A 72,089-nucleotide genomic window follows, 5' to 3' on the forward strand; every position below is an offset into this window, starting at 1 on the left:
TATGACCCTATACATACAAACATAAGTATGGTGAATATGGGAACTATGTAGAAATATTTTATTTTTCTCAAAGAGAGTGATATGTCTAAGAGAATTGTTAAATAACCTCATTTCTCTGCTATGAGGACCTAGTACAATTCTTTGAGGTTCTTTAGAATCAAACTGTTTTTTGGCAACACTTTTTTTTTTCCAAGAAAGTCAGGGGGAAAAAGCAGATGTTTATCCACTGGGAAATGGCTAAGCAAATTGTGATACATGGATGCAGTTGTGTCATAAAAATTGACAAATATCGAGAATTCAGAGAAACATAAGATGATTTTTAAGAATTAACACAGTGAAGTATGCAAACCCAGGAGAACTGTACACAATGACTACAATAATGTAAATGAAAGCAATATTTAGAGGCAAAACTCACATTCTTTGGAATTAATCATCTCAGTGTCCAAGAACAGATAATGAAATCTTCCTGCCCTTTATTAGAAAGGTAGAGAAGTCTATGTCATTTTATAATGTTGAATGTGAGATGTGTCTGCTTTTTAGGTTGATTTTTGTTTAGCTTTTGTTTCATTCAAGGGAAGTTTCAGTGAGGTAATGTGTTAGGAAATGACTTTGGCTGAAAATGAAAAATACATCAATAAAGATTTTTTAAAAAAAAATTCAAATGGCAGTTTGCACCCAAAGTGGTTGCCTATAATCATTAGCACAAATAATATAAGAAGTGATATAATTGAACTTGAGGAAGTTAATTGTTGGCAGGTGTGTAACTTAGACTCACTTTTAGGATAGTGGCTTCATGTTCTTATGAAATTCAAATTTCCCAGAGTAGTTCAGTCATTTGTCACAATGGGTTCCACATGTCGGTAGTTATTGTCATTAGCCTATTAAAGAATGAAAAACCCCAAAGTAAAAGTTCAGGCAGGACCAATTTTATGTTTAAGGATCTTTCTTTTCATTTTCTATAATGATGCCACAGAAGACTTCTCCAAATGACTCATGTATTCTCTCTCTCTCTCTCTCTCTCTCTCTCTCTCTCTCTCTCTCTCTCATAAATCCATTTACTCAATCCATATCCCCAAGTAAGACCAAAAGCAGAAATTGGAAAGTTCATAGAGGAGAAGACTGACTCTGGGAAGAAGCCAACGTGAGAAGAGGTGGCAGTCTCCCAGCATGCTGCACTAGAGACTGGGAAATTGACTGGGACTTTTCCCCTTGGGTGAGATCTAGGACTCTCTTGGGTGAGATGAGTTTTCCTGCTCCCAATAGAATGGCTTCACTCCGTCCTGTCTGCTATATACTCTTCTATGTATACTTTTGCCGATTTCTGTTTTTCTACAACAAAAAAGGAACCTTTATTGGGAACCATCTACATGCAAGTTTCCATGCTAAATTCTGGGGATACAGTGCCAAAATCATATTGTTCCTGTCCTCCTAGAGCTTATATTCTAACAGGAGTACATAACACGCTTAAGTAAAATGCATGATAATTAGAGAGAGGAGAACAATAACTAACGAGACAAGAGCTTTATTCAAAGATTTTCCTGGAGTAAACTGTGGCTAGGGGCAATCAGCCAAGAGAGGAAAAAGACCTGCTTGGATCAACCGCCAATATGGGACTTGGCCCATTTGAATCCAGATCCTTGGAGGAGTGCAAGGAGGGGGCCTGGGCCACGGGTTGTATTTAGAACAATGATGAGCTCTTAGGAGTTCACTTAGGAGCCTCTGCAATGTTCTGATGTCTGATGAAATCAGTACAATGTTGTCCACAAACAGGAGCAGCTGGAAACCAGTGAGCTTTTGGGACTCATTTTTCCATTTGTGCTTGATGCTGAACTTCTTCCATGAGGGTAGGGAAGACCTTTGGGGAGCATTTTTCTCCCTGTTTTTTGCTTGGCCTGATATTCATGATCATCGCTCATGATCTGAACTTTCACTCCCCTAATCCACACCCAGAAATGGTCATCTCCTTGGCTCTTAAGTATTCTACTGCTATCATCCAGAACTCTGACCCCAGTCTCCTTACCCTTCTATCTCCTTATATACCTGTTGTTTCCTCTTCTCGGCCTCCTGTCCTCCAGCCCTCCATCTCTTCTCCCAAGGAAGTGGCTTCACTTGGTTCTTTCACAATGTCCTCTGCCCTTCATTTCTTTGTTTCTTGTCCTATTCTTGCTCAGGTCGAGCCAAATTCCAACCCTGTATTGCCTCCGTCCTCTGGAATCTTCTCTCTTCCTAGATACGTGCTGCTAACCAAGTCCAAAGGGACTCTTACAATCATGCTAATTAGATCCACTGCAAGTTTCCATTATCTTATCTAGGACCAGTTAGCTGGTATGGTGGGCAGAGTAATGGGTCTAAAGTCAGGAGGAACTGAGCTCAAATTCAGTTTCAGATAATCTATAAAACTCTGGGCAAGTCATTTAACCTCACTTTTCTCAACTGTAAAATGAGGATTATAGCAACCAACATAACACAGGGTTATTGTAATGAGGTAATATTTGTAAAGCAATTTACATAGGGTCCATCACATGATAGGTTTATTCTCTTCCCTCCTTATCTTAATTGGACCCTCACTATTACACAATAATACTTTTATTCTTCCCTAATGGACTTCCAATTGTATTCTACCCAATAGTTTTTTCAAATTTTCTATTTCCTCAAGCCTCCTCCCCTTTCCCTCTTAAGCAGTACTTTCTCTTCTATTTTATTGAAAAAATGGAGGCCATCCATTGTGAACTCTCTCTCTCTCTCTCTCTCTCTCTCTCTCTCTCTCTCTCTCTCTCTCTCTCTCTCTACTTTACTCTTGGATTCCTTTATATCCTCTTCCATTTGCATCCTGCCTTTGCTTCAGGTTTGGTCAAAATAAAGCCATTCTCCTTGCCAAGGTCAAATCCTCCAAACCTCTCTGCCTCTGTCTCTGTCTCAGTTTCCCTCTCCCTTATATTTTCACCATCCCCCTGCCTCCTTATCCATTTCTCCTCCATAGATGGGTGACCTAGCAGATGGACAGCTGATTTATTGAGATATACTATGTATATATTATTACATTTAACAATACAATAATATCATCTCTATTCTCACTTGCCAGGCAACTGGCCAAGATGAGCTGATTAAGTTGCAGCATCCCTTTGGGGTTATGTAGGGCTTCTTCTCTGATTATTTCCTATCAGCCTTTTCTGACCTTGGTGGTTAAACCAGAAATTCCCAAGTGAAGTGATGTCAGTTGGCCAAGATTAGGCAAGGGAGAAAAGAGTGGAGAGGAGATAATGACCATTTCCCAGAGTATAAGAAACAGGAGCAAGCAGGCAAACAGACAAAGGTTGGTCCATCTACTCAATTCTGAATAACAGTGACTTTACTTCTATTTAGCTCACCTTCTCTTTTCCAGCCAGAGCAAATATTCCTGGGTTTACTTTTGTTTTCTAGCTTTACTTTTCCCAAATGAATTTCACCTCCTCGGATCCATCATCATCTCTTATAGTTGGAGAAAAAAAACCACATTTTCTTTTTTAATTTATTTTTTAGTATTTTATTTTTCCCCAGTTACATGTAAAAACAATTTTTGATGTTTGTTTTTAAAACTTTGAGATCCGAATCCATTCTCTTCCTCCCTCTCCCATCCCCCCCCTTGAGAAAGCAAGTAATTTGATAGAGGTCATAAATGTGTAGTCATGCAAATCATTTTCATGAAAGTCATATTGTGAAAGAAAATATAGACAGCTGACCCCCCCCCAAAAAAGAAACCTCAAGAAAAGTAAAGAAAGTTTAAAAAAGTATACTTCAATATGTATTTTGAAAATGAGCAACTCTTTCTCTGGGGATAGATAGCATTTTTGGCATAATTCCTTCAGAGTTGTCTAAGGCCGAGAAAAGTTAAGTCATTCACAACTGATCATGCTACAATATTGTTGAACTGGGTATACCATACATTTCACTTTTCATCAGCTCATATAAGTCTTTCCAGGAAAAACACACTTTCCAATAAGCCCCCTTGTTGATTTGTTGTGACCCTATGGACCTTACTTTCCATAAAGTTTCTTAGCAAAGATGCTGGTTTTACCATTTTCTTCTTCTTCCTTGTTGATAAGGGGCTATAAAATTTCATTTGATAAATCCACGCTTTGAGGTAGGAATAGTTCAACTAGTACATTCAACCTGTAGACAGAAATCTAGATTCAACTTCCTCCTGATCTTTACTAGTTGTATGATCATAGGCAAGCTCTTAACATCTCTGAACCTCAGTTTCCTCATCTGTAAAATGAGAATAATCCTTCTAATAGAACCTACTACACAAGATTTTTTATGAAGTTCAAATAAAATAATGTAGATAAAAGCATAGACTTTGAAGAGTTATAGAAACATGGTTGTTATTATTTATTATTTTAACTGGACACAAAGTATCTATTCACCAATGCTCTTGATACGTTTCTCTTTACACCAGTGTTTCAAATTCATGTATGATTAAGAATTATATTTATTTGATTAGGAATAGTTCTCAAATTCCATGTGTATTTAGTGATATTTCCCATTGCCCATCTTTACATCATCCTGCACAGTTCATAAGCGTGTATAAAACAGCCTAATCTTGTTTGATATAAATCATGAAGATGGATAACTTGATCAAAGGGGAAGTATGGTTAGTATTATAGCCTCTTCCAAGACCTGCATTAAGAAGTGTTTATCCTTTAGGTTTGAAGAAGGTGCCAAAGTGCATTATTCCAGTGGAGAGGTGAAAATATCTTCATTATTTCTGTTTATCCTGTGTAACACTGCTGTAGAGTTTCAGGTCTTTGCAGCCAAATGTCAATGCTGTGCTATGTCATGAATTATGACTGTGATTCCTTGAAATAAACCAAAAGAAAAAATTACAACAGGTGGTGTGAGGGAAGGCCGTCTTCCCATCACCCGCTTCCTGTTATTTCCCAAGAGTCTATTTGAAGTTTGAGTTCAACATGCTCCACTTTGGCCCAGTCCCCACTCCCACTACCTTAACAGTACAACTGCTATCATATGGGAGTGAAGGGGATACATCCATGATAATTATTTGACATTAAAAAGAGGTCCTCATAGTCCATTTTTTTAGGGTGTCTCTGTGATTCTGCATCATGATCAATGAAAATGACCTAAAATATAGTAGATGGAAATTAGATGGAAAACATGGTAGAGCCAATGATTTGTAGAGAAACCAATTGTGAAGAGATTGAAAAATTCACCCTCCTGAAAGAGACTTTAGTACTAGTACTAGGAGGAAATAGAAAACATAAGGAGCTTTTTGTCCATTTTCTTAAATATCTTAAGTTTTATGTTCTTTAAGACCTGGGATATAATTGGTCAAATATTCAGTCATATTTTATTAAATAATTTTATTTTTAAAGAAAAAGGCCTCACCAATGCTTTGTGTTTTACATTCCTTCAAACACTCATTTATTTTCCCATTATATCCTTCTCATAGAAGTCCCTCTAACAAGGAAAAAAAAAAAGCAAAGCAAAATTAACAAATTCACAGCATTCCAATCACTTAATACATCAACAAACATTTATTAAGCCACCATGATACAACAAGCACTGGACTAGATGCTGGGAATACAAGGCAAATGAAAACAATCCCTACTCTCAAAGACTAGAGATTCCTAATTCCAAATCCAAGATCCCTACTCTGATATTTTTTACTCCCCAAATCCTTGGCTCTATTTCAATAATACACTCTCAAGCCCTTATTTCCCTTTTCTCTTATCAATTAAAAGACATTTCTTAATCTCCTATTATGTGCCATATTACAAAGGCAAAAAAAAAAAAAAAACCGAGCTCTACTCTCAAAGAATTTACATTTCTCAGCTGTATTTCCTCATCCCTCTTACAAGAAGAAGGAACAAGGTTTTCTTCATCAGTCTTCTGGAACAAAGATTGATCATTGCAAATGATCTATTCTATAGTATGACTTCTATTCTGGTTGTTTTCATTCACATTACTGCGGTCATTGTATATATATATACATATATATATATGTATATATATATATATATACAGTTCCTTTATTTTGATTTCTTGGCTCTGTATCAGTTCACACCAATCCTCCGATATTTCTCTAAATTCCTCCCTGTTATCATTTTTTATAGTTCAATAGCATTCCATTCTGTTCTTAAGCTGTAATTCATTTGACTATTCTTTAATCTATGCACAAACTTTTTTTTATTTTTAGCCCAAAGAGTATGATTATGGTGCATATGAAGCCTTATTGGGGGGGGGGGGGTCATTAGTCACTGACATCCTTGAATGTCAAGAAAGACAAACTCATCACTGAACAATACTTCAGTATTACATTTATAGCTTTGTTTGGTTTAGAACTCCTGGGCTTACTAAGCAAGTTCAAATCATCAGAATGGGTTCTTTTTCTTAGTTTTCCCAAGAATTTCGTTTGAAGAAAGACAAAGGTTGTGCCAATGATGTGATAGACAGGCCTATGGCTCCAAAGAGCCAAACTGATGTATCAGATAGTTCAAATGTTCCTGTCCTAAACAGTTCAAAACTATTTCTCCAAGTCTCACTTTTGAAAATGTAAACACTTGTGGTGTGGAGAGACATGGCCCTGGGACAACCCCAAAGAATAGATTGAGATGTCTCTGAAGTGGAGCAGCATCTTTGTAAACAAAGTCACATGTCAACCTCATGGGACCATATTTACCCAATCTAATTTCTCAGTAAAATTTGTTTAAGGGCTTCTTAGGAATTTGGGCGTCTATCAAGCTTCTGTTTTTCTTGTGTTTCAAGAGGCCTTTCCCCCTTTAGGATCTCAAAGCATTCTATAAACATGAAGTCTGCTCAACTGGTCTTCCGTATTGTGTGGTGCCTGTGGGAAAGGCCTGGCTCACAAGTGGTTTCAGAGAGGCCAATGATGAGTCAGCACACTGGTTAAATAAAGGCAAAACTGAGTAAATCCTCCCTGACCCACCACACTTAAGGAATGTTCCTTGTTTTCTAACCCAAGACAAAACTGCAGTCAATTAATCTGAATGTAGAGAGTGATATTTGATGTAGAATGCTGCTAGCTCTTGCAGCTCTCCCATCTTGATTTTTCAAGTTCAGACTCCTGTCCTGGGTCAGAAGGATGGAAGGAAGGGAAGGAAGGAAGGAAGGAAGGAAGGAAGGAAGGAAGGAAGGAAGGAAGGAAGGAAGGAAGGAAGGAAGGAAGGAAGGAAGGAAGGAAGGAAGGAAGGAAGGAACCTGCTTTATTTCCAACTCAAGAGAGAAGAATTGTTTCCATTCAATTAGGAGGTCCATGGCTAAACAAAGAAACAAGGTGCTTCCAGGTCATGAAACTTTAGCATCTCAGATTCATTGATAGTTAGTTTGGGGCACAACAGAGGCTGCTCTTTAGAAATATTTAACCCCTGGAGAAAAAAAGCCATCTGCAAAGTGAGGATGAAATGCAACGTTCTAAGCCATTATAACTGACACGAAAGACAGTGGGGTCTGATGGGAAGTCAGGAGATTTGAATTGGAGAAACTTGAATCTGGATTCAGATATTTATTAGAATCTGGTTTGTGACCATAAAAAAATTAGTTTTTCAGACCTTCAACTTCTTTTCTATAAAATAGAGTTGATGATAATCCTTCTGGAAGGTGAAGGGCATCTTTTCTCATTTTTTCCCCCTACCCCATCCCTACCAAATCTATGTGAGACTTGGAATTCACTCAACATTCATTTACCCAGAATTTATCAAATGCCCACTATTTGCTAGAGACTGAGAATATATACATCCAAAAGCCCAGGGGCTCAAGTAATTTTTATTCAGGAGGGATGGGGGGGGGTGTTCAATACAATCTCAGAAAAATCAATAAGCAAAAATCTGCTAAATAGATACAGAATAATTCCCAGCAACACAGGGTCTAGAACAGTTCTACTTCTCTGGCCTTAGTGATTTAGATTTCCAATTCCCCACTGGAGGAAATTCTTTTTTTTTTTATTTGTTTTCCAACTATATACAATAGTAGTTTCTACCTATAATTTTATGTAAGTTTTGAATTGTACAATGTTTTTCCTTCCCTCCCCCACCCCCACTCCCCACAGAAGGCGGTCTGATAATCTTTACAATGTTTCACTGGAGGGAATTCTTTCATTCCCCCCCACATCCCTCACCCCCACATCCCCCACCCCTCATCCCACTGTCCTCCCTACGAAGGCAGTGGTGATGTCTACCTTATCTTCAGTTTTCAGCCTAAACATACTACAATTGACAATGGTTCCTGATATAGATGATTCTGTAGCTGAAGCAGACATGCATGTGTATATATGTTTATATATGTCTACATTTAAACACATATGTGTGTATTGTATAAGAGATGTTTATAGAGGTGCTTACAAGTATATGTATATAGATAATATACACATATGTTTGTATATTGTTTGAATAACATGAATAAATATGTTCCATAGCCCCAACACCACACACATATAAAGATATAGGAATATATAGATATATATGCCTCCCTTTGAGGCTTTCATTTCCCCAGATTTAACCTCTCAGGCACAGAGATTCCATCAGAGTCTATGGTTCAGCCAAAATGAATTGAAAACAAATTCAGTCAAAACAGAAAACCTCCTCTCCACCTAAAAAAATTTTTGTGTGACCTTGGGCAAGTCACTTAATCCCATTGCCTTGCAAAAACAAACAAATGAGCAAAAAGATAAAACCTAGGTGATTCTTTTAGGAAACCAGAAATTCCAAGAGGCAGTAGTTAGGAGGGAAAATACATTGCATAGGCAGCAACTTTGGCAACAAGGGAGAGTTTTGTGTGGGACACCCAGAGTAGCTAAAACCAGTGTGACTAGGTCACAGATTGCATGGAGGTAATGGAATTAAATCTTTTTTTTTTGTCCCAGATATTTGTAATTTGTTACTCCTCAAATGACTCTGCCATCCACCTCTTCAAAAACATATTATTCTTGCTGAGAATAATATGGACTTTCATGGACTTCAACTATGCATAAACAACTTATTTGCCAGCATCTTGAGAACAGGAATTGCATTGTGTTCCCCACCTTGGGTAAGCACTATGCCTTTTTCAAAGGAGGCACATAGTAGGGAAATATTTCTTGGTTGGCTGGTCTCCAGCTAAAGGAGATCCACTAACAAGTCACAAAATTTTGAGTTCAATGAAATCTTTGAGGTCTTGAAGAAACTGAGACCCAGAGAAGAGTAGATACTTAGCCTAAGGGAATCATAGAAATTCTATATTTCAGTGTCACACAAATCTTCCATTAATGAAGTTACAATTATCCAAGGAAACCAAAATCATCCATTTGACAATTTGGTTAAGACTTTAATTCTTCTTTTTCCCTCTTTTTGCAAAGCAGTGGGATTAAGTGACTTGTCCAAGCCACTCAACTAGGTAATTATTAAGTGTCTGAGGATTTGAACTCAGATCCTCCTGATTCCAGGGCCAGTGCTCTATCCACTGTGCCACCTAACTAACTGCTCTGGACACAACTCTTGCACTTCAAGAATAAAGGTTTCTACTATCAAGAAGAGTGAAAATATGGTAGAAGATGGGTCATGCTAAATTTAGACAGAGAAAGTCATCTCTCTTGGGGGAGGGCTATGCAAGTACTGAGAAAGTGAGAGAGACCCTGCCAATGTTTTTTTTTAGTCCTGACTGTGAGCTCTTAGGAAACTTCTAGCACGATAATATGAAATTCCCTCCAAAGACAAAGGTTAACAAATTATAAACTCAGAGCAGGTTCTTTTGATGTTTTATGTACCTCTTTGACAGGCTAAGGATTGTCAGAACCTTCTGAGAATTATAGTTTTTTTAAATAAAATAAATTTATTATAATAATTATTTAAAATTTAAAATAAAATAAAATTATTGAATTACAAAGAAAATTAATTATATTGAAATATAGCTGTCTATATATGTATAAATGTAAATACATATATACACCACACATTTATACCTACACATATATGCATATGGATATATATTCATACATATATCCAAATATACCTACACAAATGCATGTAGATATCTACATGTGCATACATACACATATAGATGTATATGCACTATATATATTAAATATATATATATATATAATAATTCTCAAACCCCAGGTTAAAAATCACTAATTTAGAGAACCTAAGAATATAAGAATATGAAGGACTTGCCTGGGATCACAACTAGTATGTGTCATAATCAGGAGTGGAACTTGGGTCTTTCCTATCTCCAAAATGAGCCCCTCTGTATCTCATTTTACTGCTCCGTGTATAAAGTCAATAGGACCCCATGACTTAATCTGAAATCCCTGAGAACTGGAGAGCTTTAAACAAATTTAATTACATTCCCAAGCCACATACTTTAAATTCAAGGGCCATCCCCATCTACCCACAAAAGGCCTAAAGGAACCAGAGGCAACAAGGAATAGCAGTCCTGTTAATTAGCAAAGAAACAACCACTAAAAATACCCTTTGCCACTCCAACGACCACAGTGCAGCCAGCCAGTCATATTTCATCTTTTAAAGTCCTGCCTCCAAAGAGCATTTAATCTTGAGAGGAAGACAGGGTCATTTGCATGAATCGGTGTAAGCCCAAGACAGTAGTTTATTTGTTGGGTGAGTGACACATGAGAAATGGTGGGGAGATTTGTTTTCTGTAGCGGCAGGACCAGCCAACTGGCAACTTGCCCAAAGCAAATGACCAAGAAACAACCAGATCTGTGTGAAACTTTATGAGAAAGTGAAGGGTGGGAGGGAGATGGAGGAGAGGGAGTTAGCAAGGCAGGAGAATTGAGCATCCAGGAAATCAGGTTCTTGGGGGGGGGGGGAGCTTTGAGATATATAAAGATCCCCTTGGTAAGGTGAAAAGAATCCTAATACTAGAATTAAAAGTTTGAGGTTCAAATCCCGTCTTTGACACTGATGAAATGTGAGGTTGGGGGAAAGATATTTAGTCTCCATGAGTCTCAGTTTCCTCATTTTAAAAAGGGCAGAGTTAGACTAGACATGACCTCTGAGGTTATATCTAGTATTAGACCTACAATCCTATGATTTAAAAGAGGAGGGAGTTGAACTATGGTCTGTGGGTCCCTTCTAGTTCCAGTCTATATTCCTGTGATCTGTACAATGAAGGATATGGGACCCTGGGGTCCCTGATCCTTTGTCACCTTCCTGCTTCCCATCCCTTTCTCCTTACTAATAAGACCACCTTTTTTCAAGTCCTAGCTTTCTTGCATTTCCTATTCCTTATATCCAAGAAATGAATTTGTGAAAAGACATGGATGCTTTGGTTTCCAATTGCAACATGCTATGAGAAACTCTAGAAGTTCCAGTCTTTGCCATTTTCAAGGCCTAGGCAAAAGCCAAGGCAGAGTGGACTCACCAAATCCTTTTAAATGATGTAGTCTCAGGCTTGGAGGGAGGACCCACCCAAATTTGTCTGATAGAAACATCTTCTAGTCAGAAATGACTCTGGATTGCGTAGGGAACTCCACCCCCCAGTTGGCAAGTAAAACAATACTTACCACAAAACGGGCAAAGCCACAAAGTTATTTAATGGGATTTGGAGGGTGTGTGTGTGTGTGTGTGTGTGTGTGTGTGTGTGTGTGTGTGTGTGGAGTATGAGGGAAGGAGGGGGAATTGGTCATATGAAGAGATTTTTCTCTTCTCAGGACATGAAAGAAAGAACTATGAAATAAACTTTGACAACTCCAATGTCACAAGAACTAAATATCATCTGCTGTCCTGATGGCTTGAAAACCCATCTCTCCAGACACATTCTAAATCTGTCTCCTGCCAAAGCCTTTGGAATGTTTTCTCTAAGGTTTGAGTCAATCATCAGCCATCTTTACAAAAACTAACCCCCTAAGCCCCAATAAGAGAATAAACTCTTTTTGGTAAAGAGAAACCAATTGAGTTGTGGCTCCTCGAAAAAGCACAAATGTTGGTTTGGGGTTTCCCCTAGAAAAGTTCACACAAAGTAAATATTGATTTTTCTCATTGACTATGGTACCTAGCTATTCTGTATTTTCCTTTGTTTCCTGGGTTGCCATGGCCAAAATATTCATCACCAAATGACCAGCCTTGCTGTACTCAACTAGGTTGCTCTTTGGAAAGCAGACCTGTTGCTAAGACCTATAATAAGGGTGTTTACTTCAGGGTAGAAACTGCCAGAATTGGTCTATTAGCATTGTCTTCAAGAACAAATGTCGTTTTACATTCTCTGAAGAAAATTAAAAATGCACATCACCCAGAGAACAAGAGAGAGGTACATGGTGGATATAGGCAGATAGTTACATAAAACAAACCAGTAAACATGGAGATCTGGAACAAAGTGAGTCATCAAAGAAATAAAGATATAGGTATAGATATAGATGATGATAGAGATAGAGATAGAGATAGAGATAGAGATAGATAGACATAGACATAGACATAGACATAGACATAGACATAGACGTAGACATAGACGTAGACATAGACGTAGACGTAGACATAGACGTAGACATAGATAGAAAAGAATGGTAGTCTTGTCATATGACATGAGTAGGCTATAATTGATAAGCATATATCTTGTCATGACAACAAGAGAAAGTTACTAATATATTAGTTGGACTCATTAAGGCAAATTTATGGTACCATTTGGATGTGAGTAACACAGAATAGAAAACATGGATGGACTGTGATCCTCACCATCAGGGAGAACATCCACAGTGCAAATAATGAAAGATCCATTGGCATGTTGGAGTTTTTGGTGGTACTTTAAAGAGGATATCAATCGTGACTTGTTATGGTAGAATGAAGCCAGACTTCTCATAACCTTGGACAAACGGGAGCTGGATGAAGACATTGAGCCTTCAGTATCCAAGGGAGAGTAAGGAGAAGGGAATTGGGTATCAATTGGAATTGAACTGGAATGCTAGGGTAAACAACTGTGACCTGTGTCGATGAGTTGGAGTCAGGAACTGCTGAGTGATTGTGTCATCTTAGAGCACTTCATGATAACAGACTGCAGTTGCTGACATCAGAAAATGGCAGATTGCCTCAACACGCGTACATCTCCAAATATGCAACAATTTCTTTAAACACACACACATCTGGCTTTGCATGTTTTTCTTTTGCAATGGAGCTTCCTTCACCCCAAATTCCACAATGTCATGTAAAGATGGCCTCACATTGAAGCCATCCTGACTATTTGGTTGGCGCACTGAGTTGCCTTAAGTCTACAGCTGGGGAGGACAGAGTGAAGGTAGTTTAGAATCAACAGGAAAAATGAACCATTTTTAATCCATGTGTTCTGGATAGATATTGATCTATACTGGTTTTTCTTAGTAAGAACTGATAATGCATTTTTCAAACTGAAGGAAATTTTTGTGATATAGTGCAAGCTATATAAAACCAACCTCCCTATTAAAAATAAAAGAAAACAATCAACTTTTCAACTTTAGCTTGCTTTCTAAAAATCTTTCAGCTGACCTTCGTCTAATCTATGTCTATTTTGTTTTGATTACTTGCTTGATTACTTGAATTTTTGTCCCTCCTGTTAGAAGCAGGATCCTTGAGGGCACTGGCATACTGTGACCTTCCTGGGTATTCCCAGGCTTCTAATTTCCATAAGCTAGTCTTCATTTGTCAGCCTTGTTTCACTCAGGGCTACTCTTTCTGATACTTACTGAATTTTCTCACAACAAAAATTGTTCATCTTTCAGCTCTACTGAATTTCATATTGTCCATAAGGTCGCACATATTCAATGGACCAATGGTGAGTGATACCATAATTTTGTATTTTTTTTTGGTGTGTTTCAATCTCAGGGCAGGATCCTCATCAGCTGATGTAAGAAGGCCAGGATTAGGGCAGGTGAAGTAGGGGCAGCTAGGCTGCACAATGGCTAGAGCACTAGTCTTGGATTCAGGAGGACCTGAGTTCAAATCCAGCCTCAGACACTTAATAATTACCTAGCTGTGTGGCATTGTCATTGTCTTGCAAAAACAATCAATCAATCACTAAGTTGACCAGCACAAATCTAAAGTCAAGAGAAAGAGGAACCATTAGGGATCTGACCATCATGAAGAACCTTCCAGGTCTTTCAGCTCCAAACTCCAAGTCATCTTCCCTCCAATGTTCCACCCATCCATTTACCATCACTTCAGTCTCTTGAGTGTGTCAGAATTCAGGTGGGGCAAGTTGAAGCTGAAGTGAAAAATCAATGCACTAGCTTTGGCCAAAGAACTTATCTGTCCCAATAGAATTATAGATTTTGAGCTGGAACCCCTTTTTGTAGAACAAACTCTACATTTTACAGATGGGAAAGTTAGGCCTCAGAGAACTTAAATATCCTGTCCAAGGTGACCAGACTGTCAAATTGCAAGGCAGAGGCTCCATTTCCAAACATAGACTCTGATTCCATAGCCTGTAGTCTTTTCTATGGAAGATGATCAGAAAGAAAGGGACAAAGAGAAATGAGGAAAGGAATGACAAAGGGATGGAAGAAGGGGAAGAGGAAGGGGGAAAAAGAGAGGAAGGGGAAAAGGAGAGGAGGGAAGGGGAGGGGAGAGGAGAGGAAAAAAGGAAAATGTTTTTTTATTCATTGTTACAAGAAATGGCTTACTAAATAGGAAAGAAGATGTGTATAGATATGAAAGTAATGTGAAAAAAAAAGATATCCAAAAAAATTTTAGTATAAATCAATAACTTTATCCATCCAAGTACTAAAATGATACTTAATGGAATTGTCCCCAATGGTCACCTCTCAGGGGAGAGCTGAGAGGAGTCAAGGATAGGCTGGTCCTTGCCTTGAGAATAAATCTTTGTCAAGCCCTTCCTCTAAACTAAGAAATTAATTCATTTGTTGTGTTGTCTTTTCCCCATCATAACAGAGAAAGATTCAACAGAGCATTAGTTCTCTCTTTCTTCCTGGCTAGATTTCTCTTCCATCAGGCCATCTGAGTCTGGAAAATAAGATTTAGAATCAATCATTGTCTCAATGGATTCTTTTAAGTGCAACAATCAAAATTCTGGGCCAGTGTTTCACTTTACAATCCCCATATACCTGAGTTATAACTGAGTATACGTAATTATCAAGATTAAAGCTTCTAGAGATATTGTTTTAAGAATTTCATTAAATTCATGGATTGGTTCCCAAACTTCTTGTAACAGTGGACAGGGCCAAATTACAGAATGCACATTCCTTAAGAGCTGGCTGAGTGAATTTACCATTCATTAAAAGTTAGCTAAGAACACCAGGGGTTGGTTGGGGGAAGCCAGGATCAACTGGCACAGTCTCCAGAAGGTATTTGTTATCTTCCCCACCCCCCCAAAAACCTTCCTAATTCCTTTCAGTCACCTGGTTTGCCAGTATAGCATCATTCACAAGTCTTCATTTCTCCCTCTCTGCCATCTCCAATGAGTAGCAAATTCAACTTTCACAAAACTTGTTGCATTCAATTCCTTCTCTCCACTTACATAGCTACTGCAATTGGTCAGGTCCTTTTCATCTCTTATCCTTATTAGAGTAAGGCTGTGCCCTTACTATAGTAATAGTCCTCAATGGAATCATTGATTGCTGAATTCCCTACTCCTTCTGAAATTCTATTTATAGCAGATTTCTCTCTGATGTCACTCTCCCAGAGCAAGGCTGGTCACATCATCCCTTCAGAGTCCCAGGGGTACATCTGTTGGATTAGATTGTCCCTTCTCTTAAGTTATTGGTTCAAATCCCCACTCAGGATTTGTCACCCCTACTATTAACCACCAGCAGGCAGTGGCCAAGTTCATTTTAACCCATTAATATCAATTAGGCTTTTTTTTTAAGGTTTTGCAAGGCAAATGGGGTTAAGTGGCTTGCCCAAGGCCTCACAGCTAGGTAATTAGTAAGTGTCTGAGACTGTATTTGAACCCAGGTACTCCTGACTCCAGGGCCGGTCCTTTATCCACTGAGCCACCTAGCCACCCCTATCAATTAGTTTTTAAAAAGATATATTTCCTTCAAAGATGTATCAAGAACAGAAATAATTACCTTGGTGTCCACGGAATTCATTCAGATGACAGTTTCTACTAATAATGGGTCCTACTGTGGTCACATTAAAATGCATTCTGTGGATGAGTGTTTGTCTCAGCTAGTTCGGGACTGGTTCTTTGCTGTTCAGGGCATCAACATTGGACTGGTTGCAAAACCCAGTTTGGAATAGACTCCCAGGCTGATGGAACTTGGATTTACTTTTCTGATCTTTCAAAATTCACAAGGTCATTGCCTCCAGATTAATTTCCTTCACTTAAAATGAAAGAATATCACAGGAAAGAATCAAGGCCTATGTTTCATGTTAAACTTGGAGAGAGAAAATCCAAGATTTTTTTTTTTTTTGGCCTTACAACATGACCCACAACACATCCAGTGCAGTTAGAATCAAATTAAAACTAATTGGGAAATATTTAACAAAATAAATAAAATACAACAGAATATAGATAATGCTAACATGTAGTTTTCTAAGTCAATATGCAACTCACAGGAATCTTTACATACAATTTAGTGATCTTTCTATTGGAATTTATCACTTCTGTCTTAAAGTGTTCTCTCTTACCAGCTGCCATTATCCATGACAAGGTCAGATGAAGACAGGAGGCCTAACCAAGAGATGAAGTCAAGGGAAACAAGAAAGGATGAAGCTCACTGATCTTCCTTTGAAGGAATAGCCACTTCTAGCTACACAGAGCAGTCAACGAAAGAAGCAGTTGCTCACCACATGATCAACAAAACTACAACAGTTACAGTGTCAGCTCTCTGTGAATGCTCTGAAATTTCTCCAAAGCATTTTCCTTTCCACATCTTCATGATTCTCCTAGAAATTTCCATGGTGAGCATTGCCAGTCACCTGGGAGATCTGTCAATCCTGCTCATTGGATTCTCTTCTCCCCATCTCAAAACCCTTCTGTTTGCCAGAAACCTAAACAATCTTCCTAAAGCACACAGCTGACCATGTCATCTCTTAGCTGGAGAAATTTTGCCAACTCCTTATTGCCTCTAGGATAAAATGATTCCAAGGCTTTGGATTTAAAGTCTGGCTCCAGTCAACCTACCCAGAATGATTTTATATTATTCCCCTTCACACTCTATATGATTCTATTTGCCATCCCCTAAAAATCAGTGGTACTTTTCCCAGTTCCATGCTTTTCTTTCTCTGTCTCTCTTGTGTTTCTCTCTCTTTGTCTAGCTCTCTCTCTCTCTCTCTCTCTCTCTCTCTCTCTCTCTCTCCCCCTCTGCCTCTCCCTCTCTCTTTGTCTCTCTGTCTTTCTCCTCTCTGTCTCTGTCTCCCTAATCTTTGTCTCTGTCTCCCCACCTCTTCTTTCTCCCCTCTCTCTGTTTCTCTATTTCTCTCCTTTGACTCTGTCTTTCTGTCTCTATGACTCTCTACCCTGGCTCTGGCTCTCCTCTCTCTATCTTTGTTTCTTTCTCTATTTCTGGTTTCTGTCTCTTTATCCCTTCTTCTCCATTTCTATCTGTTTATCTCTGTCTTTGTCTGTCTGTCTGTCTGTCTCTCTCATACACATACACACACACACACACACACACACACACACACACACACACACACACACAACTGGAATGTACTACCTACCTCCTTACCTCTAGCTTTAGTCTTCAGTTTGCCTTGAATTCCAAGTCCAATACCCTCTCACAGTAAGTTGTTCCTGAAATGATGTTGTTCATCTCTGTACACTATTGTCTCCTCCAAGTAAACTCTATGTTCTTTGAGAATAGCTCAAAAAATTGTTAAAAAATTTCTTCCAGCATCAAGCCTCCATCTAAATCCTTACAACTTCCATCCATTACTCCTTCCTTCCTCCCACCAGTCTTTAAATCAATCAATCAGGCAAATAGACAAGAATTGCTCTGTGCCGGGTCCTGGGTGATGCAAATGTAAAGAATTCAGCAAGTTCTAGTCATGAAAAACACAGTTTAATGAGAGAAACAATAAGCACAAAGAGATTTATAGAGTATTGAGAAAGTGAATATTTAGACATTTATATCAAGCAGTTATGTAGTTCTGGAAGGAGGGCCTTCCCCATTTGAGGATCAGGAAAAACTTCATGCAAAACATGATGCCTGAGCCACATCTTAAAGAGAGGGAGAGTCCATGAGAATAAGATAAGGAAGGAAACAGAAGATGTGGAGATGAGAGATTCACTACTATGACTGGAACAGAGAGAAATGCATCATAATAGAAAACAGCAGGATGCGATTGAGAAGAAACTCTATGAACTAGGGAAATCAGGGAGTGTATATAGGCATGTCAGATTGAGAGTTATCATGCCCGAGGCTTCTCTTTTCCAAGCTAAATAGTACTCATTTCTTTCTTTTTTATTTATTTTGAATTTTACAATTTTTCCCATAATCTTGCTTTCCTCCCTCCATCCCCCACAGAAGGCAGTCTGTTAGTTTCTACATTGTTTCCATGGTATACACTGATCTAAGTTAAATGTGATGAGAGAAAAATCATATCCTTAAGGAAGAAACATAAAGTATAAGAGATAGTAAAATTACATAATAAGATAACTTTTTTTTTTAATTAGAGTAATAGTCTTTGGTCTTTGTTCAAACTCCACAATTCTTTCTCTGGATACAGATGGTATTCTCCATTGCAGATACCCCAAAATTGTCCCTGATTGTTGCACAGATGGAATGAGCGAGTCCATCAAGGTTGATCATCGTCCCCATGTTGCCGTTAGGGTGTACAGTGTTTTTCTGGTTCTGCTCATCTCACTCAGCATCAGTTCATGCAAATCCCTCCAGGCTTCCCTGAATTCCCATCCCTCCTGGTTTCTAATAGAACAATAGTGTTCCATGACATACATATAGCGCAGTTTGTTCAGCCACTTCCCAATTGATGGACATTCACTCAATTTCCAGTTCTTTGCCAACACAGTTTCTTCAACTGACCATCTCCTGTTACTCTCTTCAGTCTCCTCTTCATCCTTGGTCCTATGCCTGCCCACCCCCCAAGTTTATCAATATCCTTTTTTTAAAATGAGAACCCCAAGGATTTAACAGAAAAGCCTAGATGTTATTATGTCAGCACAGGAACTATGATCTCTATAATTCTAGTTTTGAACACTAAAAATAACTCATATTTATATGGTATTTTGGAGTTTTTTAATGTACCTTTCCCACAAAAACCATTTTAGCTTGGTATGACTGGAGTCTGGCACAATGCATAGTGGGTGGCATCTTTCTATGTGGAGGAGCTTAGGAGGCTGCTTCCAGTACATGGAGAAGAACCTTAGAGACAGTGTGGATATGGAGCATGTGTAGACATTATGCAATGGTTCTGGTCTGCTAACCTCATGGTTAAGACAAGTTGACTCTGTTAACTGGAACTAAAATAGAGACTGCTTTAAAAGGGTCCAAGTCAATCTTTTCCTAGTTTCTTGGCCATTTTCTCTTTGACAGCTTCTGATAGGTCTTTTGGAAGACTTTGCTGATGGAAACCAGTAAGTAGCAGTAATGTAAATGGAAAGAGAAGCCCCTATGAACACCAACCTTGCTTCTTTGATGTGTCAGATTTTCCCTCTCATTTTAGGTGAAGGGAGAAGAATAGCCTGTGGTTGGAAAGAGGGGGTCATTTTCATTTTCCACTAAGTCAGCTCATTATCAAAGGAGCAAGGAATGACCTTTGGGAATGACCTTTGGGTCCCCTGCCCATAGTAAAATGAGGATTCATCAAATGAGGAACTTGATGAACCCAATTTTATGTAAAAACTGTGCTAAGAATGAGTCTAATCTCCACAGATACAAGTTGAGATGAGGTAGTGTCCTTAAAGCATTATGGGAAATATTTATATTTTTGTCCATCTTTACCAAAATTAACCAATATTAAGTAGCTAAATGGAACCGGGGTACCAGTCATTGGTGACCAACAATGGGGTGACCAGTGGGAACTCAACCTGATGGAATTCAAGAAGATAAACCCTTATCAATTCAAGGTATCCTGATATGCTGATGGTCAGATATCAGCAATCTGACTCTGGGAAATTGAGTCAGAGTATATTGTCTATGGTCACCTAGAATTTTATTAGCTTTTTCCAATTCCATATTATACTATTGATGCATCTGGGTGGTACAGCAAATAGAGCACTGGCCCTAAAATCAGGAAAATCCAAGTTCAAATCTTGCCTCAAACATGGACTAAATAAATCACTTAATTTTTGTCTGCCTCAGTATCCTCATCTGTACAATGGGTAAATCAGTAACATCTGCCTCCCAAGGTCATAAGAATAAAGTCAGTCAACATTTGTAAAATGCTTTGCAAATCTTAAGAACACCAAATAAATTCTAGCTTTTATTAGTTATTATTACCGACCCAATGGAACCCATAGTTATTGTTCAGACAAACTGCTCTCTAGCTACACCTCGCAATCATCTACTTGTGAAGTTGAGGGATTTTTTTAACCAACCTTAGGATTTTACATTAATCTCCATTTAAATTTCCCCTGATATGTGTAAGAATAATAATTATTAAAGACTAAATAAGACCCTTCAAAAAGCAAAGGGACATGAGGTTGCTTTTTAATGAACTATAATGAAAGGGGACTCAACAAATTATGCAACTGTTAGTGAACACATGAGAGTATCACACACACACACACACACACACACACACACACACACACACATTCCTCACATTTGAAGCTCCACTGTAGCCATGGCAGAAAGAACAAGGACCAACTATTTTAAAAGCTTATTTGAGAACTTTGACTATTTTTAATGGACTCTGAGATGCCTGAAATATGGTCCTTCCCCTTGATACCATCTGTCCCATGCTCGAAAAACATCTGATTAATTTGGTAATTAAACCTGGACTATAATTCCTAGATAAAATATGTAAAACATCTGTCCCTGATCAACTTCAATATCATTGCTTTTATTATGTCTAATGCTGCCATTACTGTTAATATATGACTCATTTTATAAGGAATTTTTTCCCCAGTGGAGCATGGGAAATGAATCCTCATAATTTAATAGATCTCTTTGGGCTAAAAAATATAAATATTCATAATGTTACATTAATTGTTCAATTCATTCACAGTCAAATAGAGCAAACTCGAAGACCCTTGGGGAGGCTGGAGGAGACCCAGGTGGGCCTGTCAGTTTTAGCAATTGATGTCTCCTTATCTTCCAAGCTAAGACTGTCGTCTTGGATCCATGATGGAATTCTCTTCGGTGGTAGCATTTTCTTCCAAGCTCAATAATAACTTACTTAGAGTCCCTGCTTCACCAAGGACTGAGCTTGGCTCATTCCTCTTTCTCAGAATTCCTAAAAAGGAGCTGAGGTGACTTTGACCATGCAGGGATGGCCTACTCAATGGCCCAGCTCTCATTCAACCTTCCCATCACCATCACACTCCTCTCCTAGACCAAGAGACTTGCCTTCTGGTCAAGGTGGGACATATTTCCTTGTTTCCCTTTCCCACAAAAAGCACTGACTTAGAACTAGAAGAACCAAGTCCAAATCCCACCTTACTTATTTACTAGCTGTGTGACCTTAGGCAAGTTACTTCCCTGGGTCTCAGTTTCCTCAGCAGTAAAATGATAGGCTTTGGCTAGATGATCTCTGAAGAATGCTTTTGGTTTGGGGACCTATGCTATTCATGGTCCCTGGATGTGCAGAGTCACATGCACAGGGACCAGTCAGTCCCACCATTCTGATTACCTCTCTTGCCAATAGTAAATTCAACTCTTTTTTTTAGGCTTTTTGCAAAGCAGTGGGGTTAAGTGGCTTGCCCAAGGCCACACTAGGTAATTATTAAGTGTCTGAGGCTGGATTTGAACTCAGGTACTCCTGACTCCAGAACCAGTGTTCTATCCACTTCGCCACCTAGCCGCCCCATAAATTCAACTCTTGTCCTCTCCAATTCTTATCTTTCCCTGCTCCCTTTCCAGTGCGCCCATTGGAACTGTCCTCTCTTCTGATTTTTGAATTTGGGGTCAAAGGACACAAGTTCAAATAGTGTCCCTGCCACTTAAGTATCTGTCTGACTTTGAGAAGTTGACTTCATTTCTCTGACCCTCAATTAATCTGTAAAATGGGAAAGTATACTTGATGCCCCCTAAGGGACCTTCAAGTTCTGAACTGAAGATTCACTTACCTTAGTTCTCTTCATCTCAGTCCTTCCATCTTCTGGTATTCGCTGAAACTCAACTTCCTCCTGGAAGCACCTCACTTGTTTACTCCTCCAAGACAGACTGCTTACACCCCTCTTGTTGGTATTGATACCAAGCTCTTTGCTCCCCAGAACTACTCGATGTCTCCTTATCTTCCAGGAACAGACTTGGACCCATGATGGAATTCTCTTCAGGGGTACCATTTTCTTCTGAGCCCAATAATAATCCTGACAAGGGATTACTGCTGTCATTACTTATGAACTACTTCTTTTAAAATTGACTCCATGCCATCTAAATTCAATTGGCTAGCCATGTGTGGCACACATCTGTAAGATCTGATACTGCTGAGGTTGGTGAATTGCTTGAGTAAGAGATCTGAGATGCTGTAGGGCCAAAGACAACAGCTACATCTTTTACCAATATAGTGAACCAATATAGAGAGCCATCAGATAGTTTTTTTTAAAAGGAATGAATCCGCACAATTTGGAAAAACGAATCAGGATAAAGTTTCCATACTCCTTAGTCTTGAGGTTGGGAGATCTAGACGCAAATAGGTAGTTAGGTTGTTCTTGCTTGTTGATGATGTTATTTATTTATTCTCAAAGACGACCATGATAGCATGGGAAATAATGCCACGACATGGAAGTGAAATAGACAGTCAGAAGGACAAATGGATGGCTAGACAGGTAGCTGGAGGGACAGCTAGATGGCAGATGGGGAGACAGATACATATATAAACGACTGAATGGGTTCATGAAGATGAGTAAATTAAACTCAATAAAAATAAATTCTTGTTGCTGTCATCCATGGTCACTGTCCTTCCTTCTCACTCTGACTCACAATCTTCTCTACTCCCACCCATTCTCCTGTCCACCAATCCTGGCCAAGTAATTTCACAAACTCATATTCCACAAACTTTGTTTCCAATCTAACTCAGTCATAAAAGAGTCATCAACACATGCTTCCCAGCTCCAGTCCATATACCCCTGACTCAATAGAATTGCCCCAGACATCAGAATTCCTAACTATGAACCTGACAATGTCAACATTAACAACAAAATAACCTGTTAAAAAGCACCAGCTTCAATCAGTCAATAGGTTTGATTATCAAATAATGATAAATTTGAGTTTATTTCTGTTAATTGACCAATTGATTTTCCTACTCAACTAAATTAGAAGCATGTTATAATAGAATGAGCCTGGTAGTGGAAGCCAGAAAACCTAATCCCAGTTCTGTCAAATAGAACTGTATGACCTTGAGTTAATCGCCTCACTTCTCTTAGACTCTGTTCCCTTATCTATAAAGAGAAGAGAGTTATTCTAGGTTGCATCTAAATGGTATACCTGTTCTCAAATTATATGGAATTCATTCTTTGGTTCACTGATTAGTTTATGTTGTGTATATGCCTAATCATGTACCTGCTGTCCCTCTATAGAATAGAGTTCTTTTGGAAAGATCCTGTGTTTTGTCTTTTGTCTTTGTATCCGTACTGCCTAGCACACAGCCAACCAGTCAATAAACATTTTTAATGTAGGTTCTAGTACACTGAGGATGCAAATATGGGGAAAAGTAAGTCCCTGCCCTCAGGGAGCTTAGAATCTAATGATGGAAGACAACATATAAAAGGAAGCTAAAAATCAAAGGGTATAAAGAGAAGATGCCTAACATTAATACATGATTCATTTAATAATTTATTAATTTATTTCCTATGGAAAATGAGATGACCAAGATCTGAGTATTCTACTTATATGGAGGTTTAAGGAAGACTTCTTCACTCTTTCCTCCAATCAAAGGGGAAAAGTCTAAAGAGGTGCGAATACCAAAACTGATGTGATCTTGTAGGATGATGAGGATTCCTAGGGCTACAATGGAGAAATCTAAAGGAGTGAAGCCAGATGGGAAATGAAACATATAGGAGGTACCTATGCAATTATTATTGATTGATAATAAAAACATGAACTTTGTCATTTCAACTCATGTAAATATAAGGTTTATCTTTCCTTTCAACCTTTGTGCTTCCTCTAATTTGCCTTTTCAGAAGGAAGGTACATGAAAGGCAAATAACTGGAAACAAAGTAGATGCTCATCAATTGGAGGGTTGTTCGATATACTATGATAAAAAAACATACATGAGGAGCACTGTGCTGTAAAAAATGGCAAATGAGAATTCAAAGAAGCATGAGGAGAATTAGATGAATTGATACCGCATCTAGCAGGCAAAGCCGACAAAATAGTACCTACTTGTTGGTACTATATAGTACCTACTCTGCTAGATATGATGCTAAGTGAGTTTGTAAGTATTAACTCTTTTGATTCTCACAATTATCCTATGAGGCGAGGTGTTATTATTAACTCCAAATTACAGTTGAGGAAGCAGAAGCAAATAGTGATTTACTAAGGATTACCTAGCTAATAAGTTTCTGAGGTCATATTTTAAGTTGAATCTTCCTAAGTCAAAGTCCAGCACTATCCACTAGTTTTCACTACATAATGATTACAATAATGTAATCATAGAAAACAAAATTTAATTCCATATGATTATAATGACCAAACTTGGTTTCAGAAAAGAGTTGATTATATGCACCTCTCTTTCCACTCTGCAGAGATTGGGAGTTATTGCATATATGCCATTAATGTGTTATTTGATTTTTGCCAAGTTGCTTTTTCTCCTCTCTCTTTGAAAATCTAGTTAATTTGTTGGAGGGATGAAGAAGGCATGGAGATATTCATGGAGATATAAAAATAAAATGTATTAATAAAGTAAGATTTTAAAAGAGAAAGGGGCACCAAAGACGACAGCATCAGGCATAAAAACCAATACTGGGTTATTAGGACCTGTTTCAATAAACCATGTTGCCTCAGGATGGTGGCAACCTTCCTAATGTACCAAGGGGAAAGATGCCAACCAGAAATTTGAGAGCCAATCTTTTCTCATTGCCCCAACAAGGTATTAGGCAAAAGACTGCTCAAGATGCCTGAGCAATTCATCCTGTGCATTTGTCAGAGATTGCCAAGATGCCAACTTGTATTCCATGTCTCCTCAGCCCAGAATGGAATGTCTCTGCCAGTAGGTAAGAATATCCTAAAAATGTAGCCAACATTGATGCAAAAGAAAGATTCAAAAATGCTCTGAGTTCATTTCTTGTTTTGTCTTTTTTTCCAGTTTAAAAACAAGGACTATCTCTAAATGTTAGAAAGATTCTTTAAAAAAAACCAATGATTCTGTAGAGGGTCATAAAGTAGTCAGAGTCCCCTAGATTGAACAGCAGTTCTAATCTCAGATTTGCTACCAGATACATGTGTGGCTTTAAGTCAAGTTATTCCCCTTTCTGGGATTCAGGTTCCCCATCTATAAAATTAGAGGTTTAGAATAGATGACCTCTAAGGTCCCTTTTAAAACTATCTTTGTACCCTTCTGTGCTAACCTGAGTTCCCATGAGGCTGACTTTGAAGAGAAATACCATGTTGGACTCCATTGTTCATAACTACTAGAGGACCACTTGAACTCATGCTAACTCCCCTCCAACTAGTAAGTTCTCCTGGGATCATGTGTAGGTGCTGCTAAGACTGTTCCAAGCAGAACCAAACACTATGGCTTGGAGGCATGGTCATCTTTCCATCTTTAGATATTCACACTTTCCCCTTCCTATCAAATTCTACTTTTACCACAGTACTTTTATAATAATATATTTATATTATATATAAATAATATGTTTAATATTTATTATATATAATTATAAATAGTTAATATTTATACAACACATTAATTTTTGTCAAACCCTTATAAGCATTAATGCATTCAATTTGATCCCACAATAACCTTGATTGCTAAGTGCTAAGTGATTTGTCTGAGACCACATAGCTAGTAAAATACAAGAAGCAAGATTCAAACTCAGAGCTTCCCAACTTCAAAATGAAGTCACTGAGCCAACTTGCTAGCTACCTTCTAATGTATTGTTATTTAATTTCAGAATATAACAGTTCACTTTCCACCAAAAAAAAATGATAATGATACTTGTGGTTGTAATTATTTGCTCTCAAAATCCCACCTTTGGGTCAGTGGGGAGGGTCACCGTTTGCCACTTTGCACATGGAAACTCAAAGCTGTGCGTGTCAACATTGCAAAGAAGTGCCAGTGACTCAAAGAAGACAATCTAATCTAAAAGGCAGTGTGCTACAGAATAAAAGGTAATCAATGGCTCTGTAGGCAGAAGATCTGAATTCAAATGATACTTCTACAGTTTTCTACCTGTGTGACCATGTGTAACATTGCCAACTTTATGCCTCAGTTCCCTCATTTGTACAATGGAACAGGTGGACTCAAGGGTCTCTGAGACCCTTCCAGACTCAGTTTACTCATCTAGAAAAAAGAACTGTTGGTATCCAGGCTACATATATCCCAGCATCACCAGCCATCTTAAAATGCTACTGAATTGAAAGCTGTTATTAGAAACTTATAAGTGGTAGAAACCAGACTTCTGACTTGGGGAAAGTCTGAGTCTTACAAAAGAAAACAGTCTCTCTGTTTGCAAAACACAGAGCAGGAATTGTGCCTGGGGCCCAGCACCCATGTGAGAACCATAAGGGTTTGGATCATAAATTTTCAGAGCAGGACAGACAGACAGACAGACAGCAGGGACAGGAAACCTTCGAGCCACCAAGGAAAGGGAACAGAGCGGATACAATTAGCAAAAACCATCTGGTGGTCAGCTGTTCATCCCATATGACTTTGCTCCTGAAAGATACCCCACACCTGAAATCCCAGGAGCCCCATGGAGACGGGCCCTTCCCCTCAGCATCTGTTTTATTCCACAAGGGTAGGATGTGCTTCAGTCAAGACTAAATCGCCAGCTCCTTCTTTGTTCATTTAGATACCACATACAAAGAGCAGGTGAAGACTGAAGGGCCTGGAATACATGCTCGGAAACAGAACTCCATGGAACAGGATACAGAGCTACAGGCAATACCCAATCAGCAAATTAGGGCTGTATGCAGAGAGATGAGAGAGAGAGAGAGAGAGAGAGACAGACAGACAGACAGACAGACAGACAGACAGACAGACACATACATAGATACATAGATAGAAACCTAAATAGATAGATACATAGATACAAAGATATATAGGTAGATACATAGATATATAAATAGATAGAAAGATAGATACATAGGTGGATAGATACATACATACATATATACATAAAGAGATGGAGATGTAGGTACATGATAGATGATAGATACATAATTAGATATATAGATGATATATAGACAGAAAGAGATATGTAGGTTTAAGATAGATATGTAGATACATAGAGAGAGAGGTGTAGGTACATGATAGATAATTAGCTATATAGATACATAGATGATAGATATATAGAGAGATATATGAAGGCTTAAGATAGAGAGATAGATATAGGAGAGAGAGAGAGAGAGAAAGAGAGAGAGAGAGAGAGAGAGAGAGAGAGAGAGATAGGCACATGATAGATAGATAGAAATAAATGTCCCAGAAAGTCTTCATGCAATTTTCAGCTATTCAAGTTTTAAACAAAACAAAAACAGAAAAATACAAACAAAGCAAAAGTTTTTAAAAGTCCTTGTACAGTTCTAAGCTATAAAATTTAATATTTAAGAGTTTGAAGCTTAAAACTTAAAAGATTTTGGGAACATCCTGTGTGTAGGGATGGATGGATAGATGGCTGTACAGCCATGCATATATGGCATAACCAATAGCTAAATTATATATCATACACCTGTATATATGTCTATATTAAATATTACAAACAAGCTATAAATATACCATTGTAGGACACTTCAGAATCACAGCAGCTCAGAGATGGAAAGGACCTCATTGGTCATCCAGTCCCATCCATCTCAGGAAAAGATGACAAGTAACCATCCAGCCTTTACTTTGAAATCTCCAGTAAGGAGGAATCTCCATTGCTTCTTCTTAAAAACCAAACTTCTATTTTTAAAAATAAGTATTTGGTGAATTCTAAAACCAGATGATGCTGAGCATGATTAGTAGGTACAATGAAAGATAAAAATTAAAATATCAATAAATAGCATTTATGTAGAACTTTAAGGCTTGCAAAATGCTTTAGGAAGGAAATAAATAAGTCTTAAGTACCAATAGTGAATCAGACTCTGTGCTTGGCACTTTACAATTATTACTTCATTTGGGCATCACAGCCACCCTATGACATAGAAGCTATGTTCATCCCCATTTTAGAGATGAGGAAATGAAGGCCATAAAAGAGCATAGAAGTTAAGGAACTTGCCCAAGATCCCACTGTTAAGTATCTAAGATTGTATCTGTCTAAGGCAGGATTATAAATCAGATTTCTCTGACTACAAGTCCAACATTCCATTCCCCGAATGCCACCTGTCTAATGGAAGTTTCAGCCCTTTTCCAAATAAATTTATTTTGAATTTCATCATTGACTATATAAACATATCAATATTGAAAAGAAAATAGAAAGGAGTTAGAGTCTATCCTATGTTTTTCTGATACTATAATGAAAATATGATCCCACTGTGAATCATCACACACACACACACACACACACACACACACACACACACACACAATGTCCTTTTATCCTCTACAATTCTTGTCCAGGTTATTGGTCTGTAAATCTCTATCAATTATCCACTCAAAATTCTCAAAATTTCCTCTGATTCCTTTAATATTTCAAGATATCAGTGCCACATTTGAGCTGTCCATCTGTTAGCTCATTTTCACTACATAACTGCCTTCTGTCCTTTCTTAGTCATAAATGACTTTGATGATATCATTTACTACTTAAACACGTTATCATTGCTTATAAATTTTAGCCAATTTTCCTACTCTATGGTCTTTCCATTTTCCCTTTGCATCATCTAAAATTTTTATTATTCTTTGGAAAAGTCTATAGGGTAGATCTTGGAGCTGGCAAGAACTGAATTATAATCTTGCTGGGCAAATCACCTAACCTTTCTCAATCTCAGTTTCCTTATATGTAAAATGGGAATAATAACACATAAAATATTTAACGAATGCTAAAGATCACTGCAAATAGCAACTACAGTCATAAAACTAAAGATCAGTTGCTTCTTGAAAGGAAAGTAATGGTAAATCTGGACAGCCTAGTAAAGAGCAGAAACATCACCTTGCCAACAAAACTCCATATAGTCAAAACTGTGGTTTTTCCAGTACCAATGTATGACTGTAAGAATTTGACTATAAGAGCAGCCCTGTTTGTGGTGGCAAAGAATTGGAAATCAAATAAATGTCCTTCAATTGGGGAATGGCTTAACAAACTGTGGTATCTGTATGTCATAGAAGACTATTGTTCTATTAGAAACCAGGAGGGATAGGAATTCAGGAAGCCTGGAGGGATTTGCATGAACTGATGCTGAGTGAGATGAGCAGAACCAGAAGAACACTGTCTACCCTAACAGTAACATGGGGGCAATGATCAACTTTGATGGACTCGCTCATTCCATCAGTGCAACAATCGGGGACAATTTGGGGCTATCTGCAATGAGCATACCATCTGTATCCAGAGAAAGAACTGTGTAGTTTGAACAGAGAGCAAGGACTATTACTTTTAATTTGGGGGGGGGGACTGATATCTTATTGTCTGATCTTGCTATCTCTTATACTTTATGTTTCTTCCTTAAGGATATGATTTCTCTCTCATCACACTCAATTTGGATCAATGTATACTATGGAAACAATGTAAAGACTAACAGACTGCCTTCTGGGGGGAGGGAAGTAAGATAGGGGAAAATTGTAAAATTCAAAATAAATAAAATCTCTTTTTAAAAAAAGAATTTGACTATAAGGAAAGTTCAGTGCCACAGAAATGACACTTCTGAATTGTGGTAGTGGAGACTTGAGAATCCCATGGACAGCAAGGAGGTCAAATAAGTCAATTACTGAAGATGAAGCTTAAATACTTGGTCACATAATGAGAAGATGAGACTCATGGGGTAAGACCCTGATGCTGGAAAACCTTGAAGGCAAAAGGAAAAGGGGATGACAGAGGATGAGATGCATAGATAGTGGCATGGAAGCAAGGAACATGATATTGGCCAGATTTTGAGAGACAGTGGCCAATAGAATGGTTTGGTGTACTTTGATCCATGGGATCACTGAACAACTAAACAAGAAGAACCAGGCTATTGCTATCATTACTTCCCCTTACCTAGCATTATACTCATCAAAAAAGTAGGCCCATTTTTAAGGTTCTACAAGTATTTCTTTCTCTTTTTTTTTAGGTTTTTTTTTTGCAAGGCACATGGGGTTAAGTGGCTTGCCCAAGGCCATACAACTAGGCAATTATTAAGTGTCTGAGACCGGATTTGAATCCAGGTACCCCTGACTCCAGGGCCAGTGTTCTATCCACTACACCACCTAGCTGCTCAAGTATTTATTTCTTTAAAAATAGTATTTTGCAACTTACAAAATTACAATAATCAAACGAGATAATTTATGTAGAATGATTTGCAAACCTTCTATCCCTGTGTAAATGCCAGTCATAGCGGTAGTCCAGGATTCATGACCATATATTAGTAGAATATTGATGTTAAAAAGAACTTTTGTAGCAGGGGGAAGCTTGAGGTCATTGAAAGAACTGTCCAACACACTTCTGAGGGGGGACAGGGTGAAAGGAGAAAGAGAATAGAATAAATGGGAATGGGAAGAAATAGAAAAGAGGGAAATACAGTTAACAATAGCAACTGTGGGAAAACATATTGAAGGAACTTCTCTGATGGACTTACAATAAAGGATGCAATCCATCCCGGAGACTGATGGTATATGAAGACTGAAGTACACTTTTTTTCCTTCTCACTTCATTTCTCTTGCCATTTCTCTATCTTTTTTAGGGAGAGGGAGATTTATGGTTACTTTCACAATAAAAATATTGTAGAAAATAAATAAAGAAAAGAAAAGAAAAAAATAAATAAATTTAAAAGTTCAGCTTCCTAAATGAAATCAAAAGAAATCTCCTTTGTGTTCTCCTTCTGCTCAGTTCTTGGGCCTAGCCCATCCTTCATTGGAAGCAGCCATTACACAAGAGGGCTGGATTCACTCAATAGGCTGCCCATCCAACCAAAGACAGTCAAAGCTTTATTTCACCAGTTTGGATGGTAGCTTGGTAGATCTCTCTTGAGTGTCCATGGATTTTATTGAAGATCCTTTGTAGCTTTCTGGAGCTTAATGCAGTCAACACAAAGTTGGTCCTTGCAGATAGAAACATTCAATGACCTTTGAGATCAATAAAGTATCCCTCTTCTATTTGACCTTTGCAAAGTTCAAAAAACTCCATGACCCTGGGAATATGTCAGACCTTGCCTCATGCTGATGCTTGAGATCATTGGTCACATCTGTCATAAAATCTTACATGATTTTCATATTTGTGTGGGCAGATACTTTGAAGAGAGCTTTTGAGGGTGAATTCTATTTGCCTGAATTCAATGATCTTTTGTTGGTAACAAACAATAGGCACAGCAAAGTGCCTTGTGTACTCTCTATTTCCTTGTCAGCCATAGGAAAATGAAGATAAGCCAGCTGTAGAAAATCATCTGCAAAAAGTCCACTCCCTTTTCATGATTTAATAATGTTAGGTATGTTGATCATTCTCAGAAAAATTCGATAGAGTTGAAAAAATAGATTTTGGTTGGTAATTGCATTAATGACTTTAAGGAAAACAAGGCATCTTTCTTAAAGGGAAGTAGAGGAAAGAAAGAAATATTCCTTAAGAGCCAACTTATATTGAGCACTGTGCTAAGCACTTTACAGTCATTATCATATCTTATAACAAACATTATTTCTTTTGATAAAACTAACAAGGGCTTAACTTTGGTTTTATAAAGAAACACAGATTTCTTTTTGCAATTACTGGATCCATCACTTCTTCTTCATTACTGTGAAGGACATTAGTAAACACGTGATGTCTTAGAACCCATTTTTGAAACTGGTTAGTAGATTTGGGGCTGAATTGACTAATTGCTAATTTTCAATACAGAAAGGAAGTTCACCCAAGTATGTATGAACAAATAAGCCAAGTCTGATTGTTTAAACCATTTCCGATATCACTCTACCTATGAAAACATATTAATTATGTACTACCATTAGCCAGGATAATGCAAGTATTGTGTGACTGCCACTGGATAGAATATCAAAACACATGGTGTGGAATTCCACTAAGAAAGTGCCATCAGGAAACAGAATTCCAAGCACACACTCTATTATTAGTCACCATTTCAAGTAGTCTTTAAGTAAATATTGAGTGAAAAAAATGAGAATCCTAGTCCAGAGGGAAACATTTCAAGGGGTGGGGGAAGATTCTAAGATGCATTGAACAGTCACCAGGACCACACAAGCTTTCAGGTCTCTTAAAATACTGGGGAAATTGGCACATTAGATAGAAGACATTCAGAGATGATTGAATTACCAAGGCAGGGAGTCAATCAATAAGCATTTATTGAGGGCAAATGTGGCAACTATGTTAAGCACCAAGGAAACAGAGAAGGGTGCACACACACACACACACACACACACATACACACACACACACCCCACAGCCCTGCCTTCAAGAAGTGTGCATTGAGGGTGGCTAGGTGGCACAATGGATAGAGGACCCATCCTGGAGACAGGAGGACCTGAGTTCAAATCCAGCCTCAGACACTTAATGGTTACCTAGCTGTGTGGCCTTGGGCAAGCCACTTAAGCCCACTGCCTTGCAAAAACCTAAAAACAAGAAATGTGCATTCTAGTGAGAGTGACATTTTATGACAAAACTCCTAAAAACAAAGCTGCTCTTAAAACTGTCCACTTAAGCTATAACAACTTGAGAAAAAGGTTACTAAGTGTTGGATCAAGGGCAGTAGCCACTGAGGAAACACTGGGCTCAGTAATGGTCCAGGATTCTGCTTCAGCCACCATTGAAGATGGAGAGCCAGTTGACTAAACTTGGATGCTTGGTTACAAGAGAGCAGAGGACCATACCTGAGACTCAGAGTCTATGATTTTCTCCATTTTACAGAAGAAGAAACAGTTACTCAAAAGGATTAAGTGATTTGTCCATGTTCCCACCCATAATTTCTTCTCTTGGAATCCATCATTCTCCTGATTCCATACTGAGTGTTTTTTTCCACTACATTATGCTGCCTCAATATTTCCTAAACTTTCTGCATTTTTTTCTACCTCTGGAATTAAAATTTATGAGACTGCTACTCACTATGAATGAAAATATTTATTAAGCACTTGCTTCATCCAAATAGGAAAGTAAGACAGCCCCCACTATTAAACAGCAAAATTTTATTGGTGAGACAACACATATAGAATGTCTTAATTACAAATCAAATGGAAAGGTCCCATGATCCTTAGGCTCACATAATTCAATAGCAATTACCATGACTTAAGCACTATGCCAGGGTCAGGGTTATGATAACAAGATGAAAATAATAAAAATAATAAATAATAAAATAAATAATAATAAATAAATAAATAATGTTTTCAAGGAGCTCACACTATCAAGTGAACATTATTGGACCACATTCTCTCTTTTTTTCCCTTTTTTAAAAATTTTATTTCTATTTAAGACAATGGGGTTAAGTGGCTTGCCCAAAGTCCCACAGCTGGGCAATTATTAAGTGTCTGAGGTCAGATTTGAACTCATGTCCTCCTCATTCCAAGGCCAGTGCTCTATCCACTGTGCCACTTAGCTGCTCCTGGACCACATTGTCTTAATAAATGATACTAATAGAATAGTTCTACTTTCCTGATCTTGGCTTGAGAATACACGGGGATAGTCTTACAAGAAGGAAGCTAAAGAAGCCAACTAAAATTCTAATTTTATGGAAGTACAGAATCTGAGAGTTGGAGGAAACTTCCAAGGTCATTGAGTCCCTTACCTGAAGCAGAATCCCTTCCTCAAAATCCCCACCAAGTGCTCATCAAGTCTCTGCTTAAATTTCGAACTCTATTGAAGAGTCAACCTAAGGTGGTCCTTTGCACCTTTTGATAATGCTAATGAGTCAGACATTTTTCTTATTCTTGTTATTTTTTCAGTCATGTCCAATTCTTCATCACTCACTGGGGATTTTCTTAGCAAAGATACTGGAGTGGTTTTCCATATCCTTCTCCAGATCATTTTATAGATGAGGAAATTGAGGTAAACATGATTAAGTGACTTGTTCAAAGTCATGCAGCCTGTAAGTGTCTGAGGCCAGATTTGAACTCAGGAAGATGAGTCTTTTTAACTCCTGGACCAATTCTCTCTCCACAGGACCACCTAGCTGACCCTTTCTCTTCCTTACATTGAACCTAAATATGCCTTTCAGTAAATTCCCTTCATTACTCCTACTGTTTCTTCCTCTGAAACCAAGTGGAAAAAATCCAAATCTCTTTCCGTGGCAGTCCTTTGAATACTTGATTACAATAGCATGACTTTCCTAAGGTTTTTTCCCAGTCTCATCAATACCAATTTTTTTCAAGTGATCCTCCTGTGTCATGGTGTCCAGTCTCATTGCCACCAGTCTTCTCTTGCACTAATTTCAGTCTAGTTTGTCTATGTCCTTCCTAAAATGGGGTACATGGAACTCAGCATAATAGCACAGGTGTGGTCTGACCTAGGCAGGCTACAGCACACCTGTCTTACTGGAATTGACTCGTCATTCCAGCCTGTCAAGATGTTTTTGTATCTTAGCTTTGTTAATCCATGTTTTAGCTACCCAAACCCATCTTCTGTCATCTATCTGTGGGATGCCAGGAAGTTCTCTCCTTCCAACTTGTCATGGTACCTGAAAGTCCTCCATTAAAGATTCATTTCTTCTAGTCTCAAAGGCTTTTTGGCATTTAAAAGTCCCCTATTAAACATAAAACATTGCTTGAATAGCTACAAATATCAAATTCTTTCCCAAATATGGCAGTAAACACCTAGCAAGACCTTTCCGATAATCAAACAAAAGGAAGCACACCTGGTATAAGTTGAGAAGTTGAAGGGGAAAGAGGAAGGAAGCTACTAAAAAGTAAAAAAGGGGATAGATGTTACCACTTCTTCCCAGTGTTTTACAGTTAGAAGGAAAGGGGAAAACTCCTCAGTAGAGACTCAGAACTTCCTACTTCCTAGCATGGAGTTGATACTTCGTCTCAGAGTGTTCTCTAATAGTAAGTGAGCCGTCTATTCCTAGAACTCTGAGATATTCTCCCTGAAATATATTCAGAAACTCTAGCCAGGGGTGACTTGTACAGACAGGAGCTGGAATGCTGAATTAGAGGAATAGCTAGCCAACCAGATAACACCAACAGAAGGCATAATGAGAAAAATTCAAAAGAGAGGTTTTGACAAAGACAAAATAACAAAGAGTTATTAAAAATTTGAAGGACTTCTGATCAAGATGGCTTCCTGAATGGAGGCCAAACTGTCACAGCTATTCCAAGGAAAAACTCAAATTCACACTAGATTGAATAATGATCAAGAAATCCAATGAGTACTCTCAATCAGAATTACACTAAAAGTCATCCAGAAGCTCACGGGCAATGGAATAAGAGGCAGTGAGCAAAGCCAGTATTAGCCTTAGCAAATAAGACACTATACAAGCCAGAAGCACCAGTAACTCTTAGGGCTCTAGGAGCAGATGAAGTAAGAATGGGAAACTTAAACAAGAAAACCCCTGCAGAGAAGTTGGAAATATGGAAGATCTCAAACTGAGATAGTCCTAGAATCTGGGGAGTGAAAGGTCTCCAGCATTTATCCTGAGATGTCAAAGAGGTCCCTGATGATACACATTTCTGAGCCTCAAAAATCCAATGGTGTCTAACCCCAGAAGGGAGTGGTGAGTAGAAAAACCCAATGACCCAGAGCAGAACTTACAGAGTTCACCCTACTACCGAATGCCGAACTTGGCACAAAGCTCCAGTGCAGAAACTAAAGATACTGACTAGCAAAAACACTGACTAACATCAAAAATTATTAGCAGAGTTAGAGCTCTACAAGAATGCAAACTAAAAGGAGAGTAACTCTTCCACAAAGACCACCTGAATTCCTAGAAGATAGGAGGCAAAAATTTTTTTAAGTTAAATAACAACTCTGAAGAAAATAATTGGAAGAATGGGTGATTTAAAAGAGAAAGTAGAAAACTCATACAATAAATTAGAAAAGATGAAGCAAAGATCATTGATTCCATAAGAAAGCAAGAAATATTAGAATAAAACAAAATATAGTTAATAAATAAGAAAATAGAAGAAAACAAACTATTGATATCAAAAAACGAGTAGCCTAGAAACAAGTCAAAGGGACATCATTTATTTAAGAATCACTTTTTGTTGCAGTTGTTCAGTCTTTCAGTTATGTCTGACTATGGGTCAGACTACTGAGGTTTTCTTTGCAAGGATACTGAAGTAATCTGCTATCATAAACAGGGTTAAGTGACTTGTCCAGGGTCATACAAGTTAATAGGTGTCTGAGGCCAGATTTGAACTCAGAAAGACTTATCTTTCTGACTCTAGCCCCAGTGCTCTAGCTGTTTTACCACCTAGCTGCCCCTTAAGAATATCTGACCTCCCTAAAAATCTTGATAACAAAATTCTGGATTCTATATTTAAAGAATCATAAATACTGCTCAGAACCATTGAAACTAGAAAACAAAGTGAAAAGAGAAAATTCTGCAATCGCCTTCTAATAGAATTCACAAAAGTAAAAATTCAGGAATATCAAAAACAAAATCCAGTATTTCCATATTAAAGAATAAATATTGCCAATATCTCTAAAGAAACAGTTCAAATACCCAGGAACAGCAATTTTCTAACCAAGGCAAAAGATACTGTCTTCTAACTCATCCTACAAAGCTGAGTATAATTCTATAGGAGGAAAATTGGATCTTGAATGGAATTGAGAAATTACAAACATTTTTGATAAAAAGACCAAAGCTGAATAGGAACTTTAAAATATAAATGCTAGAGTCAAGAGAAACCTTAGAAAAGTAATTTCTAAAAATATTTAACTGAGTTCTCTGATGATAAAATACTAACATACTAATAAAGGGAGAAGAAAGAAATGTCCCTTCAGAACCTTAATGTCTTCAAAGAAGATATATTATAGGAGTTATAAAAAGGAAAAAAGAACTGGAATGAGATGATTTTATTTTGCAAGTTTTAAGAGGGGAAAAAGAAGGGAGGGTAAAGGACATACACTAGTACAGAAAAAAGGAAGAAGAGGATAGAATTTGCTAATTCTCATAATTGATATGTGTGAGGAGAAGAATATATAAACATGGAGGAAGGTAGAGAGGAAGTGGGTATTAAATGAACCTCACTCTCATCCCACCTCCTTATATTCATTTTAATGGGATTTCTGTGCAGGTCTCTTTTAATTATGTTTGTTATAACGATTTCTTTTTTGTTTATGATTTTTTACTTTTTAACTTATGATGGAGGAACAGAAGTAGCATTAGCAATAATAATGCAAAAGAAAAAGTGAGGACAATAGAGTCTTTTTAATGCATCAGGAACAAAAACATTCAGAAGGAAACAAAAATAGGTAGGACAGTTCTGAAAGGAATGTGCAAATTGTTTATTAATTTTTAAAGTGAATGAAATAAAGATTAATCATTTCACACATCATTTCTTGTATTCTGCTGTTCACATAGAAGTGCTCTTTTATGTTTAAGTTCAGAATAAAGGTTTTCAAAACTAGAAATTTATACAGATGGGACTTGTTCTTCATTAATAAAATCATCTAGAAGAATAATGAGAAATTACCACAAATGCTGTGTATTGAAGTCCTGGATCAGATTCCAAGTTAACACTGCTGAAAGGTAGAAGTAATCTCACATACTGTCTCAAGAGAAGCACCCCTATACTTTCTCTCACAATCATGAGGTTAAGTAAATTGCTAGTGATTCATAAATTGCCTTAATTAAACCCTTAGGAGATGTAATTTTAGGCAGGTAATCCCAGGCTAATGGTATGCATTGCCCTTGTTACTTGCTTCCTTGGATTAATAATCTCTAACCATCACTCTGGTAGAAAGTTTTCTCTGAACCCACCATCTTATTGAAGGACCTGTTACATTTTACCCCCTCGTAAAATTCTCTGGGTACCTGAAATGGTGGGGAAGACTCTCTTCTGACACTGGCTGGAGACCCCAGTAATTCTTCCCCCCTCTATTATATGATCCTGTGACTAGCACCCCAGTTCCATTTAATTATTTAATGTCAAATTAGCTTTCATGAAGAGAAATTTATTTTAAAAGTATAGCAAGAACAAATAGCCATTCACTTACTTCAATATCTTAAGGGCAGAATTTCCCACTCCTACCCTACCTCAGTCTCTGGAGAGAGGATTGGGGGTTATAGCTTGGCTAAGCATCTACACAGTATTAGATGCACCAAGTTCAAATACAAAGGCCTATTGGTCTATCATCCCTAGACTCCTATTTCTCACTCTGAACTGGTTATAAGAACTGACCCGGACTCCTGACTCCTACATCTCCATGGCTTGTCCTCCAGGGTCAGAGTCTCAATTCTCCATATCTAGAACAAAATAGGATAAAGGAAAAGAAAGGCCAAAATCCCAAACTATTTCTTGGTGCTACATTATCTAAAGAGAGAGGGAGATTGTGAGGAGGAGGTCCTCAAAAGCCTTTCCTCCTTACTAGATGATGAAATCTGTGAGCAAGAGTCTTTCACCCTCCAATGAAGAAAAGCCAGCTGAGTTCCTATTCAAGCCATTTTACAGGCACCAACCTTTCCAGCTAAGAAGCCAATGGAAAAGGTCAGTTGGGTTACTGTAGAATGTCTTTCAGTGTCCTGGAAACAGGCACCCAATATATTCTACATAGAAGACATCATTATAAGTGATTTGGGCATGCAAAATCAACCCCCCCCCATACACTTTCTTCTATTTTCCACTGACAATTGAAAGGCACTAAAAGATATATTTTATCTACATCTCAATTATGCCTAGGTCCAAACTTGGGAAAGGATGTTCATGAAAAAATTTGCCTTTTCATTATATAATGAAGACTATACAACTGAAAACACTCACCTAATTGCATGAATTGGAGAAGAGATGAACATAATTCTGAAAAAAATGAAAGTGACATTTTAAAATACAAACAAAATCCATCTGATTCCATTTTTAAATATGAACTGAGCTTATTTTCTTGTAGAAAATTAATTGAGCATTTATTTAGTGTCTATTATGTACCAGTAACTATGTAAGAATATAAATACAAAAGGAAACAGTCCCTGCCCCCAAGGAGCTTTCATCCTATTAGATGGTCGGCTCAAACTACTCTTCTGCTCAGAAAGGATGCCACCGAGAATCTTTATTTTATAGTAAGATAACGGTATGTCTTTTTTGACTTTTTAGTCTAGGTGCCCCAGAACAGGAAATCAGAATAGAATCTGCATGTGTTCTCTGAACTCAGTTATAGAAAGAAGCCATAGAATTCAATGGAACTGTTTAAGAAAATGTGGATGGTAGGACTATTTGGAGCTGGTACAAATTTTTCAGTCTGGTAGATATTTTTACAGACCCACAGCTGGGCTTGCATTTTCTGTGTGTTCATTTTTTTTCAAACTTGTATAAGACTCACCTAAACCCAAGCTCTGTTTCCATGTGTCAAGTCAGTGCTCGTTTCTCATGTGGAAAAACTTCATAATTTACTTAATGCACTATGACCTAGGACAGTTTGGAAATGTAAACTGGGTTAAATCAAACAGACAAATAAATATAAGTGGGAGAGGCCCATGAAAGTGGATGCATCTTTAATGATGCAAATGAAAATTAAAATCATTGCAAGATATTGGCAACTTGCTGGGATACAGATTGTTTTTCTCTTGTATAAAATAGAAGCTTAATTGTATCCCCAGAAAAAAAAACTCTCTAGAAAATATGGTGACCACATGCATGAAGTGAGCAACAGCTTTCCATAAAAGGTTGTGTGTTTAATCTGTTAAAGAGCAGATATTTATGATGTCTGTACTGTCATTCCCAATTCTTCATGGACCATTAAATACCCACCTGGACGCTGCATCATTTAACTACTGGAATGTGTCCACTTTTTTTAATACCATGAGGACATTCTATTTGAGTACCATATTCACTGTTTAAACCAATCAACAAATTATATTTGTTATCCTTGTGTAACTTTCTATCACTGCACCACTATCTCCACCCTTACTGAAGTGTTCGTGTACAGAATCGTCCCTCTGTGTTGTCCTGGTTTTCATTTTCCTAACTCCAAACACATCTATTTTGTGAACAAGCTGCCTCCAAAATTTTGATTTCTAAGTCCAATCAAATATGGGAAAGTTGGCTTCTCTCTCTCTTTTTTTTCTTTAAAGATCATTTGATGAGTGCAGTAGGCAGGGTGATCTCATCAGCTCTCATGGGTTTAATGATCACTTCCATGCAGATGACTCCTAGTACAAAATCTCCAACCTTAGTCTATCTTCTGAGATCTAGTCTCTTGTCTCCAGTTAGCCATTGAACATCCACTTGGTTGTATCATGGGTATTTTTAACTGCAATATGTCTAGAACATAGTTTGTGATCTTCCCCCTTCAACCTGCCCCTTCTCCAAACTTCCCTTCTTCTGTGAAGAGTACCACCATCTGCCTTTGAATCCTCCCCTTCCCTTACAACCCCAAAACAATCACTTGCCAAATTTTGACATTTCTGTCTCCCCTGTATCTCTCACATCTGCTCCTTTCCCTACATTCACATGATCACCGTAATAATTCAGCAATACTCTGAAACTCCTTTCCTATATACCTCTCCCCTTAACCCTATAGCTATCATTTGTCCTTCATTTTTGAAGAGGACCAGTGACATCACAGGGTTATATGGTCAAAGTCATCAGTCTCACTCTCTCTTCCAGAGTCATCAAAGTCCAGTGGCAAGACAAAAGTTGGGTTGAAAGGCAATGGCTTAAGATTCAGTGATGACCCTGGCATCTTCAATGTCTGACCAAGCTCTATGTGCTCCACAGTCTTCAGCTGTCTTCATAGCCATTGGAACAAATTGTTCTCATCCACTCTCTGCACTGGCTGAAGTCTTCACATCTTCGGGGTAGACAACTCCTCACTCACAGATGGATTCAAGAACTATTGGTTATCCTCAACCTGGTTCACTTCATCTGCTAAAATGATTTATTGAGATGTGGCCTCTGTGCTTCTAACAGTGTCTAAGAGCGATAGGTGAGAGCTGAGTGCCAAAGGAGGAAGAGTAATCCTGAAAAGGGCTCTGAAAGCTCTCACATCAGAGGTACTAGGCCTCCTTAAATATCCCATATACTCCTCACCCAGCTAGGTGGTCGAGAGTCAGGAAGACCTGGGTTCAAATCTAACTTCAGACTAGCTGTGACCCTGGGCAAGTTACTTAATTCTGTTTGCCTCTAATGCCATTGTTTACGTTAGCTGGGTCCCTAGAACTCAGCTGCTATGTTCCCTTAGCATCCTAGGGATAATCCAGAGGGGTTATGGGTCATCTTTCTATGAGTTGTTGGAGTGCTTTCACCCCACCCTTTGATTATTAATACAATCATTTTATCAATTCAACTTTATTTATGTATGTTCATTTATTTATTTGTTTGTTTGTTTATTTATTTTAGGTTTTTGCAAGGCAAACAGGGTTAAGTGGCTTGCCCAAGGCCACACAGCTAGGTAATTATTAAGTGTCTGAGACCGAATTTGAACCCAGGTACTCCTGACTCCAAGGCCAGTGCTTTATCCACTACGCCACGTAGCTGCCCCATGACTTTATTTTTTAAAAGAAATAGTTACAATTCATGGACCATGTCTTAGAGGAAGCTTTTCTTAATCCCTATAAATTGTTCTTCTCCAACTTAAAATCATTCAATGTAATCTTAGATGTTCGAATGCCATGTTTCCCTTCAGCACAAACTCTCCTTGAGGAGAAGCTAGCAAATCTTTAGATTCTCAGCCCCTAGCATGTGGCTTTGCCCATAACAAATGATTCTTGTTGGAATAGACTCGATTGTATAGGATTAGATTGAATTGTACTGAAATTGAATTGAATTGAATCTGATCTGATTCAGAGAGACCTTGAAATCTTCATCAGAATGACTGGTTCAACCTTCTGGTTGCCTGGTCTTTGGCCCCACCTCATAATGAGGCGCTCCACTCTCCACATCAAGAGAACTTTTGTGTGTGATAAATGATGTGGGTTGGGATTTGAAATTTCCATCCTGGCCTTTGGCAGCCGGGAACTCAAATGGATCCCACAAACTGACTGCCTGTGGTTCTTGGATACAATTGGATATGAGTACTGAGTTCTGGGCCATAACTCTCGTGGCTCATCAGAGACCCGACTCAAGAGTTTTAATCCTAATTCAATTCTCTGTACAGTAATTTTCATTTTTTTTCTGCATGTCTCTTTGTTTCTATTATATTTTGTCTTACCTCAATCGATTTGGCTGGGCTCTTCCAGAGAGGGCAGACTGTGGTTTAGATCTGTGCTTGCTTCACTTGTGCCTTTTCATTTAAGTCATTTTTGAACTTTAGGGTTCCATTTTCCCCCTTGTGGGCAATTTTTGAGAGAGATCATTATGACCATGTAAGTCTATATACAGTTGAAAGTTTGCCACTTTTATCAGTTGTGGAAATATTCTCTTTTATTATAGTTGCTAAAAGAGTAGTTTATTCACAACACAAATAATTTTAAATGCATCTCAAAGTACACTTTCATTAACATTTATATTACAGAATTTAAAGTAGGGTCCAGCAAGATTGACCCTAGGCAGAAGTATGAAGTCCATTAAAGTACTCGTATAGTTCTTTAAGATTTCCAGAAAGATAGATAGATAGATAAATAGATACATAGACAGACAGACAGACATAAACACACAAAAATACCTATCTAGGCATACACACACACACACACACACACACACACACACACACACACACACACACATACACACCCCAATATGTGTATTTCCTTTCATAATCACAACAAATCCATCAAATAGAAACTATTTTTGCCTCCCTTTTTCGGATGGTGAGGTTCACAATTAAGTGACTTGCTCAGAGTCCCACAGCTACTGAGTATCTGACACCAGATTTGAACCCAGGTCTTCCTGACTCCAAACTCAATTTGTCTCCATGTCATGCTGCCAAGATTCTCATTTAGTCTTCTTCCTCTACTCCTCTTTTCCCTTCTACTAATTTGGCCCCAATGTTACTATGAAAAAAAAAATAGGCTTGGTGATAATTTCTGCCCTACAAGTTTTGTGGGGCTATTTTGAGATTCAGTTGAAAGATAAAAGGTATAAAGACTCATCAAAAAGTATAACAAATGTGAGATTTATTCAGAATTATTTTTACCTCAAAAATCTTCCTATCTCTCCCCTTCTCTTCCTTTTGATTCTTACCATCCTAACCCTAGCCAAGACCTTCTTTACCTCTTTCTTGTCCTACTGCAATAAACACCTCCAAAGTCAAAGTGTCCCCATTGTGTCCCGCTTCTTCCTCCAGTGTGTTTTCTTTCTTGGTGACAGATTAATTTTCCTGATACAGTCCTCGGACCACATCACTCCCTTGATCAAAGATCCATTTCCTACTGAATAAAACACAATCTCCCTGGTTTGCCATTCAAGGTCCAGTGACACCTGGTTCCAGATAGGAAAAGCACTGGATTTGGAGCCAGAATATCTGAGTTTAACTGTTCTGCTTCCAATACTTAGTAGCAATCTGATCTTAGTTAAACCTCAATTTCCTCATCTACAAAATAGATAATGATGCAAATGTTTAAGACTAAAGAATTATGGGCTGCTTTATCTTTCTCCTTCCAACTTCATTCAACACATGCCTCAATTTCTTATCTACCGTCTCCCCCCCCCACCATCTTCTAATACCTAAAATGACCATGTCTTTGCTAGTTGAAGGCCTTCCTCAAATGCCACTTTATCTCTCAGACAACCTCCTCTTAAGCCCTTCTCTCCATCTAAGAAGTAGCTGGGTTCAAATCCCACCTCTGACACTACCCATGTCACATTGGGCAGTTTTCTTATAATCAAAATCTTGGGGGGGTAGATGGAAAAAGGGTTGGATTCAATGACCTCTGTGACTTCTTCCAGCTCAAAATCCCTGGGAGGCTCACTTAAAAAAATTCTAAAACTCACCAAAACAAATCTCTTACTGGATCCAGGTTCCATGTCTATGTAAGACTCCAACCAGCTTCTTCCTGGCGTGGTCTGGGTCATAACATGCTGCTGGAATAATCTTCCTGATAGAGTTGTGGTTCTGCTCATTAACAAAAATGGGATGCTCAAGTGAAAGACTGTTCATCACCATTCTTATTCTGAGCATTCAATCCAAGTCGATATAAATTTGTTTTATGTTATTTATGTTTTTTCCCTTTTTAATTTGATTCTTCTTTGACCACATGATTAATATAGATATATGTTTAACATAGTTATACCTGTATAACCTATATTAGATTGCTCTCTGTTGGGGAGGGGAGAGAAGGAAAGGAGAAAAATGTGAAATTCAAAACCTTACAAGGAATGATTGTTGGAAACTATTTTTGTGCATAATTGGAAAAATAAATAATTTTTTAAAACATTAAAAAATTTTTTAAAAAGGATGCAAACTTGAAGCTAAAGAATTTCATTTTTGTTTTTGGGTTTGCAGCACCAACATAGAACCTATAGACTATTGACAGCTTAATAAATGTGTATGACAACTAATTGGTGCCTTTTCCAGTGATGAATGCCTCGAATCACTCGACCTCCTTCACATGGGTTCTTCACTTGGAGTCCATGAATCTTTTTTTGGTAAACTTTGATAACTATTTCACCAAAATCGTTTTCCTTTATAATTCTATGTGTTCTATTTTGTACATTTTAAAACATTATTCTCATGAGGGTTTTACCATAGGCTTCACAGACAAGCAGAGGGATCCATAACACAAAAAAAAGGAAAAGAATCTCCTTGGCCAAATAACTGAGAGACACCCAGAGGACCTTTTCTGCCAAACTGCCCACTAACCTCTTACAGGGAGGGATTTAAAATCTTTGGAGCTTCCTCAAGGGGTTAACACCTCACCTCTGTTTTCCTTTTCATGTTCTCCTTACTGAAGGCCTCCACCCCTCTCTGACAGCAGCAGGAAAAAAAGAGGGGGGAAATCCACCAGATAAAGGGCCTTTGTAGCTAGAATAGGTTTATCAACAGCTTCCTAAGGAAGCCACCCTGCCCTTCCCCTCAGACAAGGAGGACAAACCTAAGCCCTTTTTCTGATTTGCTGCTTCCAAGGACAGAAGAGAGAACAGCCTTCCCCAAGTGAGTTTCCTTTCTGGAAAAAGGAGAAACAGGGAGGTGGGGGCAGGCGGGAGCCTCGGACCCTCTGGGCCTCCACACCTGCTCTGCTAAAGGGGCTGCCTGGGTGACTTGGGAAGCCCAGCATCGTTGGTGCAGCTGTTTGCTTTTGGGAATGAGTTGGCTTAGTCAATACCTTTGCATTTGTCTCTTGTGTGTAGAAATCTTGGGTCCAGAACAAATACATAAATCTAGCCCTGACTTGGGGGGAGGTGGTGCTTACTAAGACCCATGTAGAGTAAGCTCAGTTTTCTTTGTAAAGACTCCAGTGGATCCATGGCCCCATGGACTTTGCTTTTTTCATTTCCACTCCTTTGGCCCTCAAGAGAATTGAAGGTAAATGGGTTCCATACACCTGGTGCCCCAGGGAGAAGTGATGAAAACTGTTGGAGGCTCTGAGAGCATGAGTCATTTGTGGGGAAAGGGGGAGAACTAGTCTTCCATTCTAAAAAAAAAAAAATTCTTGGAGAAGTTATTTCAACTCGCTAGAGTTGAGAAGGAAGACCACACATGATCATAAAAGGGGGACAGACGTTAAAAGTTATCTAGTCCCACTTCCTTGACTCTAAGATGAGCAACTGAGGTTCATAGGGGTCCGGTCCATAGATTTACACCTTAGAGGTCATGGAGTCCAACCACTTTATTTTACAGATGAGGAAATTGAGGCCAAAAGAAGCTAAGTGATTGGTAGGCCTGTAGGTAGTAAGTAGTAGAGTCAGGATTTGAACTCTACACCAAAACTGCCTCTTACCTACCTCCGATTCCCAGAGACTCAAAGTTGGGCAGAACCTCAGCGGTTAGTTCAATCTGTATCTGACCAAGAATAACCCCAATACAAAAGTGGGCTCGGGGGCAGACTGGAACATCTATATATTGGATGTGGCCCAGGCAGGCATTTGTTCTGTCTCTATGTATTTGTCACAAGAATTTTGTGTTTCTTTTCTCCCCCTGTGACTAGAGAGTGAGAAAGGTGGGAAATAGATCTTTGTTAATTCAAAAAAAAAAAAAAGAAAAAAATGAGTGGACCCAATAAGTTGTCATCCAGCTCTAGCTTGAAGACTTTAGGTTTTACTGATGATTCTTCCTTCTTATATCAGTATCATTTCCTAATAGCTGACCCTACACAATAAGATGCACACAAAACAACCGAAAGGGAGCAAAATGAACAGATCCATAACCCATCTCTGACAATGCACACCTTATTGCACACCTGTATTACACCACCTCTAAAATGAGAGAAAGTAGCATTTCTTTTTACTTAGCTTTATCTTGATAGTTTAAAATTCTAAAAAAAATAAAAATAAATTCTAGACAGATTTGGCCTTTCTCTGGTTTATTTCATCAGTTTGTATGATGAACCAGATCCATCTAACTCTAAAACTTGAGAGTCTAAGCTCCAGAGTCTAAGTTGGGGAGGAGGGGATTATAATAATAATAATAACAACAATAATAATAATTCATAAAGTATTTTATAGTATTCATATAGTTTTTAGACTAAATTAGTCTAGATAATTCTTACAATAACCTCATAAGGCACATGCTGAGGTTACAATGAGCCACTCTTAGAAAAATACTTTAGTCTAACCAATCAATCCTGTCAAAGGAGTGTGAGAGTTTATGCAATATTCCATATCCATATCCCCCCCACCTCTGTCCTTTCCCATTGATTTTCATTTTACAGATAAGGGAACTGAGTCTGAGAGATGTTGGCAAAATACTGTGATTTTGGAGTCATGGAATCTGAGTTCAAATCTAGACTGGGCTCCCTGGGGATATTAGTCTCAATAATTCTTACAGCAATCTCATAAGACACATGCTATTATAATTAATTCTCATTTTACATATAAGGGAACTGAGGCTAAAAGATATTAGCAAAATAGTGTGATTTTGGAGTCATGGAACCTGAGTTTAAATCTAGGCTGGGCTCCCCTGGGGACAAACCATTTCAGTTATAAAATGAGATTAGAATGATTATTCTCTGAGATTCCTTACAGATCCAAATGTATGGTTCTATGTTTTACCCAGAATTCAAAGAGATAAGATAGTATAGGGAAAAGAGTCTAGAAGGTCTGGGTCTAGTCCCACTGAGATCTACAGAGATCTAGGTCTCTCTGATTCAAGTCTAGCACTCCTTCCACAGAACTTTGCTGATATTGAGGCTTGTACTCCCGAGCCCTGGGAGTCTTCTGACACCCATTGTAGCCCAAGTCCAGAAGTTCAGATAAAGGAGGGATCTAGAGGCCTGGGATGAGGTCCACTTTCTAGAGAAAGTCCCCGCCCTCTCCAGTGAAAGCCAGCCCCAAATCCTTCCTCAATGTCAAGGACCCAATAAATAACCACACACTTTCTATTCAAGCAGCTAAGTTTTTTTTTTTTAATGGCCTTCTTCCATTGTTGCTTTCTCTTTTCCACAAGCCCTCATTCACCCACCCACCAAAAAAGAATGGCTAAAATTTATAACTAGGGGAAAGATCTGCCTACTTTTGAAGTTAAGTGAAGGGATCAATTGTTCCATATGGTGAGAATCAGATCACTCAGGTCTCTCTATTCACCAGGAAAGATGGATGTGAGAAAGGGCAGAGCTTGGCCACTTGCTTTGTGTGTGAAGAGGTTTCTCCTCTGGTTCCAGAATCCTCCACAGCTCAGTATGCAACAATGCCAATGACAGGGAGGGCAAAGGAGAGTCAAAAGACTCAGTGTCACCCACAGGCCAGAGTCATGTTCCCAGAAACAAAGGTCCTGTGTTCACATTCGTTGGTCCAGGAGGATGGGAAGGTCCTCTGGGAAAACTCTCAAAATAGGTGTGAGAAAATTTCAACTTATTACTGAAAGAGAACTCCAAGGAGTTAGGAAAAGACAGAAGTGGGAGGGGGCTATGGCTATGGAATATTGCATAAACTCTCACACTCCTTGGACAGGATTGATTGGTTAGGCTAAAGCATTTTTCAGAGAGTAGCTCATTTTAACCTCTGTGAAAGAAAACACCATTTATTAAGTGTGCTGTGACAAATTCGAACTCAGGTCTTCCCAAGTCTAGGGACAGCACTTTATCCACTATCCCAAGATAAAATTAGCTGCTTCAGACGCTGCAGAAGGTTCTTAAGCAAACAACTAGATGGTGATTTGTCTCACGGTTATCATAGGAGGGATTTGGGGCCGGGGAAAGTCTCAATTAGATGTCCCTTTCAAGTTTGGTGATTCCTGGTGACCAGCTCTGAATGTTGCTGACGCTTTGTGATTGATTGATTAATTGGGTTTCTGAACTCTGAGGTTCTAGTATTTTGAATAGCAATTTAAATTCAAATACATTGAGATATTAGCTGTTTACACCCAGGGAAGAAGGGAGAGAGGGAGGGAGGAAGGAAGGAAGGAAGGAAGGAAGGAAGGAAGGAAGGAAGGAAGGGAGGAAGGAAGGAAGGAAGGAAGGAAGGAAGGAAGGAAGGAAGGGAGAAAGAGACAGAAAGAAAGAAAGAGACAGAAAGGAAGGGAGGAAGGAAGGAAGGAAGGAAGGAAGGAAGGAAGGAAAGGAGGGAAAGAAGGAAGGAGGGAAGGAAGGAATGAAGGAAGGAGGAAGGAGGGAAGAGGAAGGAGAGAAGGAAAGAAGGAAAGAAGGAGGGAAGGAAGGAGGAAGGAGGGAAGAGGGAAGGAGGAAGGAGGGAAGAGGGAAGGAGGAAGGAGGGAAGAGGGAAGGAGGAAGGGAGGAAGGAAGGAAGGAAGGAAGGAAGGAAGGAAGGAAGGAAGGAAGGGAGGGAGGGAGGGAGGAAGAGGAAGGGAGGGAGGAAGGAAGGAAGAGGAAGGTAGGGAGGAAGGAAGGAAGGAGGAAGGAGGAAGGGAGGAAGGAAGGAAGGAAGGAAGGAAGGAAGGAAGGAAGGAAGGAAGGAAGGAAGGAAGGAAGGAAGGAAGGAAGGAAGAGTATGAGAGAGACAACAGAAATGATGAAAAGAGAGAGAAAAAGAACTTACTAAAGAAAGCTCCAAAGTCTTAAACATCAAAGGGCTTATGTGAAACAACATTTTGATGAGTTAAGTGTAAATGAATCAGAAGCATATGGATTAAATTTCACCTAAAATAAACAGGGGCTTAAAAATTAAGAGGCAAAGTACTTGGGAAAACACATTTTGTTGAACCTAAATATGTCTCCAGAAAACAACCACACACAATCAACTGAAGTGTGCCCCAAATCCGAGTGGTCTCTGGCTACCCAGCCCAAGTACCTAGGAATGGCCTCTGGACTTCCACCAGGATTGCTAGTAATGAAACCTGTCATCTAAAGGAAGCGGGAGCTGCCATTTCCTTTGTTAAGCTTCCTTCCTATTGCAGAGAGATGCTATCTGTGCCAGATGACTGACATCATGCCCCAGCCCTTCCAGAATCCCCTGCTGCCATGTCTGAAAGCATTTTAATGTTGGTGTCAGATCAATATCTTAGCAGCAGCATATTCTGGGGGTGTGAAAACATTTTCAAGGATGAACTCTTATAAGTGGGGGGGGGGGAGGCAGTGTGAGTAGCTATGTCAACATTCATTTGTAATCTTAGTTCCATATTGATCCTTTTTTCATAAAAGACATCATTCTCAATGTAGTCTAAACTGATTCCTTGGTTCAGTTTGACTTAGTAAAATTAAAAATTGGTTTTATATGGTATAGTGAGTTCAAGACTTGAAATAAAAAAACCTAGACTTGAATCTCCCTTCTTTCTTTCCTTCCTCTTTGACTGCTGTTGTACTTTCTTTTTTCCTCCCATTTATTTTCTTTTTTCTGTCCTTTCTTCCTTCTGTATTAGTTGAGTGAATTCAGTCCAAATAGCTAACCTCTCTGGGCCTCAGTTCCTCCATCTACAAAATGACTCACTTTGACTTTCTTAACATCCCTTCCATCTGTAGTATGTGATTTTTAAGATGTGTTCCATTCATAGTCAGAGGAATCTTAGGAAGGAAGGAAGGAAGGAAGGAAGGAAGGAAGGAAGGAAGGAAGGAAGGAAGGAAGGAAGGAAGGAAGGAAGGAAGGAAGGAAGGGAGGGAGGGAGGGAGGGAGGGAGGGAGGGACAGAGGAGAGAGAATGGAGGAAGAGGCAGAGGGAGAAAGAGGAAGAAAGAATAAATGATTGGTTATGCCAGGTCCTTACTTCCATGGAATCATAAAGATCAAGTTGTCTTCTATTATTGATTGTCTCACTTTGTCAGACCTCTTCACAGTCCATTTTCAGGAGGAAGGCAGAAAATGGGGGAAGGGATAGAGACTAGACCTGTGATTTCACTGGGCTCAGAAGCTCTGTATCTATGGACTGAGAGACATAGCTACACATATTTGTGTTCTATATCCACATGCACATTTACCATACACATATGTGTGCGTGCATCTCGAGAGCCCAGTGGATAGACAGAGTGTAAGACTTGAAATCAGGAAGCACCAAATTCAAAGCCAGCCTCAAACACTACCTATGTGCATATCACAAAGTTTCTCTTTCAAATGGAGATATCACCCAGGTTCTTGTTAGAATAAAATGAGATGACATTTGCAATCTTTTGCAAACCATAAACTATAACACATATATGTAAATCACAAATATGTATCTTTCTTCATATATATGTATATAAAATAGCTTGTATTCATATAGCATTTTATGCTTTGCAAAGAATTTCAAATATTAACTCATTTTGTATATGTAAATATTTATTGTTTATATATAATGTATGTATCTACATATATATGATGAATTACTGTTTGCCATCCTATACATACATACATATGAATAGCGTTCACATATCATTGATTAATACAGGAAGGAATGTTTCACCATGAGGTAATGAGTCCCACTGAAATGATCCATCTGGGTTAGGCAATGAGCCTCCAAGAGACAGTCTTGGGCAAGCACAGAGACTCCGTGAGTTGTTCAGCATCATCCCACAGCGAATTATCGTCAGCAAGGGCATTGGAGCTCAAATTTTCTTTCTTTTCTTTTTTTTTTAAATTTGTTTTCAATTACATGCAATGAGAGTTTTCAACATTCATCCATTTGCAATTTTTTGGTAAAAGTTGTACATGTGCAAAGACATTTAATATGTTTCCATATTAGTCATGTTGTGAAAGAAAAATTAGAACTAAGAGGGGGAAAAAATGAGAAGAAAAATCATAAAAGAAATTTTAAACAGTGACCATAGCATACTTTGTTCTGCATTTAGACCAAATAGGATTTTCTTGTTAGTTTTTTGTTTGTTTTCTATATGTGGATGTCATTTTCCATAACAGGTCCCTCAGGGTAGTCTTTGATCACTGGATTGGTCAGAGGAACTGCATCCATCATAGATGGTCATCTCACAATGTTAACGTTAATATGTACAATGTTTTCCTGGTTCTGCTCACTTCACTCCATATCAGTTCATGCAACTCTTTCCAGACTTTTCTGAAATCTGTCTGCTCATGACTTTTTTTTTATTTTTGTTTTTGGGGGGTTTTTTTGTTTTTTGTTTGTTTGGATTTTTTGCAAGGCAGTGGGGTTAAAAGTGACTTGCCCAAGATCACACAGTTAGGTGATTATTCAGTGTCTGAGGCTGGATTTGAACTCAGGTCCTCCTGACTCCCAAGCCAGTGCTCTATCCAGTGCACCACCTAGCTGCCCCTGCTCGTGATGTTTTATAGAACAATATTATTATTCCATCACATTCATAAACCATAACTTATTCAGCCATTCCCCAATTTATGGGAGTTCCCTCAATTTCCATTTCTTTGCCACTACAAAAATTGCTGCTATGAATATCTTTGAGCATGTGGGACCTTTTCCCATTATTTTGTGATCTCTTTGAGATACAGATCTAGGAGTGTTGTTGCTGGATCAAAGGGTATGATCAGTTGTATTTCTCTTTGGACATAGCTCCAAATTGGAGCTCGTTTTCTTGATCCCAAATTCTATATATGCTAGACGTAATGTGGTAGAGGATGTTAAACAATGGACCTGAAGTTAGGATCTTAAGAACTGGATTCAAATCACACTCTAACATTGACAAGCTGTGTCATCCTGAACAAGTCATTTAACCTGTAAGAACCTCCAACTGCCTCATCTATAAAAGGGAGACAATAAGTAAGGAATGTAATGATATGCTGACCATAAAGTACCCAACAAACTTTCAAACACTAAATTGCCTATTCTCTCTATTGCTTTTCTTAATAGAAAAAGATCATGTGGCCAAGGAGAAAGAGAGCTGGAAGAGTCAGGAAGACCTGGACTCCTAACTCACTTTTGGAATGCCCTGATTGCTGTGTGACCCCAAGTGAGGCTGGGCTTCTCTGCGTTTGAGTATCTTCCTCCCAGACTTGTGAGGATTAAATGGCAAAATAATTGGAAAAGTTTTTTTTGCAGTGTCAGTCACTTGGTAAGTATAATATAAATGTTAATTATTCATATTCTATGCTATGGAATGTGATATGTGTGTGCACATGTGTGTATGTGTGTATAAAGATACCTGTGTATGTGTGTGCATGTGTATATAACACTGTCTGCCCCAACCCCCATTCCCTGAAATATCTAAAGGTCAATTAGGTTCATTTGAACCCTTCTCCCAGGGTTCTCCTACGTCCTTAAAGAAATTAAGGGAATCTTAACTCTCTGCAAAAGGGTCCAGTCCCCACCAATTGTGTTCTTTCCGTTGTAAGGGGGGGGGGCAGTCTCCTGCTCTCTGGGTTCATTTAGTCACTAACAATCAAATTGCTTATATAAAAGCATATTTACTCCAAAAACCATCATCGTGATTAGACAAACTCACTCCCCCTAAGACTTAATCCTGCTTGATCAGCCTCTGGGGAAGAGAAAGCAACGAGGTTCACAGCTTATTCTTCTACAGTAAAATCCCAATATCCGAGGCCAAAGCTCCACCTTGGGCTTGAGTCCCAGGTGCTGTGATTTCTCAGGGTTTCCCTGCCAGGCTGAGCATCCGAGCTCCAAGGTTGCCTTGGCTCCAAGTCATAAGGGCAGTGGGGTGCCAGTCCCTGAAATGGAGAGACAAGAAAGACAGAATCAAGGAAAACAGAGGGAAAACAGGGGAAGGGAATATCCCTCCTCTTAATGAAGTTCATGGCCCCTGAGCTGTGGATGAAGTTGATCTGGACACAGCAGGAAAGAGAGCAACTATGACCAGCTGGCCAGTTATAAAGATGCTACTACCCCTTCTGTCTTCTCTAATTGGCCAGACAGAGTAGGAAAGCACAAGGCTCAAGGTGCCTCCATGTAAGGCAGTCATACATGGTGTAGGGGGAGGAAATTCAGGAGATCTTCCAGATGTGGAACAAGTTCTGGGGGACTTTGATCTCCCTACCTAGTAATCACTAAACGAATTCCAGTCTAAGGGCCTGGTCCAGCCCTGCAAACCATCTGATTGCTATGACTCCCTGTAAGGGAGAGGAGAACAGTAAGGCTCTAGGCAGCCTCAAATTGGCTGCAAACAAAAGTTTTGTTCCATCTAATTAACCACAGCCCAGCTTTGTGGGTTCCAAGATTATCTGGGACACAGGAACCAGACCTGACGTGGGCAAAATTGCGATGTCAAAGTTTGTCTTCCAAAAACTGTTGAGAGAAACACTGGTGTCTCATCGCTCTTCTCTAAAACCCTTCCACTCACCCCTTCTCCAGGGTCAAGTTGTACTCCATGAGATATATTGTTCCATGTTCCATCTCCCACCAGAACTGATCTGGTTTGTATTCTATCCTGCTTACTAAATCACCAGCTTAAGTGTTTAAAGACATTTTATTTCTGTTTTTTATATCCACTCAATATATCCCACAATAATCTTATGAGTTGGGTCCTAGTGGCACTATTGTCCCCATTTTAGAGAAGAAAAGACTGAGTCTGAGTAAGGTTCAGTTATCTTCCTACAAATCACACAGCTAGAGCATGTCAAAGAGTAGATGCAAGCTCACATCCTCCTTGTTCCACTTTTGACATCTAGTTGCTCTGCCATTCCACCTCCCATGCCTAGCTGTCATTATATATGAATTCAGGAAAGGGTTCTGAATGGCAGATTCCAGTTATATGTGCCCCTCCCCTCAGCGACACAATGGTATCTTAACAATGCTCATCTAGGCTAATAGCCCAAGGATTCATTTCATGGTACTGACTTCAGGCAGAAATTTCAGAATCTCCAAGTTGGAAGAGACCTCAGAGGTTCTAGTTCAAATCATACCTTTAAATAAAACCCCAACTTCCATGACCAGTGCTCATCAAGTCTTTGCTTACCTGCCTCCAGTGAGGGAGAACTCTTGAACTTCCAAGGAAATCAATGCCACACTTTGAGATTTCATTTGCATTCCTTACATCAAAGATAAACCTGCTATTTCTGGCAAGGCACAGCCCCTAGTTCTGATCTCTGGGGTCAAACAGAATGAGCCCCAACCCTCCATCCTATGACTAAATGCTTGAAGATAATCATCCTTGTCTTCCCCAGTCTTCTTTGCCCAGCTAGCCATTCTTAGTTCCTTCAATGAAACTGTAGATGACATGGACTCCAGGCCCTTTACTATCCTGGTAGACCTCCTCCGTACATTCTCCACCTTACCCAGATACTCCTTCCTAAAATGTGTTATTCAGATGGAGCACAGTGTTTCCGGTTTGACTTGACGGGGCAGAGTATAATGGGATTAGCACAACCCTGTGGCTGGACGGTTCTTCTCTGCCACCATATTGAGTTACAGAATGGAAGTTTCAATGTGAGATAGTAGAAAGAGGACAAGAACTGAAGTCTGAGGTTCTGACTACCACCTGCATGACCTTGACCAAATCCTTTAGCCTATCCTGTTCTTAGATTTTTTTACGTATAATATAAAATAAAGGTTTAGCCTTTCAATGCATGCTTCCATGAGCTTTCAGCCTACTAAGACTCCTAGGTTTTATTTTTTTCATATCACTTATCACAGATCTCCTAATGTATATAGGTGATCTCCTATGCCAATTTTTTTTTTCCTGGAAGACAGGGGTTATGCCTCTTCATCTTTATATTTCCCCCTAGGAAGAGCATTGCTTAGGAAGAACAAGGCAGAATGTCAATGGTTGGAAAATATTTGTTCGATGGGCAAGTTATGTGGATAAATGAACATCAGATGACCCCATTCTGATATCTATTATTTAGACTGAGCAGTAAATTCAGATCTAACTTCGTGGAGAGCTGAAAAGAGGTGTTGGATTTTTGTATTGTTTTTCTTTTTTGGGGGAGGGGGGAGGATGGTTAATGTCCTGTATGATCTGTTACCAAAGAACGACTTCAACAGAACAACTCCCCATCTGGGAAATGTACTGAGAAAAGTTTCCTTTCATGTACAGCAGAGATAGGGCCTTGGAAGGCTGACAGCTCCAGATGCACCCCAGCCCCAGATGACTCATTTCACAAGCTTCCAGCCCAGTTACACGAGGCAGAGATGTCGGCATTTTCCTTCTGACCACCTGGTTTAGACAAACATTCTCAGCAAATAACACATATGTTGGGGCAGGGTGGGGGTGTGGGGAGGAAAGGATTAAAGAGACAAGGAAAGGAGGGAATCATTCAATAAGCTTCAGGGTCAGACCCAGAATGGACTAAGATATTCAGTTATTGAAGATGGCAGTGGGCCTAGCAAACAGCCCAGAAACTCATAACATGCAGGTACCTGCTGCCTGGGAATGATATTGCGATCTTTAGAAAGATTGGGGGGGGGGGGGGAAGGGAATTGGGGGTGGTGCTGGACAAATGGTCTAAGCTTGGGAAATACTGTGCAATACTGTAAAATATCTCCATCCCCACCATAGAAAAAGCCTGGGTCATTCATGTATGGTAGCTTGCCCACATTTCTTTTTACCACGGAATTCATTTTCTCTTCTTCCTTCTTGCCTTCCTTTCTTTTCTCTTTTTCTTTTATCTTTCCCTCCTCTCTTTCATCTGTCTCCTCTCTCCCTTTTCCCTTTTCTTCTTCCCTTCTTTCATTCCCCCATTCTCCTTTTCAGGCTTTTTCTTCCTAATAACAAAATAAATGGAAGCATCACATCAAGAATATGTTCTTTTGGGCACTAGGTGGTGCAGTGGATAGAGCAGCAGCCCTGGAGTCAAGAGGACCTGAGTTCAAATTTGACCTCAGACACATAATAATTGTCTAGCTGTATGAACCTTAGGCAAGTCAATTAACCCCACTGCCTTGTAAAAACTAAAAACTGAAAACTAAAAAAAAACCCATTTTCTTTTGCTAATAATCAAGGTGATCCAGAGAAATCAATCTGGGCTGAGAGTCCAGAGAATTAAAGTTCCAGTCACTTTGGGGTTCAGTCTCCTCATCATCAATTGAGGATGATTCCTATATCTCCCAATGCTGTGAAGATAAACCAGAATGATAGATCAAAGTCGAGGCATCTGGAAATGTATGTTCCTAACAGAAAGATCTGAAAAGCTAACATAGGGATTCTTAGCCTTTTGGAACCCTTTGGAAATCTGATCAATCCAGTGTACCCCTTTTTTAGAATAATTTTTTTAATTCAGAATTTAAGAAAATATTTAATTTAAGTCAGAAGTTAGTGAGAAGTTAGTGAAACTAAAGGTGTCATTTTCTTACCACACAAGATCACCAACTCCCTGAAATTTACCCATCACCTCCTTAGGGGTCTGTGGTCCCCAGGTTAACATATCCTAAAAGATATGCTCTTGTGAAAACACATGACAAAAGAGACCTTGCTGTGAAATTAGAAGCTCCAATGGATGTCAGAGGCTCAAAATAAAGATGATGTTTCTCTGCTCTAAGTATGTCAAGCTCCTTATTTCTACAAATATAATCTGTTTATAGAATTATATTTTAGGTTCAAAGTCTCAGATGTTCTCCATCTCTGCCTTGTTGCACAGCCAACCCCTGACACTAATTAGAGAAAATACACCAAATGATCTGTGTGCTGGGACAACAAACCAGAGAATGAGCTGCTTTGGTTTAGGACCAACAAGCATCTTTATGCTCCCCACAGAGAGGAATGGAATCATGACAAAAACTCAGTTTCACGTCGTCCCTCCTCCCACCCACCCCAGCCCAAAAAGGAAAAGAAAAGATCCAGAGAAAGAGACAGAAAAAAAACAGAGAAAGAGACACACAGGGAAGGAGGGAGGGAGGGAGAGAGAGAGAGACAGAGAGACAGAGAGACAGAGAGACAGAGAGAGAGACAGAGAGAGAGAGAGAGAGACAGAGAGACAGAGACAGAGACAGAGGCAGAGAGACAGACACAGAAAGAGAGGGAGAGGGAGAGAGGAGAAAAGAGGAGGAAAAATCAAATATGTAGACCCAATTTCTGAGTACTAGTAGTCTAAGACTGAGGCTGTTTTACCAGATGGTCCAGGGATTCCTAGAATAGCTCCAGGTAATGAATAATGTGGTGAAGCAGTCTAGAGAATTAGAAACAATATCTGGGAGCTACAGAGAGGACAATGTAAGCAATGAGAGAAAGGAAACTCCTTGTAAAAATTCACAGGATTATACTTTTAGTTCTGGAAGAGTCTTTTAAAACCATCTAGTCTAGCTCTAGACTCCATTTCCAACTTTATTAATTTTCTCCACTATATTTTAAGAGCTCTTCACTCTGGAAATTCAAGCCAAGGGGCAATATCTTCTGCCCCCTGCAGCCCCAATCTCTGATAGGCTGGTTCCTCCTAGAACCTCTATTTTCAGAACAGCCTTCAGGCCAGCCATCCTCTCTGGGCTCCTCTTAGGACTCTGGATGTTCTCTACCATCCTCCCCCCCAAAAAAACATGTTTATTTTCTTCCCAGACACACTTTCCAACATCTTTTATGTTGCCTTTCACCATTAGAATGCAAGCTCCTTGTGGACAGGGACTGTCTCAGCAAATTTTTAGCAGTTAACCTAATACTAAATAAATGTCATTTCCATGACTTCACTTTCACAGATGAAGAAATGATGCCATTTCCATGAGGTTCTGCCTGACATCTGCAAGCTACATGGTGAGGTCAATCTCCCATCACCAGGAAAAGTTCTCCAGTAGTAGATATCTTACAAAACAATGAGAATGGGTCCAATTTAAGGCCCAATATTTCAGTCTCATTGGTCCCAAAGTGGGATCCCTAAGTTTTCTTCCAAGAAGTCCCAAACCCAGGCTCCAAACTAATGTCTAAGCGTCAGTAGATAAACTGTTAGGTCATGTGATCCGAGATTTAGGGTTGGAAGAGACCTTAGAACTCACCCAGTGCAACTGGCTCAGTAAGTAGAGGTGGAAGTTGAGGGTGAGAATGGTGAAGACCAATGTCAAGGTCACACAGCTAGCCATTGCTAGAAACACAACTTGCACCCAGCTCTTCTGAAGCCAAATCCAACATTCTTCCCCCTACAGCAAATAGACATGGACTATCTCATTTATAAAGTATTTGCTTAAAAATATTTCTATTTGTATGTATATATGAATGCATGTTACATATAGACATGGAAGGATGTTCTGTAACTTCTCTTGAATTTCTCTGCATCCTCGAAAATGTCCATTTTTAAGATTCTAATATCTCCATGCCCAACCAAATGGTTTTACAATGACATAACAATACTAAAGGTAACTTAATAATCAAGAAGATTCCAGAAGAGATTGTAACCTTTGAAAATTCAGCACAAAACCTCCATGAGATTCAAAGTACCTTCCCCAGCACCTTCATTTAGTCATCCGTGGAACACTATTAATTCAAAACAAAAGCATTTAATAAAAAAAAACACAAAATGACTAAAATAGCAATATAATGAATGTCACCCCTATAAGCCTGAGCACACTATTCCACAAATACAATCATTAGGAAGAGGGATACAAGTGATGGGAGACATGTATGGGTTTGGGGGAGGGGGTGGTTAGTGGCACCTAGGTGTGAATAGAGCACTGGGTCTGGAATCAAGGAAGACCTGAGTTCAAATCTGAATTCAAAGTTCACCCTTCTTTAGTCAATCTGTTGGTGGTCCTCTGTTCCTGGAAGTCTGCCATATTACTGTTGAATTTAATGGGGATTCTTGTTTGGCTTTTAGCCCTACTATGCACCTGAGAATCCTCAAATGAATCCATTTCCCAGCCTCGGCCTCCTGCAGCATTGCAGGCATGCACCACCATGCCCAACCTGTATTTTTTTCCATAACTCCTTCAGAGAGTCAACCCCGTAATTCAGCCATTGTTCTGGTCTCCTGGCTTAAACAGAGCCTGCCTCAACGGCTTTTTCCTTATGGAGGAGCCTGTATATTCCTTTCATGGTCTTGCCCAGAATAGACTTTTTATCTCCAGCAAATCTTACTTTACTCCCAGAACTAAGCTCTTTAGAGTTCCGAGCAGAGACTATTCAATTTAAGAGTTAGTGCCCTTAGAAATTTTTCCACTTTCTGTCACAGGTGTTTGGGTCTCATTATCCCTCTTCATTTGTCTCTGAAGACTAATCAACTTCCTTGCTGGAGGCTGAACTCCCAACAAATAACTAGGGTTCTGGGGTCTACGATCCTCATTTTCTCTACTCCCCAAATCCCCTTCCAGTCTCCCATGAAGTAAAGTTTATATAGGTGGAGGTACAAAGCCAAAACTGAGCCCGGGGGGTAAGTTTGTTATCTCCTCCCTGCCTAGCCACATTCCTGACTTTATTACATACATGTAACCAGCAAAACCTGAAAAGACTCTGAAACTCCCTTATTATGTTTCCTAAGAACATGAGATTCCGTTTGTTTGACCATTTACTGGAGGGGGAAGAGGGGAGAGTGTCCACCAGACCTAGGCTCTGACCTGAGTTCCCTCCCTTGGTTTGCTACTCTACTCAACTGACAGATATAGCAAGGCACATACAAAACCCATGAGCCAACTCTTGGTTCAGGAAATCGATGGCAGGGGCAGCTAGGTCCCTGCACAGTGGATAGAGCACCAGACCTGGAGTCAGGAGACCTGAGTTCAAATCTGACCTCAGCACTTAATAATTAGCTAGCTGTATGTCCTTGGGCAAATCATTTAATTCCATTTCCTTGCCAAAAAAAGGGGGGATTAATGGCTATGTAAACATGGTATTTTGTATGAATTATTATATTTGTAGTTAGCAGGCACCATGGCCCCTCAAACTCTACCATTACATTTCCCCTTCCCTCTCTACTCACACAGCCAACAACCTAGGCAGGTCTTCATCACCTCTCCCCTGGACTACTGCAATGACCTGTAATTGGTCTCTATATCTCAAGTCTTTCTTCACTCCAATCTAACCTCTGCATAGCCACTGAAGTGATTTTCCTAATGCACACTTCTAACCATCTCATTTCCCTACTCAGTAAACCCGTTACCTCTTGCATCGGATCTATATTTTGTGTGATATTTAAAATTCTTTACCACTTGGCTCCAACTCACCTTCCCATGACTCCCTTCCATGAACTCGATGGTCCAGCCAAATTGGCCTCCTAATTGTCCCTCACACTTGACAGCACAATTCCTGTCTCCATGCCTTTGCCAAAGTTGTTCCCCTGCCTCTAAAAGAGGAGCCCATCCTCCCTCTCCTCCACCATTTTGAGTGGCTCTCCTCATCTTCCAAGCTCAGCTTACATATCATCTCCTGAGTGACGCCTTTCCTAATCCCTCCAGAGATCTATAATATTAACATTTTCTCCATCACTCTCTTAAGCCTAGACAATCAACAAAACAATAAATCAAACTGTGATTTGTAGTGTTTACTGATTTCTGAGGTTTAAATGCTCACTGAAAATTTAACAACTGGATCTCACCCTGCCAACACTCCATCTCTCAATTCCATGCATCTCCCTGGCTATCCTCCATATCTGGACTACTTTCTCTTCTCATCTTCTGCTCCTGGTTTCCCTGCAAGAAACCTTCCTTAAGCTTAGTGCCAACCCTCAGAGAATATCTCCATTTATTCTTTCTAGACCCAGATTTTTTTATTATATTTTTATTATATGTGGTCTCCTTGATAACTGAGACTTTTAAAAAATTTTTGGAGTTTCTTTCTATCCTCAACACTTAACACAATTCCTGGTCCATTCTAGAATCTTAATGAATGTTGGATGATTGGTTTGGGGAGAAAGATAATGTGCTGATTTTTGAGGTACCAACTGGAAAACCCCTTTGATATGTCCGATAGATACTTGGTGATGTTGGACTGACTCTCAGGAGAGACACTCAGGTTAGATATAAAGATCTGGGAATCATCTGTGTAGACATAATAATTAAACCCATGAGAATTGATGAGATCACCAAGAGCATAGGAGGGTTCAGGTGCAGACCTTAGAACAAGGGAGGATGATATGACTTGAATCTAAAAACAAGCTCTGTCATTTTACTCCAACAGCAAAACTGAATCTTTATAAATTGGAGTTAGTCATAATTCCATCAATTGTGCATCAGTATGCCTCTCATCCTATACTGACTCCAGGCTCACTAATAATGACCGTTTCCATTTTTTGGCACCTTGTGATCTGATGCAGATTAAAGTTAGCAGGACCTACAGAACAATATTTGCAATAAAAAAAATCAATAAAAGAAAGAAAGAAAGCCAAATCCCATGTCCCTGAAAACTTATACTGGTCCAGTCAGTGACATATACCTCCCTCCTCCAGAGAAGAAAGACGTGAGAATGGGAAAACACCATTCAGACAGATTGTTGAATATTTTTTTAGGTGATCCCTTTGTCAGTTCTTTTTGCTCAACTGTTTTTCTTTGTTGTAAGAGGGAATTCAATTAATGAAGATGAAGGAGAAGTAAAAGGGATGTTTTGGAAATGACTTTGATACATGTGTATGGGAATCTTATTTGTTGCCTTATAAATGGGTAGGGGAGGGGATATAGGGAGGGAGAGAATTTGAAACTGAAAATTAAAATTAAAAAATTATTGCAAAAAGGAAATGACTTTTTGTAAAATTTTATAAAAAAAAAAAGAAAGACATTGACCAATAAGACCAATGAAAAATTAATCATTTATGAATTTGGGGGATTGCTATTTCCCATACTGAGATTACATTGTTTGAAAAATTCTAATAAAGATCACACACAAAAATTCCTCTCCCTACCTCTCTATGTCATCCATCATACCATGATGCTAGGTCAACAAATGCTACCCTAGTTCTCTTTTTACATAACCAAATTTTAAATCAACTAAACAAACATTTATCATTTGCCTGTTATGTGTGAGGTGCTATATTAAGCATTGTAGGATGTCTCAGATGTCAGTCTTACTAAGGTGCTATGTTAAGTGTTCACAATATAATGAGGAAGACAGTACCCAAACAAGCTATATGCAGGTTAAGAAATAATTAACAGAGAAAGACAATAGAATTAAGAGGGTTAAGGAAAGGCTTCCTGTAGAATATGAGATTTTCCTTGGAATTTGAAGAAAATCAGGAGATGAGGAAGATAGACAGGAAATGGACTATCTTGGGGGAGGAATAGTGGCAAAAGATAAAAGAAGACAAGAGACATGAGGCCAGGGTGAGAGGAAAGGTTGAAAGTTATGAAGGACTTCAAATGCTAAAGGATTTTAAATTTGATGTTAGAGGTGATAGGGAGCCACTGAAGTTTATTGAGTTGGAGAGTGACATGATCAAATGTACATTTTAGAACAATCATTTTGGTAGCTTGAATGGAGGGTGCCCTAGGGTAGGAAGAGACTGGTATAAATGTTGGTCTGGCTAGTTGACCATTTTCTGTTTCTTTTGTCCAAACTTCCAACTTTTTCCACTTAAAATTTTAAAAAAGCAACTTTCTATGGAAAAGATCAAGGATATCAAAAATTAAATCAAGACTGAGAAGAGGAAGCTGATTTTAAAAATAATAATATTTCATTTTCCCTCAAAATTAATTCAATAATTTTATTTTCTCAAAATGTGACAGGGTTATATAAGCTTTATTTACAAGACATAGAGGTGATGATATCAAGAAACGATTTACAATCGGGGTTTTAATTGACTTTGAACATATAGAACAATTGCTTTTACTGGTAAATGCTAAATTCCATTTGGTTTCAGATGTCACTTAGGAACCAACTCCTCCACATTATCAAAAGAACTGGGTTCAAAACCTAAATTAATCATCTATTCCTTGTTTGACCTTGGTTGCTGTTGTTCTGTTTCAGTCTTGTATGATCCTATTTGAGGTTTTCTTGGCAAAGATACTGAAATAGTTTGTCTCTTCTCCAGCTCATTTTACAGATGAGGAAACTGAGACAAACCAAGTTAAGTGACTTATTCGGGGTCACACAGCTAGAAATTGTTGGATTAAATTTGAACTCAGGCTTTTCCAAGTTCAGTTCTCTTCCTGGTTTAGCCCATCTGCCAGGACAGTTTTAGTATGGTGAGGCCACTGTACATTCTACAGCTTCTTGGGGCCACAAATAAGTTGGGTATCACATAGACAGAAAAAAGTCAATGAAGAGCCCTTAAAAGGGCTCACAACAGAGATGCTAACCCTTAAATACTCATACACCCCAATAAGGCAGACAACATGCAAACTAATATATGCAAAGAAAGCCTATACGCTAGATAAATGGAAAATAATTAAAAGAGAGAAAACATTGGAACTAAGAGGAGTTAAGGAAGGCTTCCTATAGAAGGTTGGATTTCATTTGGGACTTAAAAGATGACATAGTAAAGAAAGGAAAACCTTTCAGACATGGGGGGACAGTCAGAGAAAATGACCAGAGCTGAGAGATAGAGCATTCAGTCCATCACCACCCTTCTCCCAGTCACTCATAGTCACATTGTTGTCTATTCTTAAACTTTCAGCTCCATTTTTTAATTGTCAAATCACACTGCTGACATATTAAGCCTACATTTCATTGAGAATCCCAAGGCTTTTCTTTTCTTTTTTTTCATTAGGTTTTTGCTACGAAATGGGGTTAAGTGGCTTGCCCAAGGCCACACAGCTAGGTAATTATTAAGTGTCTGAGACCGGATTTGAACCCAGGTACTCCTGACTCCAGGGCCGGTGCTTTATCTATTGCGCCACCTAGCCGCCCCAATCCCAAGGCTTTTCAAATGAATTCTTTCTAATCACTCCTCCCTTTAACCACTTCATATTATTTGCAAAGTTGATTATTTTATGTCCAAGTACAGAACTTAACATTTTTTCTTCAGTAAATTTCACCTTATTAGATTCAGCCCACTGTATCCTCCAAATGTGTTCATTAGTCCTTCCAGCTTGCTGCCCTCTGCAAATCTGATTAGCATGCCTTCAGCCATGTCATTGACAAAACAGTTAAACTGGCTTTGAGAAAAGCAAGATGTAATTATACAACGATTGGATTCTTGTACTGTAGTATTACTATTAACATTAAAAGTACATGAAATTAAATAGTCTCCATATTAAATTAGAAATCGAGGATTGTTGAGTTGAAGATGGTGGCCAGACCGATGTTCATTTGCTATTTGTCATTTGTTTCACAGACTCAGAGGACTAAAAAATCTAAGACATAAATCAATCCATTCTCCATGACAAAGACAACAAACCATACTTACTGTATCACAGGCTAACTAGTGTCTGGATGATTTTTTTGGAAGCACAGCAATGGAGACATACTGGATCAGTAGAGATATGGTTATTTATTAGGAAATAGTTTCTGTTCTTATGTATTTGAATCTGTCCCTTAGTTTAGATATGAGACCTTTTTCAAAGAAATTTTTGGCAGCAATTTCCCCCAGTTGATTGTTTCCCTCATAATTTTAGCTGCATTGATTTTGTCAGTACAAAATCTTTTATCTTCAAAGATCCTCTCTAGTCTTTGCTTGGATCATGAACTCCTCCCCTTTTCAAGGTGGGGAAAGGTAGATCTCTTCCCTTGCTCCTGTAATTTCTTTAGGACGAAATCAGACATATCTAAGTCATGTATCCATTTCAATCCTTTATTTAGCAAATGAGGAAGCAGATTTAGAACAAGTAAATTGCTTATCCATGGTCACACACACACACAAACACCTATTAATTGTCAGTGATGAGACATGAACTGAGATCTTCCTGGCTTCAAACCATCCCACCATCCATTACCTCACACTCCCTTTGGGATCCTTCAGGGCCATGTAGAACCAATATAACCCCTCTTCTCATGAAACCCTTCAAGTACGAGAAGGCTTCACTTCTGTGGGGTTTAGTGTCTCCACCTGAGACATAAAATGAAGGAGCTGTTCTCTCGAGTATGAGAGAACTTTCAGCTCTGAAATTTTATGTTATTATCTAAGAACATGTGATTATCTAAGGAACCCATTCTCTTTGTTCTGCTATGATCTGAAGAATGGGGGGATGTCAAACATTCTTTTCTATAGGATTGTTATGTGAAAGTTAGCAGGAAAGATTCACATTGCTCATGTTCATAAGAAGTGACAATAATGTGAAACTACTTTGATCATTCTATAGGAGGCACCTTTCAACATAGAACGTGTGTCTCACAATTTGTGACATCATTTGGGGATGACTAAGGTTAAGAGGAAAGGAACAATCTAATCTTGTTGCTATTTTCCCTAAACATAACATGTCTGATTGAGTTAGAAATGTAAAACTTCCCATTTTCATTTTCTTGTCTTCATTTTATGGATGCTTTTTGCTCACGTATCCCAGTCAGTTGTGACTGGGTAGATCTGTCCCCTATCATTGACAATGTGCCAGCAAACATTTAACAACCAGCTCTCCGAAAAGGTATAGGCAATTTTCAAGCTTAATCTGTATTTTATTTTCTCCATCACTATCTAAAGTGTAGATAATCAGCAAAACAATAAAACCAAGCCCTAATTTGTAAAGGTTGCTGATTTTCGAGGTGTAAATACATCAAATATTTAGCAATAGTATTTAACAACTGGGATTTACCAATCTCACAAGTTGATCAATTTAATTTGATTCCAGCAACCCTCTGCCTACCTTCACCCAATGAGTCTTCCTCTGTAACAATCATTAGGGACATAATTGTCCTTTCTATGTCTGAATTATTTTCCCCTGAGCCAAAGGAAATGATTCATGGAGGGAGAAACCAGAAGTTCAATTTCTTTCTTTCTTTCTTTTTTTTTTTTTTTTGCAAGGCAAATGGGGTTAAGTGGCTTGCCCAGGGACACATAGCTAGGTAATTATTAAGTGTCTGAGACGGGATTTGAATTCAGATACGCCTGACTCCAGGGCCCGTGCTTTATCCACTGCGCCACCTAGCTGCCCCCAGAAATTCAATTTCTTATAAATATGAAGAGAAAAATGTGTCCCCAGGAAAGAAGGAACCATATACCAGTTGGAGTCAGTAGAGAAATGGTCCTAGATTTAGCCTTCTGAGGAGGGATGAAAGTTCCTGAAAGGAAATTTCTGGGGAAAGAAGAACATACACCTCTCATCCCACATCTTGAGGAGTAGCAAGGGACCGAGCCACAATGTGGAGGAGTATATCTGAATTCTGCCCTCTTATTTTCGTAAGCTAGTGAAATGATTCAGATCAGCTAGGAAAGTAGGCTAGGAACTTTATTATTAAAGAAAGCCATGGGTGATGGGACATGAGCAAAAATCAATGGCTTAAGAGAATGCCAAGAGATTGAACCTGATCTATGTAAGGATGAACCGTAAGGCTCTGGAGTCCAGGTTGTACAATGCTACCATTCTCCCAATCATTCAGGGTCATAACATAGGTATCATCCTGCACTTCTCAATCTTTCTCATGCCCCCATAAGCAATCTACTTGCCAAGTTCTGATCTTTGCTTTGGAATATCTTTCCTATTCGCCCATTTCGGTCCTCTGACTCCCAGTGGACTGGTGCACACCATCGTCACCTCACACCTGGAGCATTGCAATGACAGCCTTCTGCTCGCTCTTCCCCACTCCAGTATATCAACTAGCCAAGTGTCACACTAAACTTCTGAAATGCAGATTTGACCGTGTCACCCTTCTATTTAATGACAGACCCCCATTGCCTCCAGTATCCAGGATAAAATCCTTGGTTTGGCATTCCAAGCCCTTCATAACATGGCCACTATCCTTATCATTCCATTCTCTTGACTCTATCCCTTTCAATGGACTATCACTCGACTTCCTTCAAATCTCATTTCAAACCCTAGCTGGTTCAAAAAGTCAGAGTTGGTAAGAAAAAGAAAGATAGATAGTTGGATGGATCAGCAGATGGATGGGTGGTTCAATAGATAGATAAATAGATAGATAGATAGATAGATAGATAGATAGATAGATAGATAGATAGATAGACAGACAGACAGACAGACAGACAGACAGATGGACAGATAGACAAATGGATAGAGGGACAGAACAGACTAAGAGAAGATGAACTATAAAGATAGAAAGAGATGCATGGGTAGAGAAAGATGGATAGATACACAATTGTTTTCATGTTGTCTCTCCTTTAGATTATGAGCTCCTTGAAGGTAGGAATTATTTTTGCATTTCTTTGCATTCCCTTTGCTTTGCCTAAAGCCTGGTACTTAATAAATCACTAAGTTCATATTGGCTTCTTGGCCTGCATGTACACATGTATTTATGTTTGACCTTTGGAGCCCTTCATAATGTGGTTCCAACCAAGCTTTCCATACTTCTAGCCCATGACACCCTGCTACAATCCAACCAAATAGGGCCACCCGTCACTCCCTATATGCCACATTCCATCTCCTTCTTCCATATTTGATCGTACTATCTCCAAGCCTAGATGTTATTTGCCTCTTACAATGCCAAACTCTATTCAAAGCTCAACTCAACAGCCATTTCCTTCAAGAAGTCTTTCCTGGGGCAGCTAGGTGGCGCAGTGGATAGAGCACTGGAGTCAGGAGAACCTGAGTTCAAATCTGGTCTCAGACACTTAATAATTACCTAGCTGTGTGGCCTTGGGCAAGCCACTTAACCCCACTGCCTTGCAAAAACAAAAAAGAAAGAAAGAAAGAAAGAAAGAAAGAAAGAAAGAAAGAAAGAAAGAAAGGAAGGAAGGAAGGAAGGAAGGAAGGAAGGAAGGAAGGAAGGAAGGAAGAAAGAAATCTTTCCTGCTTCTCCACATTTTCCCAAAAAAAATGCTTTGTTTTTAAATACATATTTAAATACAAAGTAATTTGCCCCCCCCCCCCAAAAAAAGAAGAATGCATGTCCCTTGAGGGCAGGGACTGTTTTCAATCTTGTCTTTATGGCTCTATAATCTCCCACAGTGCTTGGGACATAGAAGGTGCTTAATGACTGCCTAATGGATTGAAGCAAAATGCATAAGCATCTGCACATGCACATAACCACATAAAGATATTCATGTGCTCAAACCAATATATGATTTAACAAGGAAAATCCTTCCCTCTCCTCACCTGGTTGTGGTCCCAAGCCCAATTATAAGCATTTCTATTTCAGTTCTTCCTTCCATTAAGTGCCTGGCCACCATTTTTTCTCAGAGACAAAATTCTGCCTCTCATCAAATTAAAGCCATCCAATTAAGAATATTGCCATTGAAACATCTGGGACTCATTTCCCTAAAACAGCTCAGCTGAACTACTTTCACTACTACATGGGCTCGTTGAGAAGGATTTCACTGGTGCTGGTGCATTTTTCTATGTAAGAAGGTAAGTTCCCTTAAAAATGGAGCAATTTCTTAGCTAACAAAATTCTTGACTAACTTGGTCTCCTTCTTCCTACAGCTCCCTGGTTAAACTTAAGATCATAGAGTCAGAGTTAGAAAGGGTTTTAGACTCTAATTCCCTCATTTTATGGATGAGGAAACCAAGGCAGGGAGAGAAAAAGTGACTTGTGTAGGGTTCCACAGCTAGTGAAGGGAATGGAATCAATATTTATTAAGAGTCAACTGCCTCAGGCATGAGTTTCACAAATATCATCTCATTTGATCTTACAAATAACCCTAAAGATAGATGCTACTCTGATGCCCATTTTATAGCTGAAGAAACTGAGGCAGAGGTCAAGTGACTTGCCAGGGTCACCCAGCTAGTATCTGAAGCTGGATTTGAACACAGATCTTCATGATTCCAAGTTTCACACCCTCTCAAGTTCTTCCATGACTTCTATTTTTTATCTCTTTGTAACTGTCTCCCAAATCTATACATACGAAGAGTTCCAAAAGCCTTTGTTTCTGTTTAAGCCATTAAAGTTCCACTCCCTTCCCTAAATCCCAATCTTGTATTATCTTCAGCTTCCTGGACATCTCTTAAGCTGCATGGTCCACCTGCATCTCCAATTCCTCAGGCCCCAAGTTTAGCTCATTCTCTCACCCAGTTCAACCTGCCCTTCTCCCAGATTCCTTATTTCGGTGATATTTACTTCAGAATGAGAAGTTTTTTAAAAAACAACCACAGAACTTTGTTATCCTTCATATTGTCTCCTGGGAGTCCTGTTGGACTCCCATGAGCTCAGCCACAGCTGCATCTCTTCCCTACCCAGGATTACCCAGTTGATACCTTCCTCCTAGGCAGAGGCACTCTCAGAATTCAGTAAGACTGATCATTTCATATTCAGAATGTTTTGTCTATCTCTGGCGGCCACATATTCTCTGAGCCAGCCGGCTTCAGAGGGAATGGAAAAAAACCACCACCTGCAACTATTGCTTCCAACCTGTTGGAGCATTGATCTATGTGTGACACACATTAAGAACATATGGAAGGTCAAAACCCATATGTTAGCTCCACAGGGGAGTCATAGATTGGAAAAACAAATGTACCCACCTCTTCCCTCGCCACTACTGCAATCCTATTGCCAATAAAGGGAATTTCCTTTATTTCTTTCAAACACTAATTCAGGAGGGCATGAAGAGGATGGTCTGTAAGTGGGGGGGGCTGCTGCCACATGGTCTTACTTACCCATGGAAGCTTTTTTTTTAATCTGAGGAGGTTTAGTTGAAAAAGGAGAAATTATCCTTTTAGAAATCTAGGCATAATTACCTAGCTGTGTGATCTTGGGCAAATCACTTAACCCCATTGCTTTGTAAAAACTAAAAAAAAATATCTAAGCACCCTGGATCCTGATTTGTGCATGAGCATCTTTTCATGAACAAAAATAAAAATGTGGCCAGCTCACACAGAGTAGAACTAGCAATGTCCTCAGGAAATGTCAGTCCCCTTCCTCTCTACCTCCCTTCCCAACAAATAATAATGGCTAATAGATATATAGCATTTTTCAAGTTTCCCATACATTAGCTCCTCTTCTCACAGCAATTGTGTGATCTCCATTTTACAGACAGGAAAACTGATACCAAGGGAGTTGAAGAGATTGGATTAAGGTCTCACAGTGATTTGAATGTAGGTCTTCCACTATCATCTCTGTCTCATCCAGTACAATGTAAGCCCCTGAAGAGCAAGGACTGTTTTTTTTTTCTAGTTTTTGCATCTCCAAGGATTTATGCATAATAGGAGTTAAAGTGAATTAAATTGTCTTATTTTCTCCAACAAATGATTGTTGAGTCTTCTACAAAACTGTATCATCTTCATAGGCTAGATGAGTGATGAGTCAAAGCCAGGAGATGTTGACAGAGAAAGGGAAATGACAGTGGAAGATTGGATTGTATTTTAGCAAATTATGCTACATGTTTTGTTTCTGGAGGATATTCATAATAAAAGTACAAATGAAAGGATTTCAGGGACAGACCAAGTCTTAGCATTTCACCTCTATTTTTCATTTTTGAGCTGCCTGTCAGTCAGGAGGATTATAGGACTCTACATAGCTGCTTTGTAATTCTCTTGGTTGGAGTTTTCAAAGGGATTAAAGGGAATGCAAGCCATCAGCAACCTAACAAAAGATAAAAAGGAATGTTCTAACTCTAAGTCAGATTTGACTGGAATCAGGGACTACAGAGGAGAACAACATTCTAAAATCAAAAGAACATACTTTATTTCAGTTGGAGGACTTTTACTAGCTTTTAATGGGTCCCCTGATAGAAACTGGATCTTGGGTGATATGCAAGAGAGATGGCTACCACCTGCTGTAGCCTAGCAGATAGCAATGACTAGAAGAGGTTCAACAGCTGAATATCAGGAGATAATGCTAGGAGGAAGCTCAATACCTATCACAGTACTGTCTAGAAGAAATATGATACACAAAAGAGAAGAGAGGCTTAGAGCCCCCAGAAATAGGACCCCACAAAATGGAACATAAGAGAACAGCACAGTGACATCATCAAAGCAGGTTATCACTTCTACACATGTTGAAGGTATCATTTGTCACATCTACATATGTGGAAGAATGTGCATTAATCCTTATGGGAAAATCTTCTTATAACTAAATTTTCAGTGCCATTTTATTAAACTTACTTTGTTTGAAAGTGGACTTTATCTCAAAATAATATTTTTAAATGCATAAAATTATTACAGGATTCTAACCAACTACATTGAAATACAGTTACTGAAAATATTATTTAAAAAAAATATCTTTATAGACTCTAGGTTATGGACCACTGGACAAGATAACCTCTGGGGTCCCTTTGAACTTGGAATCCTATGATCCAAAGAATGACTTTTCCAGAGATACCTAACTAGATTGTGGTAAAACAAAGTACTTCATTGTTCTTTGATCTTGCCAATTCAGATACTCCATCCAAGAAAGCAGAACATATCCCCGTCAAACCTTTTTACTCTTGCATCTCACTTTTCCCTCCACTGCTTCTTCCTACCCTACTCAAATTCTTCCTGCTGACCTTCCTCCTTAAGATGCTGCAAATAAGTTCATGTTCTTA

At 38.9% G+C, this 72,089-nt stretch overlaps 2 long non-coding RNA genes across 2 annotated transcripts; one reads left to right on the top strand and one right to left on the bottom strand.

Annotated features, from left to right (window-relative positions):
- Positions 1-4,656: 4,656 nt before the first annotated feature.
- Positions 4,657-48,137, bottom strand: LOC141496329 (uncharacterized). The gene is made up of 4 exons (XR_012471011.1): positions 47,957-48,137; positions 44,281-44,401; positions 39,178-39,213; positions 4,657-4,835 (listed from the first exon to the last, which is right to left on the bottom strand). It is a non-coding gene; the product is annotated as an uncharacterized LOC141496329 (long non-coding RNA).
- Positions 48,138-48,190: 53 nt separating this feature from the next.
- LOC141496328 (uncharacterized) lies at positions 48,191-52,817 on the top strand. The gene is made up of 2 exons (XR_012471010.1): positions 48,191-48,276; positions 52,642-52,817. It is a non-coding gene; the product is annotated as an uncharacterized LOC141496328 (long non-coding RNA).
- The last annotated feature ends 19,272 nt before the right edge of the window (positions 52,818-72,089 follow it).

This window comes from Macrotis lagotis, chromosome 8, assembly GCF_037893015.1.
Source record: "Macrotis lagotis isolate mMagLag1 chromosome 8, bilby.v1.9.chrom.fasta, whole genome shotgun sequence".
Lineage (NCBI taxonomy): Eukaryota > Metazoa > Chordata > Mammalia > Peramelemorphia > Peramelidae > Macrotis > Macrotis lagotis.